The following is a 72,089-nucleotide window of genomic DNA, read 5'->3' as shown; positions in this document are numbered from 1 at the left end:
ACGGGCTCAGAGAAATCAGAGAATTAGCCTATTCGCGATTGAGACGGGGGCTAATGGATTTAAGATCAGATTTGACAATTGAGAATGAGACTGGAAATCGCAATTTAAAAACTGGAGCACTCGATTACCGGAGAATTAGAGGCTTAAGGACTTGAGAACCGGAGAACTGAGAAACCGAATAATCAAACAATGGGTGGACTGGAGAATTGGAAGACTGGATAACTTGAAACTGGAGAATTGAAGATTTGATGAACTGAAGAATTAAAAAACTGGAGAAGTAGAAAATTTAGGGACTGGATATTTGCAGAGCTGAAAATTGGAGAACTCGATAATTAAGGGACTCAATAGTCGGATAACTGGAGAATTAAAGAACTGAGAAGTTAAAGAGCTAGTTCACTGGGAATTGTAGAACTTGATTACTGGAAAACTGGAGAGTCAAAAATTGATAATTGGTGAACTGGGGATTAGATTGGATTGACATTTTGATTGATTCAATTGGGATTGGAATTTGATCACTATATGTTACGGCTGGAAACTGGAAACTGGAATCTTGATCTAAACATTGGTGTGGACCCCGATCCGGGAGAGAGGTGGGGGACAAGCCCCCAGCGGCCTCTTGGATCATCCACACGTGAAGGAGAGCTCTACCAAGGAACTCTCGAAACAAAACAAAACTCAGAGTCGCCATCCATGGTATACGGCCATAGATCCTAAAAAAATATGCTCTGTATATCATGGATAACCAGAAATGAATGTGTTCGTGCCTGATTACGAATGGAGAAGGTCTGAAGAGCACCCCCAATTCGTCCTAGTGCAAGCACTTGGTCTCTTATGCCATTTATTATTAGCTCTAAAGAATTTTGGGTAAGATCATATGAAATGGGAACAAATATCCCCGAGTGAACGTCTATCTAATCATGCATGACTCGAGGATAAAATAATAAGCACACATAAAGTAAGATAAAAGATGTGTCGCCTAATGACAACTAGGTTGTGAGTGACATACCTAACTGGTGTCTATGTTCTGGTGGACATACACATGCAAGCTACAGCTAAAGGTATAGGATGTACAGGAAAGGAAATCTAAAATTAACAGTTAATCATGAATAGTAAATGAAATAAGGAATAAACAAAATGCCAGGCAAATAACAAAATAATGAAATAAAAACCTACGGCGTGCACATAGCGCCTATCTACAATGGGGCGAATACATAGCGCCTAATATAAAATCCTAACACATCTCATCTAAAAAGCAGTAAATGACAGATAGTAATTGCAATAATAAAAACCTATGGCGTGCACATATCGCCTATCTACAATGTGGCGAATACATAGCGCCTAATATAAAATCCTAACACATCTCATCTAGAAAGCAGTAAATGACAGATAACCATTGCAATAATAAAAACCTATGACGTGCACATAGCGCCTATCTACAATGGGGTGAATACATAGCGCCTAATATAAAATCCTAACACATCGCATCTAGAAAGCAGTAAATGACAGATAAAAAATGCAGTAATAAAAACCTATGGCGTGCACATAGCGCCTATCTACAATGGGGCGAATACATAGCGCCTAATATAAAATCCTAACACATTGCATCTAAAAAGCAGTAAATGACAGATAGTAATTGCAATAATAAAAACCTATGGCGTGCACATATCGCCTATCTACAATGTGGCGAATACATAGCGCCTAATATAAAATCCTAACACATCTCATCTAGAAAGCAGTAAATGACAGATAACCATTGCAATAATAAAAACCTATGACGTGCACATAGCGCCTATCTACAATGGGGTGAATACATAGCGCCTAATATAAAATCCTAACACATCGCATCTAGAAAGCAGTAAATGACAGATAAAAAATGCAGTAATAAAAACCTATGGCGTGCACATAGCGCCTATCTACAATGAGGCGAATACATAGCGCCTAATATAAAATCCTAACACATCGCATCTAGAAAGCAGTAAATGACAGATAAAAAATGCAGTAATACCGTAAAGTGTTACAGCTAAGAAGATAAACCTGCACAATGAGCAAACGTCAGTAGATGATAGTAAAGAGATAATAATCAATAACCTAATAATGATAGAGAATTGCAGCTAAGCATGTGAGAACTACAGCTAAGCAGGTAGAGCTACAACTAAGCAAGTAGGTAAACAAGGAAATGAACACACGCTATCATGATCCTATGCGAAAATCAATATCAATATGTAAACACAAGTCCTAAAGTACTATCAACAAAACCTAAGACTAATGCTTCGGCCCGAGTCTTTAGATGATCTGATATTCATCCAAAGAAGCCTACGTATCCCCGCCTCCACGAGAATCAAGGCAACATAGTTCGGAATATATTCCGAGATAAAGACACTAAACAAGTACACAAGGGTGATTCACAAACAAGTAAACTAGTGTGCTCACAAACAGGTACACCAGCGTGGTCACAAACAAGTAAACTAGCATGATCACAAACAAATGAAACATATATCGGATAAAACATGTCCAAAGGGAATATCTGAAAGACTTGGAAAGTCTTCTAAAATGAAGAGAAATGGGTGCTACAGGACTCAAACAATTTCTCCTAAAAGAGGGGCTTGGGATGACTCCTTCATCGCCCTCGCAATGAAGGGACAAGTGTCTAAAGACATCTAAAAGGCTGGGCTAGCCTACTAAATAAAAGAGGGGAGAATGCTACTAGGACTTAGTAAGTCCCCTAAAATGATGGGCTTGGGCTAACGCCTTCATCGCCCCTACAATGATTAAAAGATTAGGCCACTAATAGACCGAGTTGGTCTTTACCTAGTAGGGTTACAGCTTGTGAGACTTGCGGTAGTCTCCTACGGGTTGACTCAAGGACAAAGCTTGCTATGAGACAAAGCATGTCTCTCTAAAAGGTGTGACATTTCTACACAAGACATAGCTTGTATCCTAAAAGGGTTTGATTTTTCTGAATTTTACAAACATACAACTGAACTAACAAATTTAAAGCATTGAGTTCATGACGTCCACACATATTTCAGCCTCAAAAGCCGAACAGAACTCCCAGACATTTTAACTTCACATGTTTGAACAAAAAAGTATGAGTAGAATGCTAGAACTGAATTCAATTGCAATACCATTTGGATTCTGATGTCAATTGAGTAAGAAATTTTCACAGCAGCAAAAGATAAAATATGATTCAGGTGCACTGCATTGTACTCCCACAACCTTAAACATGGGTACTTAGAATGAAAGATTTAACAAAATATGTTGATCTAGACTCTTGAAGGTCCAAGTGCAAAAATCACAGACAGAAAGCCCCATCTTTGATTTTTATCTTTTCAAAATAATCTAAACTAAAACCAACTAAAGATTAAAATGAATTGTCAGGACTCATTTGGAAATCATTCGTATGTGAAAACTAAGACAAAATGGAACTCGGATAAGAACTGAACTGAACAGTAAAAAAAAACTACTTAAAATTCATTTGTATATCAAAACTAGAATCTTTCATCAGCCCCAAAAAAAAAATATTAACTATAGTTGTATAATAATAAAAAACACAGTAGAATCGACATTTAAACATGGAAAGGACCAAAGAAATTGTATCAGCACAACTATATTTTGGTATTCTCACAACCTCTCTCGTCTTTTGGATGTAATGACAACTCCCATAAAAGAATTTTGCAAGCTATAAGAGAGTCAAGCTTTGAGCATACAAAACATAAAAGACATGCATGTGCTGGTACCTTCCGTCATTAAAAAAAATATGGAATCTCTGAATTTTAATGGAAACTTTAATGCAAAGTAACTTGACTAGCAATTTGCATAATTTTACTACGATCAGTTAACTTTACGCTATTTCAAGGCAAATTAAACTAGCACGCCGAATAAATCTAATTATATGCTTCCTTCAATCACTCCTTCTACTATCACTACTACAAATCAATAATTTTAACTCCTAAACAACCACAGATTCATGGCTCGATTCCAAAAATTGCAACCATAAATTCCGTTTCATAATATTCTCTAACCGAAGCTTAAAATATCTTAAATGAAGCATATACCATAGATTCTATGCAAAGGAAGGAGTAAAAAATATCAAGAAAGCAATCAACATAACAGATATGTTGCTCAAATGGCCCAACTGTGCACCTCACAATTCAACAAGACTAAAACCTTGCCCTCTTCACTCTCTCTTTTTTTTTAAAAAAAATCATGCATCATCCAATACACATTCAAGCATTTTTCCTGAAAGAATTCAGAGCTTAAACATTACAACAATAAGATCAATTCCTTTATCCACCACTGAGATAGCACCAAAATTAAAATTGTTAAAAAAAAAATGAAGATCAAAGAAATTAGAGCTAACTTACCTGTTCAATGTAAAGAATCTTACAAGAAATTTTTTTTTTTTTTTTTGGATTGAGCACCAAGTAATTGATACGAGCAAAAACCTTGAACTTCCTTCCAAACCTTGGATCAGAGTGCAAATAGCCGAATCTAATTCTAATAATGAGAACAGTTAGGGTTTCTAAAATAATATGAAGAGAAAGTGAGTTAGATCTACAAGAGAAAGGTTCGAATCCATAGAAATAACGAAGAAGAAAACAAGGAAATGGATTTCGCTACAAGAGAAGAGGAAGAGTTAGGATTTTTTGGATGGCTAAAGTAGAAGGTGAGATTTAGGACAAGGTTGAAGATAATAACAGTGACAGAAATTAGGCAAAGAAGAAGAGGAAGCAAGGAGCAACAATAGCGATGCCGGCCGGAGCTCCGGTGAATGGCTGGAGAAGAAGAGACTTGATCGGAGTAGAAGTTTGGGTTGGAGATTTGGGGATTTTGCTCTCTTTCTTTCTCTTTAATTTTTTCTAAAAAAATGAGATCCCCTTCCCCTAAATCCTTGCTCGGTTGAGCATTTTATAGGTGAGGATTGTGCTGATTTCAGCACACCCTGATTTTAGTAATGGCACCCCCCTTCTCTCTCTACTCTCGTTTTCACTCACACCCCCCTCTGTTTTCTAAAAGATCCCCTAACAACAGACCTTAATTCGATGGTATGTAGATGAGTGTATGTTAATTTTGACACCCCCTTGCCTTAGTAAATGTACACCCCCCACTTGATTTGTAATTATACCCACCTTAGTGACTTGGTAGCTGCACTCCTCTCAAACCTTCTCTTTTCTATATATAGAAAATGATACATATCAGCCCCCTTATGCTTCCAGAGACAGCCCACTTTCAATAAAGCACCCCCCTCTTTGAGAGCTCTAACAAGTAATTTATATATAAATGACATATTTACAAACCCCCCTCATTGGATAGGCACCTTGATGTATATTTTGCCATTCTTTTTCTATTGCTAGGGGTGGTCCATTGAACAACAAGGGTAAAATGAAATTGCCTTTTCTTTTCTTTTATTATGGGCAGCCACCTTAATCCCTGATTCACTTCCCTCTCTGTGAAATTATGATTACTCTTTATCCAACAAGGGCTGCCTTGGGGTAACAATGAATACAACATTTTGCTCTAATCTATGCTACATATAGGGTTGATATTGACACTCATGTATGGGATATTTCACACCCCCTTTCCTTCTTTTTTTTTGGGATTTTATTCGCTCTTGGGAATTAGGGTCCGGTCAAAATGGGGTGTCTACAGATGCCCCTCTTTGGTAGAGCGTGTGTAACACGCGAATGCCAAAGCTGAACAGACAACATATTTTGATCGACCTGAAAATAAAGCAAATTTTTGGGTTTTCAGTTTTAAAACGGTATTCACAAAGGTAAAATTCTACTAACAATAGGGAGATAGCCTCTCACCGACTCTTGACATCTAAAATGAGATATCCTCTCCCTAATACTCGAACTCAACAGACTATCGATCAACAAAGACCTTTTTGAAAACAAACAAGCACAAAACACTTTTTTTTTACTGAAAACCAAAACTTTAACAAAACATGAAACAAAACACTTAAAGAATAAAATCATACTTCAAACACACAATTGTATCGATGAATAATGGTTTTTGCGGACAATCAGACCAAATATCGTTCGGTCAATTGCCAAAATGATATCATTAAAAAGAAAGAGCAAGTCTTAACGATCACACCAAATATCGCTTGGTCAGTCGTCAAAAATACCTCAAAACAAAAAGGGGCGATAGCTATACAGACCATTGCTGAAAATCCATCTGTTTAGCCATCCAGATAACCCTGACTCCTCTTTTTCAAGGTAGCGGGTCATCCAAGATTGATATGGTACTGTAAAAAAAAAGTTCCATATAAATCCACGCAGATATACCTGACTCCCAATCTCAGTAGGTAGCGGTACATTGCGAAGTGACAATTAGATAGGCCAAATTTGGCATTTCACTGTAAATTGTCACGGGCGAAGAAGAAAAGACCAGACTCCAAATATACGGAGCTCAATTTCACTGGTAGTTTCTTACTTCTTAAAAAAAAAAAACTCTCCATGGTTAAAGAAAAGCCCAGACTCCAAACATGCGAAGCTGCTTCACTGGAAATTCCTTTAAGAAGAAATCATTTTTCAAATGATGAGAGAAATTACCAGACTCCAAATCACAGAGCCATTGGCGAAAACATTTTTAAAATCTTTCAAAGGGTGAAAGAAAAGACCAAACTCCAAATCACGGAGCCATTGGCGAACACATTTTTTTCAAATCTTTCAAATGGTGAATGAAAAGACCAAACTCCAAATCACGGAGCCATTGGCGAACACATTTTTTTCAAATCTTTCAAATGGTGAATGAAAAGACCAAACTCCAAATCACGGAGCCATTGGCGAACACATTTTCTAAATCTTTCAAACAATGAAAGACAAGACAAAACACCAAATCACGGAGCTATTGGTGAAAATATTTTTTTTTTAACTTTTCAAATGGTGAAAGAAAAGACCAATCTCCAAATCACGGAGCCATTGGCGAAAATATTTTTTAAACCTTTCAAATGGTGAAAGAAAATCTCCAAAAAACGGAGCCATCGGCGGAAGTATTTTTTAAACCTTTCAAATGGTGAAAGAAAATGACCAAACTCCAAATCAAGGAGCCATTGGCAAAAATATTTTTTTTAAACTTTTCAAATGATGAAAGAAAAGACCAATCTCCAAATCACGGAGCCATTGGCGAAAATATTTTTTAAACCTTTCAAATGGTGAAAGAAAAGACCAATCTCCAAATCACGGAGCCATCAGCGAAAATATTTTTTAAACCTTTCAAATGGTGAAAGAAAATGACCAAACTCCAAATCAAGGAGCCATTGGTAAAAAAAAAAAAAAAATTTTAAACTTTCTCAAATGGTGAGAGAAGAGAACCAAACTCCAAATCACAGAGCCATTGGCGAAAATATATACAACATGATGAAAGAAAATACCAAACTCCAAAACATGGAGCCATTGGCAGAAATTTACAAAATGATAAAAGAAAATGCCAAACTCCAAAACAGGGAGCCATTGGCAGAAATTTACAAAATGATAAAAGAAAATGCCAAACTCCAAATCACGGAGCCTGTGGTAAAAATATTTACAAAATGATGAAAATGCCAAATCCCAAATCACGGAACCTGTGGCAAAAATATTTACAAAATGATAAAAGAAAATGCCAAACTCCAAATCACGGAGCCATTGACAAAAATATTTACAAAATGATGAAAGAAAATGCCAAACTCCAAATCACGGAGCCATTGACAAAAATATTTACAAAATGATGAAAGAAAATGCTAAACTCCAAATCATGGAGCCATTGGCAAAAATATTTACAAAATGAAAGGAATATTCATTGAAATGATTGAAGAAATGACCAACTTTGATCGATTTCATAAGGTGAATAAATCATCCTTTGCTGAGAATGATTGAAAATGCATGATCTTCGCTGAAGATAAAACTCCAGAAACTTGAAGAAAATTTCAGGTATTGACCCTTTTAAAACGAGTGAAAAGCATTTTGCTGGGGGTTTGAAGATTGCAAGAGCAAATTCTAGACTCCGCTAGGGATAAGATTTTCTAAAAACTTGACTCCAAAAGAAAACAATTTGATTGAAGAGACTGGCCCAAAGATTGTGCTCAAGTTTCTCTGGTTTTCATTTGCTGAGAATAGTTATCCCAGTTATCATCATGTTTCATATCTTTTATGACGAAAGTCATAAAAGATGCCCCTAGTATGATGTACTTCCATGACAAAAGTCTTAAGAAAGCAAAACCAGAAAAAGTAGGAAAAATTTGGATGTGCATGGGTTCTTTCTTTGATATAGTGGTAAAACCATCTTCACAAAGGCTGAATCTGGGAATTCTCTCTATCCTTGCTCTGTACTTGAGGCTTTTGATGTTTCAAGCAGGTCTGAATAAGAAGTTTCCTGCCCTTCATTGATTCCTAAACCAGGATCTACTTCGGATTTAACTTTTCACTTTGGAAGGTGTGCACCCATTCTTTCCAGTGCCATACACTTTGGACTTTGAGAGAAAAATGAAGATGAATGACGAATAGACTCTCAAGGACTCTATCAAAGAAAATTGACGTTATACAAGGGACTCGACTCACTTTTGATTCACCCTTAGATAAAATGTGTTATTTTGTTATAGTAAGGTCAGCCACCCTCAGAATAATCTCAAAACTATGTCAAGAGGCATTAATTTCCTCCATCAGGATTTTCGTCATGGTTATTACCCCTTTCGGATTGCTCAGTCTTAATGCCCCTAGTTTAGAAAAATGTCAAAGTAAATCTCATCGACACTACTCGAATTCCAGGATCCTGCCCTGTTCAGAAATCACTTTTTCTGTCTCATCGACTTCTCTCTTTGCAGGAAGTCATAACTAATGTCTTCCAAGTTTTCTGTCTTGCAGACCACTCGTCTAAGCTTTTGCTTGCACTATTTGAATTTCCGAGTTCTTCATAATTGTGGAACTCCTTCTGCATCTCATCAACTCACTCATTATGTGAAGTCTTTGCCCCTGACTAGATTCCTTTATCAGGTTTTTCAATCCCATAAACCGCTACCCTTGCCTTTGCATAAGCCAACACCTTTGGTTATTGACTTAGCAAGTACATGTATCTATCTAGGCCGCCCTTTCGGGTTTTCAACCTAGTGGGTCTTCAGACTCTCGTTTTTCTCATTTCTTTCTGTTTTTATTTTCATTTGCCTTGAACCTTTGCTTATTTCACCAGAAGGACTTTCTAGGTGGGCTTGGGTTCAAAAGGGTTAGATATCTAAAGTTCTAAGGATTTGGACCAAATCTGGTCTAGCCAGATTACCTACGTACCCCAAAAATGGAGGATCAGGTCCGCGTAGTTCGCTTTGGGGTTTATCAAAGAATGGTTTAGCTTTTAGCTTCAAATTTTGTAAAGGAATAATTGACATTTATTCCAAAGGTTGACCGAACCTGAATAAATCAGGCTACCTACGTACCCCTGAAGAGATGGGGATCAGGTCATAACGTAGTTCAAACTCTTAAAAAAAATGCCCCTGGTTTATAATGTGGTTAGGAAAAAAAATGGTTTGATTTGAATTTTTGGCCCAAAGGGTTTACAAACGAATTTTTAAACGTTAGGATTTTGGCTATAAAGGCTCAAACGTCCAAGGATGACCTCCTGGCGTATTTGACATACAAGCTTTTTTTGCTTAAGGTTCAAAGATTTTGAATATTTTTGTCGAGGAATCTAGCAGTTTTCTGGCAAGACTTCAACCACGGTGCTCCATTCTCTTCTCGAGATCTTGAATTTATGCTCAAGATTCGTCAACTTTCATTTATCTCCAAATAGTAAAGACGATTCTCATATGCGATATATCTTATTGACTCCATCATCTGGGTCTTTGATATTCCAAAAAAAATTGTCATATGGACACATTCCCTTCTCTTTGTCTTTTTCTCATATTCTAAACATTAAAAATGCCCTTTTTCTTAAAATATTCCACCTCAGAATCATAATGAAAATACACAGCCCAATTGTTCTTTTAGGGCTCAAATCTATGACTTCATGTTGATAAACTCTTCTCTCAATTCTTCATCAGCTCCACAGAATGTCTGATGTCCATCTCTCTTGAATTTTGCTCTTTGACCCGATGTTTCAAACAAATGGAGTCTTGCTTTGCACCATACCCTGGCATTCACCCGGTTTATCCTTATAGGATCAAGCAAGACTACTATGAACCCCTCTAAATAGGTTTATCAATTCTTCTCGCTCCTCGGGAGATAAAGTTTTGCCAATCCATCTTTCCTGAGTTTCGGATTTCAATACCACTATCAATAGCTTCGATTTCCTCTTTAAGTGGCTATGCTAGACGCTCTTTCTCTAGTTTGATCATTTTTCAGATCTCAAGAGAAATTTCATCTGCATTCTCATCCGAGAAGGGTGTCTTTAGTTATTTAAACGTTAAATCCAAAGGTGAATCAAAGAATATCAAAGATATGAAATCAACAACTTTATTGAATTGAAAAATGTAAGTACATCAGTAACTCTTTGACACGCCTCAATGGGCTCTACATCAGACTTAACAGCAGACTGAACATTGACCCAATAAGAAGACTGACAAACATTATATATTCTGAATTATTGATGACACGACTAGAATTACCAACTTTGACACAAGAGTTGGTATAAACTTTGCAAAAGACAAACTCTGAAAACTGGACACTTCTTCATAAGCAAGAGAGTGGCACTGAAAATTCTTGGGCGATACACCCTCCTCCATGATAAAGGTATCTACTGAGCTTGATCCTGAAGTAGGAATCTCGGAAAGGGTAACCGTACAAGGCCAGGGTTAAGTGGGACAATAAAAGGCTATGTTGGCAATATAAGGGAAGCAATAAACTGTCTTGATCAAATGTGTTTGAAAGTGGTTAGTCTTTTGGAAAGGTAATCATTTGCTGAACTTAGACTTTCGAATTGGAAGTACACACACTAGATCAATAGTCATGGGATAAAAAAATTCTGAACAAACTGAGGGAAAAGCCATCTTGTCCATTAATATTTTGAGTTGGAATGTTAAAAGGAGACTGCCTATGAAGGTAAAAAATAGACAGTGATAATATGACTTATACCCACAGGGTCTCAAAGAATCCTCAATCCACTCATTTGGGTCTTCTTTAGATATGGCTGATTGATTCAAACCAGGAATCTCTACTAGAAAGTAAGTCTTGATCTTATAATCAAGAGATGTACGGACAAAAGTCTCAATGAATATAGCAAAAGATAGGCCACGACCATGAGAGGTGCAAGTAAAAGCCACCAGTAGGGTCTAGATCTGAAAAACGGACTGATATAATTGATTAGATAAGACAAGGAAACCTCACTAGAGAGTAGGCCCCAATCTGATAACCAATATATAGATATATACATATATATTCTAACCAGGGGCACCAGCCCTAGATATGATCCTGCAGAGTCAAGACACTTGACTCAAGACAGACATGTGAGTGCACTAGGACTGCGTTGTAGCCACATAAGGTGAGCTACAATAATCTATGGATAGGACATGGCTCCTAAATCTAGGCTTCAACATGTATAAGCAACACATGTTCGTCCTTATATGAATGTAATATATATGTAAGCAGATGCAGATCCTAATTGGGTTTTACTAAATCAACAAATATATCCATGTACATAATATATGTAAAATGAAAGTAGAGCTCCGGACTCAATATATCGGGTACTATGCATATGATCCATACTTTAAGTATATAACACAAGTACACCGAGTGTTATATACAATATGCTTCATTGCTCACCGGCTGCTGTAACCACAAGTACACCGAGTGTTTACAACTGCAGCACTGGCGCATAGCTTGGAAATAGATACAACAGCACCATCAGGGTAATGACATCCCATGTGGCACGCATTGTATCTATCCCGTGGAGCCAATAATAATAAAAAAATCAATAAAAGAAAATAAAAACATGATGATGTATGCTGTGTAGTGTGTGAATCCCTTATTTTACGCACCTATTTGGTGCCCCTGGATTCTAAGCGAAAGAATTCCCATTTACAATATTTTCACCCAAATTTCTCCAAAATAATAAAAATGGCATTTTAACAGAGTTAGGCAATGTTCTAAGAACTCCCCAGCAGAGTCGCCAGCCTGTGGACCCCGATCCGGGAGAGAGGTGGGGGACAAGCCCCCAGCGGCCTCTTGGATCATCCACACGTGAAGGAGAGCTCTACCAAGGAACTCTCGAAACAAAACAAAACTCAGAGTCGCCATCCATGGTATACGGCCATAGATCCTAAAAAAATATGCTCTGTATACCATGGATAACTAGAAATGAATGAGTTCGTGCCTGATTACGAATGGAGAAGGTCTGAAGAGCACCCCCAATTCGTCCGAGTGCAAGCACTTGGTCTCTTATGCCATTTATTATTAGCTCTAAAGAATTTTGGGTAAGATCATATGAAATGGGAACAAATATCCCCGAGTGAACGTCTATCTAATCATGCATGACTCGGGGATAAAATAATAAGCACACATAAAGTAAGATAAAAGATGTGTCGCCTAATGACAACTAGGTTGTGAGTGACATACCTAACTGGTGTCTATGTTCTGGTGGACATATACATGCAAGCTACAGCTAAAGGTATAGGATGTACAGGAAAGGAAATCTAAAATTAACAATTAATCATGAATAGTAAATGAAATAAGGAATAAACAAAATGCCAGGCAAATAACAAAATAATGAAATAAAAACCTACGGCGTGCACATAGCGCCTATCTACAATGGGGCGAATACATAGCACCTAATATAAAATCCTAACACATCTCATCTAAAAAGCAGTAAATGACAGATAGTAATTGCAATAATAAAAACCTATGGCGTGCACATATCGCCTATCTACAATGTGGCGAATACATAGCGCCTAATATAAAATCCTAACACATCTCATCTAGAAAGCAGTAAATGACAGATAACCATTGCAATAATAAAAACCTATGGCGTGCACATAGCGCCTATCTACAATGGGGTGAATACATAGCGCCTAATATAAAATCCTAACACATCGCATCTAGAAAGCAGTAAATGACAGATAAAAAATGCAGTAATAAAAACCTATGGCGTGCACATAGCGCCTATCTACAATGAGGCGAATACATAGCGCCTAATATAAAATCCTAACACATCGCATCTAGAAAGCAGTAAATGACAGATAAAAAATGCAGTAATACCGTAAAGTGTTACAGCTAAGAAGATAAACCTGCGCAATGAGCAAACGTCAGTAGATGATAGTAAAGAGATAATAATCAATAACCTAATAACGATAGAGAATTGCAGCTAAGCATGTGAGAACTACAGCTAAGCAGGTAGGGCTACAACTAAACAAGTAGGTAAACAAGGAAATGAACACACGCTATCATGATCCTATGCGAAAATCAATATCAATATGCAAACACAAGCCCTAAAGTACTATCAACAAAACCTAAGACTAATGCTTCGGCCCGAGTCTTTAGATGATCTGATATTCATCCAAAGAAGCCTACGTATCCCCACCTCCACGAGAATCAAGGCAACGTAGTTCGGAATATATTCCGAGATAAAGACACTAAACAAGTACACAAGGGTGATTCACAAACAAGTAAACTAGTGTGCTCACAAACAGGTACACCAGCGTGGTCACAAACAAGTAAACTAGCATGATCACAAACAAATGAAACATAAATCGGATAAAACATGTCCAAAGGGAATATCTGAAAGACTTGGAAAGTCTTCTAAAATGAAGAGAAATGGGTGCTACAGGACTCAAACAATTTCTCCTAAAAGAGGGGCTTGGGATGACTCCTTCATCGCCCTCGCAATGAAGGGACAAGTGTCTAAAGACATCTAAAAGGCTGGGCTAGCCTACTAAATAAAAGAGGGGAGAATGCTACTAGGACTTAGTAAGTCCCCTAAAATGATGGGCTTGGGCTAACGCCTTCATCGCCCCTACAATGATTAAAAGATTAGGCCACTAATAGACCGAGTTGGTCTTTACCTAGTAGGGTTACAGCTTGTGAGACATGCGGTAGTCTCCTACGGGTTGACTCAAGGACAAAGCTTGCTATGAGACAAAGCATGTCTCTCTAAAAGGTGTGACATTTCTACACAAGACATAGCTTGTATCCTAAAAGGGTTTGATTTTTCTGAATTTTACAAACATACAACTGAACTAACAAATTTAAAGCATTGAGTTCATGACGTCCACACATATTTCAGCCTCAAAAGCCGAACAGAACTCCCAGACATTTTAACTTCACATGTTTGAACAAAAAAGTATGAGTAGAATGCTAGAACTGAATTCAATTGCAATACCATTTGGATTCTGATGTCAATTGAGTAAGAAATTTTCACAGCAGCAAAAGATAAAATATGATTCAGGTGCATTGCATTGTACTCCCACAACCTTAAACATGGGTACTTAGAATGAAAGATTTAACAAAATATGTTGATCTAGACTCTTGAAGGTCCAAGTGCAAAAATAACAGACAGAAAGCCCCATCTTTGATTTTTATCTTTTCAAAATAATCTAAACTAAAACCAACTAAAGATTGAAATGAATTGTCAGGACTCATTTGGAAATCATTCGTATGTGAAAACTAAGACAAAATGGAACTCGGATAAGAACTGAACTGAACAGTAGAAAAAAACTACTTAAAATTCATTTGTATATCAAAACTAGAATCTTTCATCAGCCCCAAAAAAAAAATATTAACTATAGTTGTATAATAATAAAAAACACAGTAGAATCGACATTTAAACATGGAAAGGACCAAAGAAATTGTATCAGCACAACTATATTTTGGTATTCTCACAACCTCTCTCGTCTTTTGGATGTAATGACAACTCCCATAAAAGAATTTTGCAAGCTATAAGAGAGTCAAGCTTTGAGCATACAAAACATAAAAGACATGCATGTGCTGGTACCTTCCGTCATTAAAAAAAATATGGAATCTCTGAATTTTAATGGAAACTTTAATGCAAAGTAACTTGACTAGCAATTTGCATAATTTTACTACGATCAGTTAACTTTACGCTATTTCAAGGCAAATTAAACTAGCACGCCGAATAAATCTAATTATATGCTTCCTTCAATCACTCCTTCTACTATCACTACTACAAATCAATAATTTTAACTCCTAAACAACCACAGATTCATGGCTCGATTCCAAAAATTGCAACCATAAATTCCGTTTCATAATATTCTCTAACCGAAGCTTAAAATATCTTAAATGAAGCATATACCATAGATTCTATGCAAAGGAAGGAGTAAAAAATATCAAGAAAGCAATCAACATAACAGATATGTTGCTCAAATGGCCCAACTGTGCACCTCACAATTCAACAAGACTAAAACCTTGCCCTCTTCACTCTCTCTTTTTTTTTAAAAAAAATCATGCATCATCCAATACACATTCAAGCATTTTTCCTGAAAGAATTCAGAGCTTAAACATTACAACAATAAGATCAATTCCTTTATCCACCACTGAGATAGCACCAAAATTAAAATTGTTAAAAAAAAAATGAAGATCAAAGAAATTAGAGCTAACTTACCTGTTCAATGTAAAGAATCTTACAAGAAATTTTTTTTTTTTTTTTTGGATTGAGCACCAAGTAATTGATACGAGCAAAAACCTTGAACTTCCTTCCAAACCTTGGATCAGAGTGCAAATAGCCGAATCTAATTCTAATAATGAGAACAGTTAGGGTTTCTAAAATAATATGAAGAGAAAGTGAGTTAGATCTACAAGAGAAAGGTTCGAATCCATAGAAATAACGAAGAAGAAAACAAGGAAATGGATTTCGCTACAAGAGAAGAGGAAGAGTTAGGATTTTTTGGATGGCTAAAGTAGAAGGTGAGATTTAGGACAAGGTTGAAGATAATAACAGTGACAGAAATTAGGCAAAGAAGAAGAGGAAGCAAGGAGCAACAATAGCGATGCCGGCCGGAGCTCCGGTGAATGGCTGGAGAAGAAGAGACTTGATCGGAGTAGAAGTTTGGGTTGGAGATTTGGGGATTTTGCTCTCTTTCTTTCTCTTTAATTTTTTCTAAAAAAATGAGATCCCCTTCCCCTAAATCCTTGCTCGGTTGAGCATTTTATAGGTGAGGATTGTGCTGATTTCAGCACACCCTGATTTTAGTAATGGCACCCCCCTCATTGCACCCCCCTTCTCTCTCTACTCTCGTTTTCACTCACACCCCCCTCTGTTTTCTAAAAGATCCCCTAACAACAGACCTTAATTTGATGGTATGTAGATGAGTGTATGTTAATTTTGACACCCCCTTGCCTTAGTAAATGTACACCCCCCACTGGATTTGTAATTATACCCACCTTAGTGACTTGGTAGCTGCACTCCTCTCGAACCTTCTCTTTTCTATATATAGAAAATGATACATATCAGCCCCCTTATGCTTCCAGAGACAGCCCACTTTCAATAAAGCACCCCCCTCTTTGAGAGCTCTAACAAGTAATTTATATATAAATGACATATTTACAAACCCCCCTCATTGGACAGGCACCTTGATGATGTATATTTTGCCATTCTTTTTCTATTGCTAGGGGTGGTCCATTGAACAACAAGGGTAAAATGAAATTGCCTTTTCTTTTCTTTTATTATGGGCAGCCACCTTAATCCCTGATTCACTTCCCTCTCTGTGAAATTATGATTACTCTTTATCCAACAAGGGCTGCCTTGGGGTAACAATGAATACAACATTTTGCTCTAATCTATGCTACATATAGGGTTGATATTGACACTCCTGTATGGGATATTTCACACCCCCTTTCCTTCTTTTTTTTTGGGATTTTATTCGCTCTTGGGAATTAGGGTCCGGTCAAAATGGGGTGTCTACAATCGGGAACCGGGAATCTAGAACGAAGACATACCGGATACTAGAATTAGAGTACTGAAACACTAGATTTTCGGACACTGGAACCGGGTGTTGGAATTGGAGTGTCGAAATACTGGGAACAAGAATACGAGTAAAGGAAAATGGAACAATGGAATACTGGTGATAGGGATACTGGACACTAGAACTGTGATACTGGAATATTGGATACGGGAACTGGAGACTAGAACTGGCATAGTGAAATACTAGAATACTGGAATTGAAACTGGATACTGGATGCTGGAAGTGGAATACTAGAATTGAAACTGAATACTGGATGCTGGAACTGGAATACTAGAATTGAAACTGAATACCGGATGTTGGAACTGGAATACTAGAGTACTGGATATTGGAACTGGAATACAAGAATACTGGATACTGGAACTGGAATATTGGAATACTGGATACTGGAACTGGAATTTTGGAATACTAGATACTAGAACTGGAACTAGAATACTAGAATACTGGAATCGGTGAACTGGTACTGGCGAATTAGGAATTGGTAATTGATGAACTAGTAAACTGGGTTTTACACAAGTTTATTAGCATTTTGAATTGTTTACTGGGGATGAACAAGAAAGTCTCACATGGCTTGAAATTTCTTCGATCAAGATCTTCTTTACTGGGGATATGAATTGGGACCTCAGAATATTTGGACACTGGTACAGAGGATTCTTCTTTTGACAAGCATTCAGACAAATATTCAACTGACTGGAAGGAGATTCCGATTTTTAATGGTTCATCTTTATGAGAAACTGGCTCAACCACCATTGCATCTAAGGCTCTTCCAAGCTCAAGGTTCTTTTCTAGGGTATGATCTTCTTATGAGAACTGGTTTTTCAGATTTTTCTGCTTCTGGATTCTTCTGGAACTGACTTTGCTTAGACTAGATTTTTTTTTCTTAATTCCGGAAATCCTTGCCTGCGGATTAACTTAGCTCTGGAACAATTGCAGGGGGTTAGCTACACCAGGCATCTTTTGCTGAGACAGCTGCAACATTTGACTAACTGGACAATGATCGACTCTACTAAAAAGGGGAAGATGGTAAAAGACAATATTGGATGAACGGGAAGTTTCTGAAAAAATGAGCTAAAACGAACAGGAATGGACTGACTGGACGGATACACAGTGATGCTCCTGACTTAGTTATCGTTTTGTTTGGTAAGTCTAGCCTTTCAAAGAGTAGTTTCTCAATTTATTAGCACTCGAATTTTTTATTTTTTTTTAAAAATAGTAATGCTCTTAGAATTTGATTACCACTCCTAGGATTGCTTGGTTTCAATGCCCCCAAGTTTCTTGGATGACATTTACGCTTGCTCGAACTTCTTTTCTCTTCTTCAATCTTGATACCGGCTGTAACCTTCTTATAATGACTCTCTTACCGTGACCAAGTCACCTCTTCAGCGTTTTTAACTTGGCGGACCGTGTTAGCCTTAACTTTTGCCTGAATCGTCCTTTCGGATTCTCAACTCAGAAGGCTATCCCCTTAGCTTTTGCCTAAGCCGCCTTTTCGGGCTTTCAACTTAGCAGGGGAATGATCTTAAATTTTGCCTAGACCACCCTTTCAGGTTTTCAACATAGCAGATCTTCAAACTCCATTCTTTTTTTTCTTTTTTTTTCTTTTTGTGTTTCGGGACCTAGATCATTAATTCTGAACACCGGAAGGACTTTATAGGTAGGATAGGGCTTTTCAAAGAATGGCTTAAGGTTCAATAAAGATTTCGATCGAACCTGTGAATAGGTTGCCTACGTATCCCAGGGTAGGAATCAGGTCGTGCGTAGTTCAAGGCGAATGCCCCTAGTTTGAAGATAAATTGTTTGAAGGTTAATTGATTTTTCTTTTTTCTTTTCTTTCTAGAATAATTGACTTCCCTTCTTTTGGAACTTGTCCCTCTTTTTTCTGAAGGATTGAATTTATTTTTTTTGAATCGACCGAACTCGGTTTAACCGAGCTGCCTACGTACCCCAGTGTAGGGATCAGGTCTCGCGTAGTTCGGCGCGGATGCCCCTAGTTTGATGGGTTTTCAAGAAAATTTCATTCAGGCTCGAAGGGTTTGCAAACCGGTATTCTTTTGACGTTGGGTTCTGATTTTGGGATTTATTCGGCCAAAGGAGGCCTTCCGATGTTCAGATTGGGAATCGACATTAGTTACTAGAGTCCCTCTGTTACTGATTATTTATTTTTATTTTTTCTCTTTCTTTTTTTCACAGAGTTTGACGGCATTTCCCGGTAAGAGATAATGATTCTTCTTCCTTCTGCATATTGATAAGTAATTTGACCTTGAGGGTGCATACCGGTTTTTGGATATCATTTCATCCTTGAATCGGTGGCCCTTGATATTTTGATGATCGCTCTGAGATGATTGCTCTTGCACTTTTCATATTGAATTTGATGGCTTTATATTGTCACCGGTGAAACCTATGACCGGGGCCATTGACTGGAGATATGGAAGTTGTTTCGAATCCATGTCCCTTGTATAGCATGTGACATTTACTTCATTCTTTCTTGAACCTTCTATCTGGGTCTTTCTCCTAGCATTAATGATAGCGCTTACTGGACCATCTCTTTATTCTCGAAATAAGTTTATCAATTCCTCACATTCTTCAGAGGGTAATGTATTTTCAATCGGCATTCACCGAAACAAAGTTTCAGTGCCAGTGCTTACCATTTCAATTTTCTCTTTAAAAGGCTGAGCTCGGCGCTCCTCCTCTTGTTTGAGCATATGCTGCAACTAAGGAGGAGTTTCGTCTGCATCTTCTTTCTCATTCGAGGAGGGAGTATTTTTCTCTTTGTTTATTAAAGTCAGAAGCACACGTTGGAATGTATAGAGAAAGCAAGTTTCACTAAATTGAAAATGACTACATCTGATAAGACTTATCCTGAACAGACTCGGGATTTACATTATTGACTCAAAAATAAAAGTAAGAAAAGACTCAACTGGACTAGAAATTTATTCAAACTTTTAGAAGATTGCAGTCGATAACTGGACTCGACATCGTGACTGGACTTAATTAAAATAGCAAAAGGACTAAGACTGCTACAACTGTTTGGCTTTGGAGGCTCGGCAAAAACTTAATTATCATCATAACAAGTGCCTTTTAACTTCTGGTTCTTCTCTATCACTGCAACTGAACCTGAGCTTCTCAAACCCCAAGTGTCTAAACATCATCCAGCGGCGGTACAACATGGTTTTGCATAGGATTATCAACAATAATTGGCGCTTGCTGAAATGGTAGCTTGCGCTCATCGATCAACTTCTGGATCACATGGCTCAGAGTTATACACTGATAGTATTATGCCCCGATCCTCGATGAAAATCGCAGTGCTCTTCCGTCCTCCATGTCCTGGGGAGCGGATTAGGAGGTTCCTTAATGCGAGGTAAATAGATATCGTCGGATTCCAATCCTTGCTGTAGTATGACAGATGGTGGAAACAGGAGAGGAGTGAATTCCCTATTGGGCTTTGGCTGAGCTGCAATCCCTGATTGATTATATTTGAATATCATAGGGTTCTGTGACGGGTTAGTCCTTGATACATTACCAACCTCAGAGATCTTAGCTAGAGTCTGTGTCTTAACTTCTTTTGAATTGGGGTTACCTCTATTGTAAACTCCTTGTGCCATTGCTTCCTCAATTTGCATACCAGCATTGATGAAGTGTTTAAAATCTGGATAATACTGAAGAGACATGTGATATTGGAGCTGAGAGGATATATTCTTTATAATCATCTGGACTTGTTTCTCTTCTGAGGGACGCTGCATCATTTGAGCCGCTAACCTTCTCCATCTCTTGACGAAAGTTAAGAATGACTCTTTTGAGTCCTGCTTGGTTCTCTCAAGATCCTTCCTAGTGATTTTGGTTCCATCATCATATTTGAATTGCTTGATGAACTGCTCTCCAATATCCTTCCATGTCCTATAACGAGTCTTGTCTAGGACCATGAACCACCTTCTAGCGACCTTTGTCAGGGAAACCGGGAACAATTGAGCCATTTGCTCAGCAGATAGACCTTGAGGCTGGCACATGATAGTGAACATTTGCAAGTGTGTGATCGGACAACCCACACCGTCATATTTGTCAAAATCTGGCATCTGAAAGCTTGCGGGGAGACAGATTTCGGGAAACAATGTAAGATCACTTGGGTTGAAACCACCCTGGTCCTGAAGCTGGATGTCTTGAACTTTTCTAGTAAGACTTTCTAATTTCTCCATAACCGTCTTATCAATCGCTGACTGAGAAGGCTTACTGTGACCTTCGCTGTACTGTTTTTTTTCTAACTCTTCTTCAGCTTTATCTGGGATAGGGATGAACACTGGCTGGGCAGGTGCTGCTGAAGTAGCTGTATGGTGCATAGGCCCTTTATCTTTGGAAGACGATGGCGCCAACTTCTCGGAAAGCTGGGTCATGATAACTCGGACCCAGCTTTCCGAGAAGTTGGCGACTCTGCTGGGGACCACCTAAAAGTGGGGGTGTCACGATCGGGTCCCACAGTTTCAATCCGGTCTGCTGAGAAAAATGAGGCACTGTTCCCAAACGGGGATTAGATTGGATTGAAATTTTTGATTGATTCAATTGGGATTGGAATTTGATCACTGCATGTTAGGACTGGAAACTGGAAACTGGAATCTTGATCTAAACATCGGGAACCGAAAATCTAGAACGAAGACATACTGGATACTAGAATTAAAGTACTGAAACACTGGATTTTCGGACACTGGAACTGGGTATTGGAGTTGGAGTGTCGAAATACTGGAAACAGGAATACGAGTACTGGAAAATGGAACACTGGAATACTGGTGATAGGGATACTGGACACTAGAACTGTGATACTGGAATATTGGATACTGGAACCGGAGACTAGAACTGGCATAGTGAAATACTGGAATACTGGAATTGAAACTGAATACTGGAACTCGAATACTGGAATTGAAACTGAATACTGGATGCTGGAACTGGAATAGTGGAATTGAAACTTAATACTGGATGCTAGAACAGGAATACTAGAGTACTGGATATTGGAACTGGAATACTAGAATACTGGATACTGGAACTGGAATATTGGAATACTGGATACTGGAACTGAACTGGAATACTGGAATTGAAGCTGAATACTGGATGCTGGAACTGGAATACTAGAGTACCGGATATTGGAACTGGAATACTAGAATACTGGATACTGGAACTGGAATATTGGAATACTTGATACTGGAACTGGAACTGGAATACTGGAATTGAAATTGAATACTGGATGCTGGAACTGGAATACTAGAGTACCGGATATTGCAACTGGAATACTAAAATACTGGATACTGGAACTGGAATATTGGAATACTGGATACTGGAACTGGAACTGGAATAGTGAAATACTAGAATTGAAACTGGATACTGGATGCTGGAACTGGAATACTGGAATTGAAACTGAATACTGGATGCTAGAACTGGAATACTGGAATTGAAACTGAATACTGGATGCTGGAACTGGAATACTAGAGTACTAGATATTGGAACTGGAATACTAGAATACTGGATACTGGAACTGGAATTTTGGAATACTGGATACTGGAACTGGAACTGGAATACTGGAATCGGTGAATTGGTACTGGCGAATTAGGAATTGGTTATTGATGAACTAGTAAACTGGTTTTTACACAAGTTTATTAGCATTTTGAATTGTTTACTGGGGATGAACAAGAAAGTCTCACAGGGCTTGAAATTTCTTAGATCAAGATCTTCTTTACTGGGGATATGAATTGGGACCTCGGAATATTTGGACAATGGTACAGAGGATTCTTCTTTTGACAAGCATTCAGACAAATATTCAACTGACTAGAAGGAGATTCTGATTTTTAATGGTTCATCTTTATGAGAAACTGGCTCAACCACCATTGCATCTAAGGCTCTTCCAAGCTCAAGGTGCTTTTCTAGGGTATGATCTTCTTATGGGAACTGGTTTTTCAGATTTTTCTGCTTCTGGATTCTTCTGGAACTGACTTTGCTTAGACTGGATTTTTTTCTTAACTCCTGAAATCCTTGCCTGCGGATTAACTTAGCTCTGGAACAATTGCAGGGGGTTAGCTACACCAGGCATCTTTTACCGAGACAGCTGCAACATTTGACTAACTGGACAATGATCGACTCTACTAAAAAGGGGAAGATGGTAAAAGACAATATTGGATGAACAGGAAGTTTCTGAAAGAATGAGCTAAAACGAACAGGAATGGACTGACTGGACTGATACACAGTGATGCTCCTGACTTAGTTATCGTTTTGTTTGGTAAGTTAGCCTTTCAAAGAGTAGTTTCTCAATTGATAAGGACTGGAAATTTTTTTTTTTTTTAAACAGTAATGCTCTTAGAATTTGATTACCACTCCTAGGATTGCTTGGTTTCAATGCCCCCAAGTTTCTTGGATGACATTTACGCTTGCTCGAACTTCTTTTCTCTTCTTCAATCTTGATACCGGCTGTAACCTTCTTATAATGACTCTCTTACCGTGACCAAGTCACCTCTTCAGCATTTTTAACTTGGCGGACCGTGTTAGCCTTAACTTTTGCCTGAATCGTCCTTTCGGATTCTCAACTCAGCAGGCTATCCCCCTAGCTTTTGCCTAAGTTGCCCTTTCGGGTTTTCAACTTAGCAGGGGAATGATCTTAAATTTTGCCTAGACCACCCTTTCAGGTTTTCAACCTAGCAGATCTTCAAACTCCATTCTTTTTTTTTTCACTCTTTGTGTTTCGGGACCTAGATCATTAATTCTGAACACCGGAAGGACTTTATAGGTAGGATAAGGCTTTTCAAAGAATGGCTTAAGGTTCAATAAAGATTTTGACCGAACCTGTGAACAGGTTGCCTATGTATCCCAGGGTAGGAATCAGGTCGTGCGTAGTTCAGGGCGAATGCCCCTTGTTTGAAGATAAATTGTTTGAAGGTTAATTGATTTTTCTTTTTTCTTTTCTTTCTGGAATAATTGACTTCTCTTCTTTTGGAACTTGTCCCTCTTTTTTCTGAAAGGAATGAATTTCTTTTCCTTTTTTTTTTATCGACTGAACTCGGTTTAACCGAGCTGCCTACGTACCCCAGTGTAGGGATCAGGTCTCGCGTAGTTCGGGGCGAATGCCCTAGTTTGATGGGTTTTCAAGAAAATTTCATTCAGGCTCGAAGGGTTTGCAAATCGGTATTCTTTTGACGTTGGGTTCTGATTTTGGGATTTATTCGGCCAAAGGAGGCCTTCCGATGTTCAGTTGGGAATCGATATAGGTTACTAGAGTCCCTCTGGTACTGATTTTTCTTTTCTTTTTTCTTTTTTTCACGGAGTCTGACGGCATTTCCCGGTAAGAGATAATGATTCTTCTTCCTTCTGGATATTGATAAGTAATTTGACCTTGAGGGTGCATATCGGTTTTTGGACATCATTTCATCCTTGAATCGGTGGCCCTTGATATTTTGATGATCGCTCTGAGATGATTGCTCTTGCACTTTTCATATTGAATTTGATGGCTTTACATTGTCACTGGTGAAACCTGTGACCAGGGTCATTGACTGAAGATATGGAAGTTGTTTCGAATCCATGCCCCTTGTATAGCATGTGATATTCACTTCATTCTTTCTTGAACCTTCTATCTGGGTCTTTCTCCTGGCATTAATGGTAGCGCTTACTGGACCATCTCTTTATCCTCGAAATGGGTTTACCAATACTTCACCCTCTTCAGAGGGCAATGTATTTCCAACAGGCATTTACTGAATCAAAGTTTCAGTGCCAATGTTTATCATTTCAATTTCATCTTTGAAAGGCTGGGATTGGCGCTCCTCCTCTTGTTCAGGTAATTGTTGTGACTCAAGTAGAGTTTCGTCAATTTTGTCGTCATTTGAGGAGGGAGTATTATTCTCATTGTTTATTAAAGTCAGAAACACAAACTGGAATGTATAGAGAAAGCAAGTTTCATTGAATTGAAAAAGACCACATCTGACAAGACTTATTCTGAACAGACTCAGAATTCACACTCTTGACTCAAAAATAAAAGTAAGAAACGACTCAACTGGACTAGAAATTTATTCAAACTTTTAGAAGACTGCACTTAATAACTGGACTTGACATCATGACTGGACTTAATTAAAATAACAAAAGGACTAAGACTACTGCAACTGTCTGGCTTTGGAGGCTCGGCAAGGGCTAGCTCATAACTAGACCTGTTTCTTTTGTTAACCATAGGTCGTCTAAGCATCGAGATCATCCGGCGACAGGGGATCAAGGAATCCTTCTGGCAACACTACGTTTAGATCTCCTTCGGCATCTGAGTCACTGTCGTCGTCACTGCTACTACTGAGCTCGATTATCGGATTTGGTTTGGATGGTCTTTCGTGTTCATGCTCGTGAGTTAGAGACTTGAGTGGTTCCTTAGAGCTTTGACTGGCCGAGTTCCATATAACAAAACTTCCTTCTCTATCATCTTGGAGCTTGGAGTTTTGCGGTTGGAAACAATTGGTCGTCACTTGTTGCTTCATTTGATGAATCTCCTGCGCGAGGACGGTCACTTGTCTAGAGAGATTCAGAATCAATCCTTCAGAACCCGTGGCCATGGAACTTTGAGCACACCCATATGCCATGGAGAAGCTAGGGCTTTTGCCTTTAGAGGTAACATCAGCTGAGCCAAATATCTCATTCAATTGAGCTCTGATGCAACGATTCTCTTCTTTAAGCTCTTGCAATTGTTGGAGGATAAGATCCAAGGTATCAGCAGTGGTATTGGATTGGGTATTTCTCGAGCTTTCAGCCAAAGGAGCTAACGGAGGAAGTGGTGCAGAATCTGGATCAACAACGGAAGGTTGTGGAGAGCCAGGCCTCATTTGTAATAATGAATTGATCCGGACCTGAAAAATATTAGACATGGCTATGACAGTTCCTGGAATGGAAACAAGGAATATAAAGTGTAAGCTTGACATTCAAGGTGCACTCTATACTTGACGATTGAAAGATGGTTATGGGTTAAACAAGCAATAGAAATGACAGAATGAATCCCATAATGACTGAGACACGATGATGGCGACACGAATGCATTAGGGGATGCCCCTAGTTTAAGGGTTATGGGAATAGACTCTGAGAAGTTTATCGAAATAATCTTGTAACAGGTTACCCCTAGAGTTAGAAGAGACCAATGATATAAACAAGATTGGATCATCTGGACCAGGTATGATCAGATCATGAGATTGTATAATCGAAAGATTGTGAGATTCTGCTCCTGCCAGTTAGGGGATGGCATGAAGATACGATCGAATCGTATGACAGAAGAATGAAAGACACACGATCAAAAGATTAGATGAGATTACATAGGATTGCTTTCAACGGGTAGATCAGGAATGACTAATCCTATGAGATCTTTAGAAATGATGGGATTTATATCCTAACCCCAAAGGGAAAGTTTTTTTAATCCTTTTACATTTTGACAAGGGTTACCTGAAGGCATCAATCCTAATCCTAATCTAGTGGAGTGGAGAGAGGATCTCGACTCATGACTTTGTTTGTGTACCTAAGGACCGATCGTAGCCATTGGAAGATGGACCACGGCCTAATCTAGACACAAATGGGTAGGATATCCTAAACTAGGCTCACACACGTGATCCACGTGTGTTCGTTTACTACATGCATGTGTGGGTTAATCTAGGGGTAAGGCCAGGAGTTCCCTTAGCGCGAATCCGTGCTCAATATACTGTACCAGTGTCCGGCGTATCAGTACGTGAACAAGATATCCGTTTACGTACCATAAAGGTACTAGGCTAAGAGTGGAATGCTTCTCTAGCACAGAGGCACTAGGTGATGAAATCCCAGTCAGCAATGCTAGATAACACTCTGAGTTCCTAAAATAAGATGTGTGTGCATGTGAGATGCAAGGGTTTAGATGCAAGTGAGGTAAGTGTGTGCAATAAGTTCGCGCAATCTATGATGCCTTCAGGTTTTGTTAGATTAAGTTTGAGTATGATATGATGAGAAAATCAAACAAGACAAACTAATCTAACAAGCATATAAGATAGAGTTTTCATGAGCCAATTAAAATAAATTCAAATGAATTATCCTTTGAAATTTTAATGAAGTTAGGTGGTCCCCAGCAGAGTCGCCAAACTGTGGGACCCGATCCCGCGAGAGGGGTGGGGCGCGTGCCGCCACGCTCTCTCTTGGTCTCCGTACCCACGCGAATGGCGTGTGCTTTTTATTATTGATTTTAATTACCCAACCAAGCAGGCAGCAACCAAGCCATAGGGTGCAAACAAACGTGCAACCCAGTACCCATAAGGGCAGGGGTAAGCCGCCGAGCCTAGCAAGGTATGATTTAATTCATCTTTTTCGTGAACTTGGGATCACTAAGGCAATCCGAATTCCACGCAAAAGAGAGTGACAGAGTCGCCACCTAGATGAGGGATCTAGGACCCATAATTGACCAGGAATCTAGACTCGTTACCTGGTTACGAGAATGGAAGGTATGGGGAGTTACCACCACATGCACCATTCCTGCCCCATAATCGGTCTTCAATTCCAAAAGTTAACTCTTTCGAATTTCTTTTAAATGGCTCATTTAACTCTATATTAATGTGCGAACTATGTGACATGCATCCTAAGATCTAATTTCAATATAATTCCTAAATGTGTATCTTGATTTTCTTAATTTGTTTGAATTCAATTTAAGTGAAAGTTCTTCTAAACTTCTAATTTCATGGAAAGTCCTAAGTGATTTAATTAAGAATTTACAAAAAAATTAATATACAAAACCCCACAATTTGTTGTGGAGCCAACTCGTGATTGGTATGCCATCAAGCATCCAAGCTGCCTACGTACCCAAGCCTCACTGGGATCAGAATCGACGTAGTTCGGTGCACCTGAACTAAGCTTCTTATGCCTAACTCATCTAGGACACCGATCTAGACTGGATTGATTGTTTCAACAGTTTTAAGAGAAATTATTTAATTCAAGTTGAAGATTTTATTATCCTAGGACTTCATCTAAGATGTTATATGGTCCTATCTAAGTGCAAGACATCCCTTTGACTAATGCAAGTGAACCTACATCCTAGGTAACTAGGCTTGTCCTATGAGAAAAGTGAGGTGACTAGTGTAACTAGATCTATGGCACGGTTGCTATCCATAGCAAACGCCCGTGATGAGGCTGGACTCCTAACTCTAGGACTCCCTAAAACCTAGGACACGACATGATGCAAATGTTCCTAAATAGGGCTCTAATGGTTCTTACGATGGAAACCGTAATCCAATGATTCCGAAAGACATGATGTAAATTGATTCAATTTGCTGAAGTTAATGATTTTTAGATTTCAAGGATTTTCGGTTCCTAAACATCTAAGGAATACCAAAGGCTCTATGGTTCGCAAGTTTCGACCTCGAATCACAACCATGGAAGGGAATCGTGCTCTCAACCATTGTATAATTTAGCACGTAAATTATAGTATCTTATTGCCTGGCATATTTCTCAGGATTTTCGTGGACAGTGGACCTTGGAGCCAATATCATACTATAATTTACGCACTCCAATTATGCTGAATCGATCGCAATTAGTATACGATTATGGTTACGATCTCGGCAGTTAAATTGTCACAGCATAGCCAATTTACAAAGGCAATCTATGAACCCTAAGGTTTCTGTTTCAAAAGGTTAGGGATTGAATTTATGATGAAAAGTTAAGGTTTTTTGGAGATTTTTCCTGACTTTTGTATTGATTTGCTATTAAATTGTGATTTAATATCATTAAAACCCGATTGTTAGGAATACACAGTAACCCTAAGCAATCGAACTCCAAATCAGTTACAACTTTTCCAGTAACAAGATATGGATAATTGTAGCTTACTGGAAAATTTTCATGAATTATCATTAAGATTTGATATCAATTTCTGATTTTTCAAATTTAAATCAGATTATAGATTAACACATCAACTTGTAGCATATCATTTTCAAATTAATCCAAACTTTCACATAATAAAGATAATCATGAGATTAGACTACTGTATGACTTTCATCAACTTTTATTACGAGTTGATGCTAATTGAAATTCACACAAAAATCAAATAAAACCAAAGAATTACTTAAAAAGCAAACCTAATAGTATCCTAAAATCAAATAAAAAATTCCAGTAGATATATAATAGATTATAAAATTTTCTATCAAAATTTCAAAACTTAAAACTTAAATCTCCTCCATAAAATCGATTTTTAAATAGAAAAGGGGAATTTGTTTCCTAGAAATTGAAACTCATTTATTAAAATAAATTACAAAACATTATTAAAACTTTGCAAAACTAATTTAAAATTTTTATCTAACATTCCAGTAACCTAAGTTACTGGTTTGTAAAGAAAAATTTCAAAAATTTACTAATTTAATACGAAAAAGAATTACGGCACGTAAAACGAAAAAGCGATTAGAAAAAAAATAAAAAAAACCTTTTTTCAAAAAACAAATTTCATGAAAAATTCAATTTATTATTGAAAATTAATTCTGGAGAGTTTCATTAATTTTTAAAATATTTTGATATTTATTAAAAATGATCGAAATTTAAAATAATTTAAAACCAGACTAAAAAATTCAAAAACATCCAAAAATTTTTGGGTATTCTGGAAATCAAAACATTAGTCTGGAAATAAGATTTTATAAATTTTGGATATGGTTTGATATACTTTTCGATTCGTTCATCAAGAAATAATCCCTTTCGGGGTTATTGTTTGAAAATTAGCATGAAAATTAAAACGGCCAAACCGTGATTGAAAATTAAGTTTCCAGTAGTATTTTATTTTATAAAAATTCCAAAAATATCAGTTTTTAAAGAAACCCACGTTTTCTAACACTTACTTTGATAATCCGATTTAAATCCATATTGAATAAAAAATGAAAGAAAATCATTATTAAATGGAGGAAGTTTAATTTTTTGGTGAAATTTTGAATTTTGAAAACTTATAATCTATATTATAACATACTGAAATTCCAAGGAAAAATTCATTGATTTGATCTACCAAAAGTGAAACCCTAGCATGCTTTTCTACTTTTGATATTACAAAGATAAAGATCCTACCGTTGATCGCGCTCCTTGTCTCTAGGGTGCGTAGATCCGAGGTATACGCTTTGTTGCACCCTTTTATATGATGAAGAAGACCCAAAGAACACCCCAAAGATCCTTGATATGTGATTTGTTGAAGAAGAAAAAGGAATTCAAGAATTTCTTTTCTGAAGAACACTTAAGAGATATGAACACACTTCAAGAGAGAAGAGAAAAAAAATTTCTTGGGAGGAGAGAGAAAATGGACGAATTTGGATTTTTTTCCTCTTTTTTTGGATTGTTTGCTTTGATTTTTTTATAAAAAAAATTAGGGTTAAGAGAGAAATAGTAATTTCCAATGTGAGAGCTCCCTTTTTAGCTTGTTTCCAATTTTCCCTTCTTGCTTTCTTTCTTTCTTTTTTCCAAATTGGATTTGATTCCAATCTTAATTTCTTGTCAATCAAGACATGTTATTCTCATTCCACATTGCTTCTTTGGAAGAAAACCTTTTTAAGCAATCATTCCTCTTTTCCTTCTTTCCTTCTTTTTATTTTTTATTCTTTTTATTTTTCTTTTAACAAATATGATGTCACCATTGTGACATCATCAAGGTTGGGTGCTCAACTCATGTGGGTCAACCATGTGGGCCGCCCACCATGGTGGTTGACCCATATGGGTGAACCCACATGAGCTTCATCTTTGCGGGCTTTAGCCCAATGGGCCATTTCACACGGGTTTCGGGTTTTTCCGTAAAAAATCAATAAAATCTTTCTAAATTCAACATTCTATATGGACCCAACCCATTTGACATTTATGGTGCATCCCTCACACATGATCGGACCATCTTTTTTGGGAAATAACTTTTCAGACCAAAATGCCCCTACTTGACTGTTAGACATCCAAATGCGACCAAAATACCCTCAGAATTGTCCACCCCTAAAGGGAAAAATTAAAAATGGAAAGTCTTTGTGGTCAAACTTCAAAAATAGAAACTTTTAAAATTGGGTCCTTTCGGTGAGCAATATTAAACAGAATCATTTGGTATCCCCTGAAAATACCCAAAATGCCCTCAACACTTAGAATTTCCAAATTAAGCGAAACTCCTGAGAAATTCTAAATTTAGCAGGTTTTCCAAAATTCAGGAAATCATTCATAATCTCTCAGACATATTTCGGAGATCAAAAGAAATACACAGGAAAAGACCAAATTACCCCGAGGTGCTATAATTTGGCGAGACTAGGGAAAACCCTCAGAAATTCTAAAAATAGCAGATTTTCAAAAATTTATGAACGGACTCAAGATTTCTTAGACACAACTTAGGGACCAAATATGATATGTTTGGAAATGCCTAAAATACCCCCGAAGTGCAAGACTAACAGAAAATCTTGAGAGATCTAAATTTAGCAGGTTTCCCAAAACTTACGAAATTACTCATAATCCATCAGCCGTACCCTCGAGATGGTTTTGGACATATGAGAAATGATTGAAATATCCATAAGATGATGAAAATGTGGAAGCCCCATGAGTTTCTAAAAATAGCAGCTTTTTCAAATTTTGTAAAATCACTCAAGATTTCTCAAATATAACTCGGGGGTCAAACGAGACACATCGGGAATGACCAAAATACCCCTGCAGTGCAAAATAGGCAAAAATGAGGGAAACCCTGAAAATTCTAAAAATAGCAGGTTTTTTCATTTGCTTGGAAACTTGAACTTTCATCTTCCAGAGGCCAAAGGAACCCCCTAGAGACCTTCAGGATCGCGAATCAACTTCAAAACTCCCATAATAAAATGAAATCTACCCTAAAATGCATGGATGCCTAATCTAATGTTGAATACGGATTCAAAACTCGATCATACTGTGGTACCCGATTCCCGCGAGAGGAATGTGGGGCGCGAGCCGCCGCTCTCTCTCTCTTGGTCTCTCGTATCCACGCGATTGGCGTGTGCATTTTATTATTGATTTGAATTAATCTTTCCTGTGAACTTGGGATCACTAAGGCAATCCGAATTCCACACGAAAGAGACTGACAGAGTCGCCACCTAGATGTGGGATCTAGGACCCGTAATTAACCAGAAATCTAGACTCGCTACCTGGTTACGAGAATGGAAGGTATGGGGAGTTATCCACCACATGCACCATTCTTGCCCGATAATCGGTCTTCGATTCCAAAAGCTAACTCTTTTAAATTTATTTTAAATGGCTCATTCAACTCTATGTTAATGTGCGAACTAAGTGACATGCATCCTATGATCTAATTTCAATGTGAATCCTAAATGTGTATCTTGATTTATTAATTTGTCTGGATTCAATCTAAGTGAAAGTTCTCCTAAAATTCTAATTTCATGGAAAGTCCTAAGTGATTTGATTAAGCATTTACAAGAAAATTAATATACAAAACACCACAATTTGTTTGTGGTGCCGACTCGCGGGTGGTATGCCATCAGACATCCAAGCTGCCTACGTACCCAAGCCTCACTGGGATCAGAGTCGACGTAGTTCGGTGCACCTAAGCTAAGTTACATATGCCTAACTCAACTAAGACACCGACCTAGACGGGATTGACTGTTTCAACAGTTTTAGGAGAAGTTATTTAATTCAAGTTGAAGATTTTATTATCTTAGGATTTCATCTAAGATGCTATATGATTCTCATCTAAATGCAAATGGTCCCTTAGACTAATGCAGGTTTGCCTTACATCCTAGTTTACTAGGCTTGTCCTAGGGAAAGATTGGGTGACTAGTGTAACTAGACCTATGGCACGGTTGCTATACATAGCAAGCGTCCGTGATGAGGCCGGACTCCTAACTCTAGGACTCCCTAAAACCTAAGACTCCCTAAAACTTAGGACACGACACGACACGACACCAGTGTTCCTAAATTGGGCTCTAAGGGTTCCTAAAGGAATTTTGAATCCACCGGCTCTTGGGAATCTCGAATTCTTTTGGGTTTGTGGAAACTTTTAGAGTTTTCTTGAAGCTTTTATTATCTGAAGGTATTTAGTGTGTTTGGTAGCTTTTAAAGTTGTTTATTTAGAAGGTTTTAGTTTCATTTGAAATTTTTAGTGGTCTTTTGGTTAATGGCTTTTAACGGATTTTTATCAGTGGATTTTAAATGGGTGAATTTTAGTTTTGTTAATTTTAGGTTGGATGTACTTTAGATTAATGTCTTTCGATTTTGGTTTGGAAAATGACGTTAACACAACCAAGTTTTGACAATTGCACAAATTCGACAAACCATTGACCATTAAAAGATCTAACAAATGCAGCCCACTAAAATTGTCGTAACTCTTTAACCGCTTGGCCAAATTCAACGTACGAACATGCGTTGGAAAGATCTTTTATAGGGCTACAACTTTGTAGTTCTCCATTGTTTGTAAATCTGTGATTTAGAGGTTCGAATTTGTGTTGCAAACAAAAGGACAGCAACATTAAACTGGAAATGCCTAAAGGTGTGCCGCAACCATTTTGGACTTAACTTTTTAACCGCTCGCTGTCTGATCTAGCACGAATACTCGTTGGAAACGGCACGAAAATATCTACGACTTTGTAGTTAACCATTTCCCACGATTCTGTTGTTTAGAGGTCGAAAAATCTGTTTAAAGTCTAACAGCTAGCACTATGACGGGAATGATATTGGCACCCCCATGTTTTCTTTTGATAGTTCTTATTTTTTTTAGTGATTAAAAGACGGTGAATATGAAAAATGGCTTGAATGGGCCTGAGATTAGATTCAAATGGGATGTTTGAAAAAGGGGTTGTTTTTATCTACTTGGCAAGGTGGGGTATGGATATTGGGTTCTTGAGATTGAGTGGGGGCTGTTGTTATCAAATTGGAGTGGGGGCTGTTGTTATCAATTGAAAGATGGAGGTTTTGTAAGCCAAATTAAATGGGTTTTGATAATTCATGTAAAATTCAAGTTTTCTTTCTTGTAAATGTTCAAAATTTTTAATGAATTATTTTCCCAAAAGAAATCTAAATTCCCTAACAAGCCAATGATTTCAACATCCCATCGCAAATAGGTTCTAATGACCCTAACACATTAATTATATTTAGCATAAGTGAGAACATGACCAAGGCCAAACTAGTACAAAATTAAACATGACATCAACCAAAATATACGCAAAACAACACTCAATCCTACAAATATAGAAAAGAAAATAAAATTCCAAAAGACATACCTTTTTGTAGACGATATTCCATGCAAACTTATGGAGAAGAGGGATTTGGTCTAGAGAGAGGGCTTGAATTTTCTAAGAGAGGGGTTCTCTCCTCTTTTCTTTTTTTCTTTCCTTCCTTTCTTTGGTGAGATGAGAGGGTATTTATAGGAGAATGGGATAGGAGGTTAGGTGAGGTTAGGTGAGGTTAGGTAAGGTTAGGTGAGGTTAGGTGATGTTAGGTGAGGTTAGGTGAGGTTAGGTGAGGTTTGGATGGTTATGATGGGAGGAGAGGTTAGGTGAGGTTAGGTGAGGTTTGAATGGTTAGGATGAGAGGAGAGGTTAGGTGGTTTTGGATGGTTAGACCCAGGTCATGATCTGCCATTGATCTAACGATTTACGGAAATCGGGTCTCGGAATGGAATCAGGGTCCGGGCTATGAAGTGACCCTAGCTTATTTTGTCCCGATTGATGATCCGTAAAGTCAGATCAAGATATTAATGACCTAAAACATATAAATCAATGATAGAGGGGGTTCTCACATGGATTTAACACACTAATTTATTTGTTGATTAAAACAAAACAAAATGGGGTGTCTACAGATGCCCCTCTTTGGTAGAGATGACGTAGTCATTGAATACCAAAGTTAAAAATGACAGAACCATTTTGCGTAGTTTTAATCGACAAAGGACTCTCTAGATACAACGCACCTTAACATAATGCAAAACCTTAGATGAAACCCTAGAACTTGAATAATAATAAAAACTCGATGCGGCGCCGTTCACAAACGGGCAATTAGAGAATGAGATATCATTTTCGAATGGATTCTGAAGGGAAAGGACAAAGATCGCTCTCAAACAGTTTTTAGAAGGAGATGAGACGCCGCTCACAAGCGGGTTCAACGAGGATAAGAAGCATTCCCAAATGGACTTGGATAATGAGGCACCGTTCACAAACGGCCTCAAGGAGGATAGAAAACCATTCACAAATGGACTCGAGAAAAGAGGCACCGTTCACAAACGGGCTCAAGGAGAAGACAAGACCATTCACAAATGGACTCGAGAAATGAGGCACCGTTCACAAACGGGCTCAAGGAGGAAGATACCATTCACAAATGGATTCGAGAAAAGAGGCACCGTTCACAAACAGGCTCAAGGAGAAGACAAGACCATTCACAAATGGACTCGAGAAATGAGGCACCGTTCACAAACGGGCTCAAGGAGGACGATACCATTCACAAATGGATTCGAGAAAAGAGGCACCATTCACAAACGGGCTCAAGGATAAGACAAGACCATTCACAAATGGACTCGAGAAATGAGGCACCATTCACAAACAGGCTCAAGGAGAAGACGAGACCATTCACAAATGGATTCGAGAAATGAGGCACCGTTCACAAACGGGCTCAAGGAAAAGACAAGACCATTCACAAATGGATTCGAGAAATGAGGCACCGTTCACAAACGGGCTCAAGGAGAAGACAAGACCATTCACAAATGGATTCGAGAAATGAGGCACCGTTCACAAACGGGCTCAAGGAGAAGACAAGACCATTCACAAATGGACTCGAGAAATGAGGCACCGTTCACAAACGGGCTCAAAGAGGACACGAGACCATTCACAAATGGACTCAGAAAATGAGGCACCGTTCACAAACGGGCTCAAGGAGAAGATGAGACCATTCACAAATGGACTCAGAGAATGAGACACCTGTTCACAAACGGGTTCGAGGAGAAGACGAGACCATTCACAAATGGACTCGAGAAATGAGGCACCGTTCACAAACGGGCTCGAAGAATTTAGAGATTTTTTTATGAACTTGAATTTGACGTAGGAATGGATTTTTATTTTTATTTTTTAATTAAGGATTTGGATTTGATAAATTTTTTTATTTTTGGAAAATGAGGTACCGTCCGCAAACGGGCTCAAGGAGAAGATGAGACCATTCACAAATGGCCTCGAGAAAAGAGGCACCGTTCACAAACGGGCTCAAAGAGGACATGAGACCATTCACAAATGGACTCAGAGAATGAGAAACCTGTTCACAAACGGGTTCAAGGAGAAGACGAGACCATCCCCAAATGGCCTCGAGAAAAGAGGCACCGTTCACAAACGGGCTCAAAGAGGGCATGAGATTTTTCATGAACTTGAATTTGACGTAAGATTGGATTTGTTTGAATCGGGGATTGGTTTTGATGAATTTTTTATTTTTGGGAAATGAGGTACCGTCCGCAAACGGGCTCAAGGAGAAGACGAGACCATTCACAAACGGCCTCGAGAAATGAGGCACCTTTCACAGAAGGGCTCAAAGAGGACATGAGATTTTTCATGAACTTGAATTTGACGTAAGATTGGATTTGTTTGAATCGGGGATTGGATTTGATGAATTTTTATTTTTGGGAAATGAGGTACCGTCCGCAAACGGGCTCAAGGAGAAGACGAGACCATTCACAAATGGGCTCGAGAAATGAGGCACCGTTCACAAACGGGCTCGACGACACAAGATAGCTTTGATTGATGAATTCAACAATGAAAAATTTAGAGATTTTTATGAATTTGAATTTGACGTAGGATTGGATTTTTTGAATTGGGGATTGGATTTGATGAATTTTTGATTTTTTGAGAAATGAGGCACCGTCCACAAACGGGCTCAAGGAGGACATGAGACCATTCATAAATGAACTCAGAAAATGAGGCACCGTTCACAAATGGGCTCAAGGAGGAGACGAAACCATTCACAAATGGACTCGAGAGATGAGGCACCGTTCACAAACGGGCTCAAGGAGAAGACGAGGCCATTTGCAAATGGGCTCGAGAAAAGAGGTACCGTTCACAAACGGGCTCGAAGAATTTAGAGATTTTCCATGAACTTGAATTTGACGTAAGATTGGATTTGATGAATTTTTTATTTTTTTGAACTCAATGAAATCGGGGATATTATGGATCGTGCCCGACAAAGATATCGGAAACTAGGACTTTGACGAATGATGAAACGGCAAACCGAAGAACCATTACTAACAAGAATGGATTAGAAACACTTTTATGAAACTTCAACAAGATTTTTCTCAAAGAGACTGCTGGTCTTGTCTTTGGGGATTTGGATGACTGAAACCTTGAACAAGACACTTGAAATTGGTAATCTAGAACAACGGCTCTCTTGGATATAATCATGGAAAAGTGGGACTTGCCTCTTGATAGGTGTTTAGATAAACATTTCTTGACCAGGAAAGTATTTAACTAACTGGAAGGAAATTCTGAATTTTAACGGTTCATCTTTCTGAGAAATTGGCTCGACCATCATTGCATCTGAGGCTCTTCCAAGCTTAAGATGCCTTCCTGGGGTATGATCTTTTTACGGAAGCTGGGCTTTCTGATGTTTCTACTTCTGAATTCTTCTGGGTTGATCATCTTTGAAATATAGCTGTTTGACTAGATTCTCGAACTTTTTCAGGTACAATCGCAGGGAGCTGACGAGGCCGGGCCTCCTTCACCGAGACAGTTGCATCATTTGGACATATGGATGACGATTGACTCTTTTTAAATAGAAAACTTAGATAAAAGGCACTACTCAAAGGATTGAGGAGCTCTAAAGGAGTGAACATAGAATAACAACGATTGATTAACTACACTGACAGACACAGTAATGCTTCTGACTTAGTTAACGTTTTATTTGGTAAGTCTATCCTTTCAAGGAATATTTTTTTCAATTGGTAAACACTGGACTTTTTCCTTAAAACAGTAATGCCTCAATGATTTAATTACAACTCCTAGGATTGCTTAGCTCCAATGCCCCCAGTTTTGAGGATGTCACTTGAATTTGTTTGAACTTCAATTGATCTTCAGTCCTGATACCGGCTGTAACCTTCTTATAAATTTGCTTGAACTTCAGTTGATCTTCAGTCTTGATACTGGCTGTAGCCTTCTTATAATGATTCTCTTACCGTGACCAAGTCACCTCTTCAGGGTTTTTAACTTGGCGGACCGTGGTAGCCTTAACTTTTGCCTGAACCGTCTTTCTAGGTTTTCGATTCAGCAGGCTATCCCCTTAGCTTTTGCCTAAGCCGCCCTTTCGGGTTTTCAACTTAACAGGGGAATGATCTTAAATTTTGCCTAAACCGCCCTTTCAGGTTTTCAGTCTAGCAGATCTTCAAACTCCATTTTTTTTTATTCATCATCATTTTTTTTTTGTTTCGGGACCTAGATCATTAGTTCTGAACACCGGAAGGACTTTATAGGTAGGATAGGGCTTTTCAAAGAATGGCTTAAGGTTCAACAAAGATTTCGACCGAACCTGTGAATAGGTTGCCTACATATCCCCATGTAGGAATTAGGACGTGTGTAGTTCAGGGCAAATGCCCCTAGTTTGAAAATAAATTGTTTGAAGGTTAATTGATTTTTCTTTTTTTCTTTTCTTTCTGGAATAATTATCTTCTCTTCTTTTGGAACTTGTCCCTCTTTTTTTTTGGAACGATTGATTTTTCTTTTTCTTTTTCTTTTGAATCGACCGAACTCGGTTTAACCGAGCTGCCTACGTACCCCAGTGTAGGGATCAGGTCTCGTGTAGTTCGGGGGAATGCCCCAAGTTTGATGGGTTTTCAAGAAAATTTGATTTAGGCTCGAAGGGTTTGCAAATCGGTATTCTTTTGACATTGGGTTTTGATTTTGGGATTTAATCGGCCAAAGGGGGCCTTCCGATGTTCAGATTGGCTAGAGTCCGTCTGGTACTGATTATTTTTTTCTTTTTTGTTTTGTTTTGTTTTTTTTTTTTTTTTACGGAGTTTGACGGCATTTCCAGGTAAGAGATAATGGATCTTCTTCTTCCAAGATTCTAAAGTGTGCTTTCGACTTTCATAGAGCGAAACTTGTTCTTTGACATCCTCCATCTATGGATTCGTACTCTCGATATCTGATGATCACTTTTCATTGTTTGCTCTTGAACTTTTCATCTTGAATTTGTTGGCTTTTTGCTATGAATTTGAGAACCAAGGTCATTGATTGGAAATATGAAAGTTGTTTCCACTCTATGCCCCTTGTATAGCATATATCTTCTCACTTTCTTCATTTTCTTTGAGCTTTCCATCTATGTCTTGCCCCTGGTATCGGTTGTAGCTTTTCTAGACAATCTTCTTATTCTTGAAATAATTTTATCAATTCTTCACACTCTTTAGAGGGTAATGTATTTTCAATCGGCATTCACTGAATCAAAGTTTCAGTGCCAGTGTTTATCATTTCAATTTCATCTTTGAAAGGTTGGGATTGGCGCTCCTCCTCTCGTTCAAGTAATTGCTGTGACTCAAGTGGAGTTTCGTCAATTTTGTCCTCATTTGAAGAGGGAGTCTTATTTTAAGATCAGAAGCACACTTAAGAACAGACACAAGTGAACTTTTTGGAACTGACTGAAATTTTATTTAAAGAAAAGCTATTACATCAGACGACCTATCCTGAACATGCTCAGGATTCACAACTCTAAATAAGAAAGGGAAACAGAAGATAACTTGCCTGGACTAGGCATTGACCTTTAACTGTAAGACCGGACTCAACAATTATACTGACCATGATGACTGACTCAACATAAAATAGTAAGTGACTAAAACTTTAACTGCTGCAACTGTTTGGCGTTGAAGGCTCGGCGAAGGCTGGTTCGTTCTGAACATCATCATGGCTGATACTTTCAATTTTGGACAATGATGACTGATTCGCATAGGGAAATGCCCCTAGCTCAAGGATTCTGAGAGTGAACTCTGAAGGACTTAGCAAAATAATCTTGAAAAAGGTAGCCCCTAGAGGAGGAACAGACCAGGGGTACAAGCAAGATTGGATTATCTGGACCAGGCATGATCAGATCATGAGAACGCATAATCGAAAATTGTGAGATTCTGCATCTGCCAGTTAGGGGATGGCATGAAGATACGATCGAATCGTATGACAGAAGAACGAAAGACGCACGATCAAAAGATTAGATGAGATAGCATAAGATTGCTTTCAACGGATAGATCATGAATGACTAATCCTATGAGATCTTTGGAAATGATGGGATTTATATCCTAACTCAAAGGGAATTTTTTTTATTTTTTTTTTCACATTTTATCAGTGTTACCTGAAGGCATCAACCTTAATCCTAATCTATCGGAGTGGAGAGAGAATCTCGACTCATGACTTTGTTCGTGTATATAAGGACCGATCGTGACCATTGGAAGATGGACCACGGCCTAATCTAGACACCAATGGGTAGGATATCCTAAACTAGGCTCACACACGTGATGCACATGTGTTCGTATACTACATGCATGTGTGGGTTAATCTAGGGGTAAGGCCAAGAGTTCCCTTAGCGCGAATCCCTGCTCGATATACTGTACCAGTGTCCGGCGTATCAGTACGTGAACAAGAGATCCGTTTACGTACCATAAAGGTACCAGGCTAAGGGTGGAATGCTTCTCTAGCACAGAGGCACCAGGTGATGAAATCCCAGTCAACCATGCTAGATAACACTCCGGGTTCCTAAAATAGGACGTGTGTGCACGTGAGATGCAAGGGTTTAGATGCAAGTGATGTAAGTGTGTGCAATAAGTTCGCGCGATCTATGATGCCTTCAGGTTTTGTTAGATTAAGTTTGAGTAAAATGTGATGAGAAAATAAAACAAGACAAACTAATCTGACAAGTATACAAGAGATAGAGTTCTTATGAGCCAGTTAAATTAAATTCAAATGAATTATCTTTTGGAATTTTAATGAAGTTAGGTGATCCCCAGCAGAGTCGCCAAACTGTGGTACCCGATTCCCGCGAGAGGAATGTGGGGCGCGAGCCGCCGCTCTCTCTCTCTTGGTCTCTCGTATCCACGCGATTGGCGTGTGCATTTTATTATTGATTTGAATTAATCTTTCCTGTGAACTTGGGATCACTAAGGCAATCCGAATTCCACACGAAAGAGACTGACAGAGTCGCCACCTAGATGTGGGATCTAGGACCCGTAATTAACCAGAAATCTAGACTCGCTACCTGGTTACGAGAATGGAAGGTATGGGGAGTTATCCACCACATGCACCATTCTTGCCCGATAATCGGTCTTCGATTCCAAAAGCTAACTCTTTTAAATTTATTTTAAATGGCTCATTCAACTCTATGTTAATGTGCGAACTAAGTGACATGCATCCTATGATCTAATTTCAATGTGAATCCTAAATGTGTATCTTGATTTATTAATTTGTCTGGATTCAATCTAAGTGAAAGTTCTCCTAAAATTCTAATTTCATGGAAAGTCCTAAGTGATTTGATTAAGCATTTACAAGAAAATTAATATACAAAACACCACAATTTGTTTGTGGTGCCGACTCGCGGGTGGTATGCCATCAGACATCCAAGCTGCCTACGTACCCAAGCCTCACTGGGATCAGAGTCGACGTAGTTCGGTGCACCTAAGCTAAGTTACATATGCCTAACTCAACTAAGACACCGACCTAGACGGGATTGACTGTTTCAACAGTTTTAGGAGAAGTTATTTAATTCAAGTTGAATATTTTATTATCTTAGGATTTCATCTAAGATGCTATATGATTCTCATCTAAATGCAAATGGTCCCTTAGACTAATGCAGGTTTGCCTTACATCCTAGTTTACTAGGCTTGTCCTAGGGAAAGATTGGGTGACTAGTGTAACTAGACCTATGGCACGGTTGCTATACATAGCAAGCGTCCGTGATGAGGCCGGACTCCTAACTCTAGGACTCCCTAAAACCTAAGACTCCCTAAAACTTAGGACACGACACGACACGACACCAGTGTTCCTAAATTGGGCTCTAAGGGTTCCTAAAGGAATTTTGAATCCACCGGCTCTTGGGAATCTCGAATTCTTTTGGGTTTGTGGAAACTTTTAGAGTTTTCTTGAAGCTTTTATTATCTGAAGGTATTTAGTGTGTTTGGTAGCTTTTAAAGTTGTTTATTTAGAAGGTTTTAGTTTCATTTGAAATTTTTAGTGGTCTTTTGGTTAATGGCTTTTAACGGATTTTTATCAGTGGATTTTAAATGGGTGAATTTTAGTTTTGTTAATTTTAGGTTGGATGTACTTTAGATTAATGTCTTTCGATTTTGGTTTGGAAAATGACGTTAACACAACCAAGTTTTGACAATTGCACAAATTCGACAAACCATTGACCATTAAAAGATCTAACAAATGCAGCCCACTAAAATTGTCGTAACTCTTTAACCGCTTGGCCAAATTCAACGTACGAACATGCGTTGGAAAGATCTTTTATAGGGCTACAACTTTGTAGTTCTCCATTGTTTGTAAATCTGTGATTTAGAGGTTCGAATTTGTGTTGCAAACAAAAGGACAGCAACATTAAACTGGAAATGCCTAAAGGTGTGCCGCAACCATTTTGGACTTAACTTTTTAACCGCTCGCTGTCTGATCTAGCACGAATACTCGTTGGAAACGGCACGAAAATATCTACGACTTTGTAGTTAACCATTTCCCACGATTCTGTTGTTTAGAGGTCGAAAAATCTGTTTAAAGTCTAACAGCTAGCACTATGACGGGAATGATATTGGCACCCCCATGTTTTCTTTTGATAGTTCTTATTTTTTTTAGTGATTAAAAGACGGTGAATATGAAAAATGGCTTGAATGGGCCTGAGATTAGATTCAAATGGGATGTTTGAAAAAGGGGTTGTTTTTATCTACTTGGCAAGGTGGGGTATGGATATTGGGTTCTTGAGATTGAGTGGGGGCTGTTGTTATCAAATTGGAGTGGGGGCTGTTGTTATCAATTGAAAGATGGAGGTTTTGTAAGCCAAATTAAATGGGTTTTGATAATTCATGTAAAATTCAAGTTTTCTTTCTTGTAAATGTTCAAAATTTTTAATGAATTATTTTCCCAAAAGAAATCTAAATTCCCTAACAAGCCAATGATTTCAACATCCCATCGCAAATAGGTTCTAATGACCCTAACACATTAATTATATTTAGCATAAGTGAGAACATGACCAAGGCCAAACTAGTACAAAATTAAACATGACATCAACCAAAATATACGCAAAACAACACTCAATCCTACAAATATAGAAAAGAAAATAAAATTCCAAAAGACATACCTTTTTGTAGACGATATTCCATGCAAACTTATGGAGAAGAGGGATTTGGTCTAGAGAGAGGGCTTGAATTTTCTAAGAGAGGGGTTCTCTCCTCTTTTCTTTTTTTCTTTCCTTCCTTTCTTTGGTGAGATGAGAGGGTATTTATAGGAGAATGGGATAGGAGGTTAGGTGAGGTTAGGTGAGGTTAGGTAAGGTTAGGTGAGGTTAGGTGATGTTAGGTGAGGTTAGGTGAGGTTAGGTGAGGTTTGGATGGTTATGATGGGAGGAGAGGTTAGGTGAGGTTAGGTGAGGTTTGAATGGTTAGGATGAGAGGAGAGGTTAGGTGGTTTTGGATGGTTAGACCCAGGTCATGATCTGCCATTGATCTAACGATTTACGGAAATCGGGTCTCGGAATGGAATCAGGGTCCGGGCTATGAAGTGACCCTAGCTTATTTTGTCCCGATTGATGATCCGTAAAGTCAGATCAAGATATTAATGACCTAAAACATATAAATCAATGATAGAGGGGGTTCTCACATGGATTTAACACACTAATTTATTTGTTGATTAAAACAAAACAAAATGGGGTGTCTACACATACTACCGAATCTTTTCTTTTTGGGTTTTTTGAACGGTGCTATGGATAACATCCCAGAGTTTAGGACCTTCCATGAAATTAGAATTTTAGGAGAACTTCCACTTAGATTGAATTCAAACAAATTAAGAAATCAAGATACACATTTAGGATCTACAATGAAATTAGATCATAGGATGCATGTCACATAGTTAGCACACTAACATACAGTTAAATGAGCCATTTAAAAGAAATTCAAAAGAGTTAACTTTTGGAATTGAAGACCAATTATCGGGCAGGAATGGCGCATGTGGTGGATAATTCCCCATACCTTCCATTCTTGTAACCAGGTAACGAGTCTAGATTTCTGGTTAATTATGGGTCCTAGATCCCACATCTAGGTGGCGACTCTGTCACTCTCTTTTGCGTGGAATTCGGATTGCCTTAGTGATCCCAAGTTCATATAAAAGATGAATTAAAATCAATAATAAAAGAGCACACGCCAATCGCGTGGGTACGAGAGACCAAGAGAAGGCATGGCAGCTCGCGTCCCACCCCTCTCGTGGGATCGGGTCCCACAGTTTGGCGACTCTGCTGGGGACCACCTAACTTCATTAAAACTTCAGAGGATAACTCATTTGAATTTAATTTAACTGGCTCATGAAAACTCTTTCTCTTATATACTTGTTAGATTAGTTTGTATGTTTTATTTTCTCATCACATTTTACTCAAATTTAATCTAACAAAACCTGAAGGCATCATAGATTGCGCGAACATATTACACACACTTACATCACTTGCATCTAAACTCTTGCATCTCACATGCACACACATCCTATTTTAGGAACCCAGAGTGTTATCTAGTATGGTTGACTGGGATTTCATCACCTGGTGCCTCTGTGCTAGAGAAGCATTCCACTCTTAGCCTAGTACCTTTATGGTACGTAAACGGATCTCTTGTTCATGTACTGATACACCGGACACTGGTACAGTATATTGAACACGGATTCGCACTAAGGGAACACTTGGCCTTACCCCTAGATTAACCCACACATGCATGTAGTATACGAACACACGTGCATCACGTGTGTGAGCCTAGCTTAGGAAATCCTACCCATTTGTGTCTAGATTAGGCCGTAGTCCATCTTCCAATGGCTACGATCGGTCCTTAGGTGCACAAACAAAGTCATGAGTCGAGATCCTCTCTCCACTCCGCTAGATTAGGATTAGGGTTTGATGCCTTCAGGTAACACTGTTAAAATGTACGAAGATTAAAAACTTTCCCTTTGGGGTTAGGATATAAATCTCATCATTTCCAAAGATCTCATAGGATTAGTCATTCCTGATCTACCCATTGAAAGCAATCCTATACAATCTCATCTAATCTTTTGATCGTATGCCTTTCATTCTTCTATCATGTGATTCGATCGTATCTTCATACTATCCCCTAACTGGCAGGAGCAGAATCTCACAATCTTTCGATTATGCAATCTCATGATCTGATCATACCTGGTCCAAATGATCCAATCTTGTTTATTTCATTGATCTCTTCTCACTCTAGGGGTACCCCTCTCAGAGTCTATTTCCATGACCCTTAAACTAAGGGCATCCCCTAATGCATTCGTGTCTCCATCATCATGTCTTAGTCACTATAGGATTCATTCTGTCATTTCAATTGCTTGTTTAACCCATAATCATCTTTCAATCGTCAAGTATAGAGCGCACCTTGAATGTCAGGCTTACACTTTATATTCCTTGTTTCCATTCCAGGAACTGTCATAGCCATGTCTAATATTTTTCAGGTCCGGATTAATTCATTATTACAAATGAGGCCTGGCTCTCCACAACCTTCCGTTGTTGATCCAGATTCCGCGCCACTTCCTCCGTCAGCTCCTATGGCTGAAAGCTCGAGAAATACCCAGTCCAATACCACTGCTGATACCTTGGCTCTTATCCTCCAACAATTGCAAGAGCTTAAAGAAGAGAATCGTTGCATCAGGGTTCAATTGAATGAGATATTTGGCTCAGCTGATGTTACCTCTAAAAGCAAAAGCCCTAGCTTCTCCATGGCATATGGGCGTGCTCAAAGTTCCATGGCCACGGGTTCTGAAGGATTGATTCTGAATCTCTCTAGACAAGTGGCCGCCCTCGCGCAGGAGATTCATCAAATGAGGTAACAAATGAAGACCAATTGTTTCCAACCGCAAGACTCCAAGCTCCAAGATGATAGAGAAGGAAGTATTGTTATATGGAACTCGGCTAGTCAAAGCTCTAAGGAATCACTCAAGTCTCTGACTCATGAGCATGAACACGAAGGACCGTCCAAACCAAATCCGATAATCGAGCTCAGTAGTAGCAGTGACGACGACAGTGACTCAGATGCCGAAGGAGATCTAAACTTAGTGTTGCCAGAAGGATTCCTCGATCCCTTGTTGCCAGATGATCTCGATGCTTAGACGACCCAGGGTTAACAAAAGAAACAAGTCTAGTTATGAGCCAACCCTTGCCGAGCCTCCAAAGCCAGACAGTTGCAGCAGTCTTAGTCCTTTTGTTATTTTAATTAAGTCCAGTCATGATGTCAAGTCCAGTTATTAAGTGCAGTCTTCTAAAAGTTTGAATAAGTTTCTAGTCCAGTTGAGTCGTTTCTTACTTTTATTTTTGAGGCAAGAGGGTGAATTCTGAGTCTGTTCAGAATAAGTTTTATCAGATGTGGTCTTTTTCAATTCAATGAAACTTGCTTTCTCTATACATTCCAGTTTGCGCTTCTGACTTTAATAAGCAATGAGAATAATACTTCCTCCTCAGATGAAGACAAAATTGACGAAACTCCACTTGAGTCAAAATAATTACTTGAACAAGAGGAGGAGCGCCAATCCCAGCCTTTCAAGATGAAATTGAAGTGGTAAACACTGGTACTGAAACTTTGATTCAGTGAATGCCGATTGAAAATACATTACCCTCTGAAGAATGTGGGGAATTAATAAACCTATTTCGAGAATAAAGAGATGGTCCAGTAAGCGCTACAATTAATGCCAGGAGAAAGACCCAGATAGAAGGTTCAAGAAAAAATGAAGTGAATATCACATGCTATACAAGGGGCATGGATTCGAAACAACTTCCATATCTTCAGTCAATGGCCCTGGTCATAGGTTTCACCAGTGACAATGTAAAGCCATCAAATTCAATATGAAAAGTGCAAGAGCAATCATCTCAGAGCGATCATCAAAATATCAAGGGCCACCGATTCAAGGATGAAATGATGTCCAAAAACCGATATGCACCCTCAAGGTCAAATTACTTATCAATATCCAGAAGGAAGAAGAATCATTATCTCTTACAGGGAAATGCCGTCAAACTCCGTGAAAAAAAAAAAGAGAAAAAAAATAATAAATAATCAGTACCAGAGGGACTCTAGTAACCTATATCGATTCCCAATCTGAACATCGGAAGGCCTCCTTTGGCCGAATAAATCCCAAAATCAAAACCCAACGTCAAAAGAATACCGGTTTGCAAACCCTTCAAGCCTGAATGAAATTTTCTTGAAAACCCATCAGACTAGGGGCATCCGTCTCGAACTACGCGAGACCTGATCCCTACAATGGGGTACGTAGGCAGCTCGGTTAAACCGAGTTCGGTCGATTCAAAAAAAAAATTCAATCCTTTCAGAAAAAAGAGGGACAAGTTCCAAAAGAAGGGAAGTCAATTATTCTAAAAAGAAAAGAAAAAGGAAAAATCAATTAACCTTCAAACAATTTATCTTCAAAATAGGGGCATTCGGCCTGAACTACGCACGACCTGATTCGTACCCTGGGACACGTAGGCAACCTGTTCACAGGTTCCGTCGAAATCTTTATTGAACCTTAAGCCATTCTTTAAAAAGCCCTATCCTACCTATAAATTTTTTTCCAGTCCTTATCAATTGAGAAACTATGCAAATTGAGGAAGCAATGGCATAAGGAGTTTACAATAGAGGTAACCCCAATTCAAAAGAAGTTAAGACACAGACTCTAGCTAAGATCCCCGAGGTTGATAATGTATCAAGGACTAACCCGTCACAGAACCCTATGATATTCAAATATAATCAATCAGGGATTGCAGCTCAGCCAAAGCCCAATAGGGAATTCACCCCTCTCCTGTTTCCACCATCTGTCATACTACAGCAAGGATTGGAATCCGGCGATATCTATTTACCTCGCATTAAGGAACCTCCTAATCCGCTCCCCAGGACATGGGGGACGGAAGAGCACTGCGATTTTCATCGAGGATCGGGGCATAATACTATCAGTGTATAACTCTGAGGCATGTGATCCAGAAGTTGATCGATGAGCTCAAGCTACCATTTCAGCAAGCGTCAAATATTGTTGATAATCCTATGCAAAACCATGTTGTACCGCCGCTGGATAATGTTTAGACACTTGGGGTTTGAGAAGCTCAGGTTTAGTTGCAGTGATAGAGAAGAACCAGAAGTTAAAAGGCACTTGTTATGATGATAATTAAGTTTTCGCCGAGCCTCCAAAGCCAAACAGTTGTAGCAGTCTTAGTCCTTTTGTTATTTTAATTAAGTCCAGTCATGATGTCGAGTCCAGTTATCGAGTGCAATCTTCTAAAAGTTTGAATAAATTTCTAGTCCAGTTGAGTCTTTTCTTACTTTTATTTTTGAGTCAATAATGTAAATCCTGGGTCAGTTCAGGATAAGTCTTATCAGATGTAGTCATTTTCAATTTAGTGAAACTTGCTTTCTCTATACATTCTAACGTGTGCTTCTGACTTTAATAAACAAAGAGAAAAATACTCCCTCCTCGAATGAGAAAGAAGATGCAGACGAAACTCCTCTTGAGTTGCAGCATATGCTCAAACAAGAGGAGGAGCGCCGAGCTCAGCCTCTCAAAGAGAAAATTGAAATGGTAAGCACGGGCACTGAAACTTTGTTTCAGTGAATGCCGATTGAAAATACATTACCCTCTGAAGAATGTGAGGAATTGATAAACCCATTTCGAGAATAAAGAGATGGTCCAGTAAGCGCTATCATTAATGCCAGGAGAAAGACCCAGATAGAAGGTTCAAGAAAGAATGAAGTAAATGTCACATGCTATACAAGGGTCATGGATTCGAAACAACTTCCATATCTCCAGTCAATGGCCCCGGTCACAGGTTTCACCGGTGACAATGTAAAGCCATCAAATTCAATATGAAAAATGCAAGAGCAATCATCTCAGAGCGATCATCAAAATATCAAGAGCCACCGATTCAAGGATGAAATGATATCCAAAAACCGGTATGCCCCCTCAAGGTCAAATTACTTATCAATATCCAGAAGGAAGAAGAATCATTATCTCTTACCGGGAAATGCCGTCAAACTCCGTGAAAAAAAAGAAAAAAAATAATAAATAATCAGTACCAGAGGGACTCTAGTAACCTATATCGATTCCCAATCTGAACATCGGAAGGCCTCCTTTGGCCGAATAAATCCCAAAATCAGAACCCAACGTCAAAAGAATACCGGTTTACAAACCCTTCGAGCCTGAATGAAATTTTCTTGAAAACCCATCAAACTAGGGGCATCCGCCCCGAACTACGCGAGACCTGATCCCTACACTGGGGTACGTAGGCAGCTCGGTTAAATCGAATTCGGACGATTCAAAAAAAAAAAATTCAATCCTTTCAGAAAAAAGAGGGACAAGTTCCAAAAGAAGGGAAGTCAATTATTCCAGAAAGAAAAGAAAAAAGAAAAATCAATTATCCTTCAAACAACTTATCTTCAAACTAGGGGCATTCGCCCTAAACTACGCACGACCTAATTCCTACCCTGGGACACGTAGGCAACCTGTTCACAGGTTCGGTCGAAATCTTTATTGAACCTTAAGCCATTCTTTGAAAAGCCCTATCCTACCTATAAAGTCCTTCCGGTGTTCAGAATGAATGATCTAGGTCCCGAAACACAAAAAGTGAAAAAAAAAAGAATGGAGTTTGAAGATCTGCAAGGTTGAAAACCTGAAAGGGTGGTCTATGCAAAATTTAAGATCATTCCTCAGCTAAGTTGAAAACCCGAAAGGGCGGCTTAGGCAAAAGCTAAGGGGATAGCCTGCTGAGTTGAGAATCCGAAGGACGATTCAGGCAAAAGTTAAGGCTAACACGGTCCGCCAAGTTAAAAACGCTGAAGATGTGACTTGGTCACGGTAAGAGAATCATCATAAGAAGGTTACAACCGGTATCAAGATTGAAGAAGAGAAAAGAAGTTCGAGCAAGCTTAAATGTCATCCAAGAAACTTGGGGGCATTGAAACCAAGCAATCCTAGGAGTGGTAATCAAATTCTAAGAGCATTACTGTTTAAAAAAAAAAATTTCCAGTCCTTATCAATTGAGAAACTACTCTTTGAAAGGCTAGACTTACCAAACAAAACGATAACTAAGTCAGGAGCATCACTGTGTATCAGTCTAGTCAGTCCATTTCTGTTCGTTTTAGCTCATTCTTTCATAAACTTCCCGTTCATCCAATAGTGTCTTTTACCATCTTCCCCTTTTTAGTAGAGTCGATCATTGTCCAGTTAGTCAAATGTTGCAGCTGTCTCGGTAAAAGATGCCTGGTGTAGCTAACCCCCTGCAATTGTTCCAGAGCTAAGTTAATCCGCAGGCAAGGATTTCAGGAGTTAAGAAAAAAATCCAGTCTAAGCAAAGTCAGTTCCAGAAGAATCCAGAAGCAGAAAAATCTGAAAAACCAGTTCCCATAAGAAGATCATACCCTAGAAAAGCACCTTGAGCTTGGAAGAGCCTTAGATGCAATGGTGGTTGAGCCAGTTTCTCATAAAGATGAACCATTAAAAATCGGAATCTCCTTCTAGTCAGTTGAATATTTGTCTGAATGCTTGTCAAAAGAAGAATCCTCTGTACCAGTGTCCAAATATTCCGAGGTCCCAATTCATATCCCCAGTAAAGAAGATCTTGATGTAAGAAATTTCAAGCCCTGTGAGACTTTCTTGTTCATCCCCAGTAAACAATTCAAAATGCTAATAAACTTGTGTAAAAATCAGTTTACTAGTTCATCAATTACCAATTCCTAATTCGCCAGTACCAGTTCACCGTGTCCAGTATTCTAGTATTCCAGTTCCAGTTCCAGTATCCAGTATTCCAAAATTTCAGTTCCAGTATCCAGTATTCTAGTATTCCAGTTCCAATATCCGGTACTCTAGTATTCCAGTTCCAGTTCCAGTATCCAGTATTCCAAAATTCCAGTTCCAGTATCCAGTATCCAGTATTCTAGTATTCCAGTTCCAATATCCAGTACTCTAGTATTCCAGTTCCAGCATCCAGTATTCAGTTTCAATTCCAGTATTCCAGTTCCAGCGTCTAGTATTCAGTTTCAATTCCAGTATTCCAGTTCCATCATCCAGTATCCAGTTTCAATTCCAGTATTTCACTATTCTAGTTCCAGTTCCAGTATCCAGTATTCCAAAATTCCAGTTCGAGTATCCAGTATTCTAGTATTCCAGTTCCAATATCCAGTACTCTAGTATTCCAGTTCCAGCATCCAGTATTCAGTTTCAATTCCAGTATTCCAGTTCCAGAGTCCAGTATTCAGTTTCAATTCCAGTATTTCAGTTCCAGCATCCAGTATCCAGTTTCAATTCCAGTATTCCAGTATTTCACTATTCTAGTTCCAGTTCCAGTATCCAGTATTCTAATATTCCAGTTCCAGTATCCAGTATTCTAGTATTCCAGTTCCAATATCCGATACTCTAGTATTCCAGGTCCAGCATCCGGTATCCAGTTTCGATTCCAGTATTCCAGTATTTCACTATGCCAGTTCTAGTCTCCAGTTCCAGTATCCAATATTCCAGTATCACAGTTCTAGTGTCCAGTATCCCTATCACTAGTATTCCAGTGTTCCATTTTCCAGTACTCGTATTCCTGTTCCCAGTATTTCGACACTCCAATTCCAACACCCAGTTCCAGTGTCCGAAAATCCAGTGTTTCAGTACTCTAATTCTAGTATCCGGTATGTCTTCGTTCTAGATTCCCGGTTCCCGATGTTTAGATCAAGATTCCAGTTTCCAGTTTCCAGTCCTAACATCTAGTGATCAAATTCCAATCCCAATTGAATCAATCAAAATGTCAATCCAATCTAATCCCCAGTTCACCAATTATCAATTTTTGACTCTCCAGTTTTCCAGTAATCAAGTTCTACAATTCCCAGTGAACTAGCTCTTTAACTTCTCAGTTCTTTAATTCTCCAGTTATCCGACTATTGAGTCCGTTAATCATCCAGTTCTCCAATTTTCAGCTGTGCAAATATCCAGTCCCTAAATTTTCTACTTCTCCAGTTTTTCAATTCTTCAGTTCATCAAATCTTCAATTCTCCAGTTTCAAGTTACCCAGTCTTCCAATTCTCCAGTCCACCCATTGTTTGATTATTCGGTTTCTCAGTTCTCCGGTTCTCAAGTCCTTAAGGCTCTAATTCTCCGGTAATCGAGTTCTCCAGTTTTTAAATTGCGATTTCCAGTCTCATTCTCAATTGTCAAATCCGATCTTAAATCCATTAGCCCCCGTCTCACTCGCGAATAGGCTAATTCTCTAATTTCTCTGAACCCGTTCAGGGAACAGTGCCTCCTTCCGTCGTTGCCCGTTTGAAAATGGCGCCACGTCTAGGTTGCATGATTTTTTACACCCAGATTGAATCCAGTTCTTTATTATTCTGAACCACCAAGTTACGATGTTTAGAGTAAATGATCTTGATTATGTTGTAGGACTTCTGAAATACTCAAGAGGGGGGGTGAATTGAATTTAACTCAATATTAGGCCTTTTGAAAATTATCTATAAACCCTAATTGGAATTTTTCTTCACTTAATTAAATATTTGGTTAGTGCAAATATAATTGAAAGAACAAAGTGAAATGCCAAACCAAAAACAATAATGGAAATGCAAGAGTGAGAAATGACACACCGATATATAGTGGTTCGGCCAACGGCCTACTCCACTCTACTCAAGGTCGCACTTGAGGGATTCCACTATTGGAGACCTCCACGATGCCCGGCTCCGAGGCGGTTACAATTCCAAGGGATATTAAACAAGGATGCCCTTACACCTTTACAAAGACTCTCCTTCTCCGCCGAGTTCTAAGCGGTTGCTCTCTAGGGAATTAAAAAGGGAATGCCCTAGCCACCTATACAAGATTTGAAAGAGAATAGCTTGGCTTCTTCTTGAAAGCTTGATGCTCTTTGTAGACCCTTGATTGCTCTTCAAAGATGGTGATTTGCAAGTGAAAGCACTACTATATCCAAACTCAAAAGATTCACAAGTGAAAGGCAAGTTTGGGATGAAAAACAAAAACTCAAGCTAAAATGGATTGCAAATGTTTTTGATGCTTAAGGATGTTTTTCAAAGATCAAGAGAGAGTGAAAAACTTCTCTACATGTTGTATAAATAGTCTCACCAAAGAATATGACCGTTTGGGGGTGGAAATATCAAAAACCAAAAATTAATTTGAATCCCAACGGCTATTTTTTAGTCTGTCGCGAGGTTCTCGGAGTTCCGAGAACCATTCTCGGAGTTCCGAGAATTCTCGGAGTTCCGAGAACCATTCTCGGAGTTCCGAGAATTCTCGGAGTTCCGAGACAACGGCCAGAAGAAATAAAATTTCTACTGGACCATTTCTCGGAGTTCCGAGAAATTTTCTCGGAGTTCCGAGAAAATGTCCAGATGCTACTGGACCTTTTCTCGGAGTTCCGAGGGAACTCTCGGAGTTCCGAGCTCGGAGCTCCGAGAAAAAATCTCGGAGTTCCGAGAAGCCTAAAAATCCACAGATTTTGATTTTTATTGCCGATTTGATTTTTAGCTTTTGGAACTCAACTCCTATGGTTATTTTGGAATGTTTATGAGGGTCCCAACATGTTGGTCCACCACATAACCATTCACTAATCCATTTTAAGTTCTTAAGTGTTCTTTGAAAAAACATGTTGAAAACACTTTGCCTTGACTTGGAAATCTAAAGAGAAAGGATGTACAATGATACCTATGTAGCTTTCAACTTCTCTTTAGTCTTGGTCTTCAATTGATCTTCCATCTTGTGTATGCTTGCTTGAGAGATGAGGAGAGCTTCACTTAGCTCCTTTGACTCTTGTATGGGATATCTCCAAGCATGACCATGTTGTGTGTTGGTTTCTTCAATGATCAATCATATCTCAAACACAACACTTCAAAGCAAATTGATTAGTATTCAAAAACACAATCAATTATGTTTAGAATCATCAAAACAAGATAGGAGAGTAGACCCTTGGGCTTACAACTTCATCTAGGGTCTTGCATTAGGTTAAGTTGCATTGTCTAGTGAATCCATTGTTGATTAAAGCTATGCAAAACAGTTCTGTCACTTTTTGCTTTGGTATTCGATGACTACGTCGCCTCTACTAAAGAGGGGCATCTGTAGACACCCCCATTTTGCTACGCTTTAAAAAGCAAAAGATTCGGTAGTATCATCGAGTTTTGAATCCGTATTCAGCATTAGATTAGGCATCCATGCATTTTAGGGTAGATTTCATTTCATTATGAGAGTTTTGAAGTTGATTCGCAATCCTGAAGGTCTCTAGGGGGTTCCTTTGGCCTCTGGAAGATGAAAGTTTAAGTTTCCAAGCAAATGAAAAAAACCTGCTATTTTTAGAATTTTTAGGGTTTCCCTCATTTTTGCCTATTTTGAACTGCAAGGGTATGTTGGTCATTCCCGATGTGTCTCATTTGACCCCCGAGTTATATTTGAGAAATCTTGAGTGATTTTGAAAAATTTTGAAAAAGCTGCTATTTTTAGAAACTCATGGGGCTTCCACATTTTCATCATCTTATGGATATTTCAATCATTTCTCATATGTCTAAAACCATCTCGAGGGTACGGTTGATGGATTAAGAGTAATTTCGTAAGATTTGGGAAACCTGCAAAATTTAGATCTCTCAAGATTTTCTCTTAGTCTTGCACTTCGGGGGTATTTTAAACATTTCTAAACATATCATATTTAGTCCCTAAGTTGTGAGTCCGTTCATAAATTTTTAAAAATCTGCTATTTTTAGAATTTCTCAAGATTTTCCCTAGTCTCGCCAAATTCTAGCACCTCGGGGTAATTTGGTCTTTTCCTGTGTAATTCTTTTGATCCCCGAAATATGTCTGAGAGATTATGAATGATTTCCTGAATTTTGGAAAACCGGCTAAATTTAGAATTTCTCAGGAGTTTCGCTTAATTTGGAAATTCTAAGTGTTGAGGGCATTTTGGGTATTTTCAGGGGGTACCAAATGATCCTGTTTGATATTGCTCATCAAAAGGACCCAACTTTAAAAGTTTCTATTTTTGAAGTTTGATCATAAAGACTTTCCATTTTTAACATTTCCCTTTAGGGATGAACCAATTTAAGGTTATTTTGGTCACATTTGGATGTGTAATTGTCAAATAGGAGCATTTTGGTCCTAAAAATTATTTTTCCAAAAAAAATGGTTCGATCATGTGTGAGGGATGCACCATAAATGTCAAATGGGTTGGGTCCATATATAGAATGTTGAATTTAGAAAGATTTTATTGAATTTTTACGAAAAAACGCGAAACCCGTGTGAAATGGCCCATTGGGCTAAAGCCCGTAAAGATGGAGCTCATGTGGGTTCACCCATATGGGTCGACCACCATGGTGGGCGCCCCCACATGGCTGACCCACATGAATTGAGCATCTGTAAGCCCAATGGTTTTTACCTTGGCATTCCCATCTTGTTTTGATGATTCCAATACACAAGTGATCATTTATCACTAATGTGTTTGTTTATCTAAGTTGTAGATCTTGATAAAGTAAGATCAAGGATGCTTGGATTGAAGGCCAAGAAGCCCACATTGGACCACTAATTGGAAGGCCAAAGTCATCAAGCAAGAAGTCATGAAGACTTGAAGACATGAAGAAATTAATATTGAAGACCATTTCTTAAATGTAATTGATCCAAACCTAGATTAGGTTTTTAAAGGCATGATTAAAGTAATCTCACACACCCTAAATAAACAAGTGATTGTATTTGTGGAGTTCCAACACCTTGGAACCCTCATAGCAATCCCATCTTGGTTGAGAACTGGAAGCCCAAAAACAGAATTGAAAATCTGCTCTGCATAGGCTTCTCGGAACTCCGAGAGGTTTTCTCGGAACTCCGAGAATTCTCGGAACTCCGAGAATTATTCTCGGAACTCCGAGAAATGGTCCAGTAGACTTTTTCCAATTTCTGTGTGGCTTCTCGGAACTCCGAGATTTTTTCTCGGAACTCCGAGAATTATTCTCGGAACTCCGAGAACACTCCAACGGTCTGAAAAAGAGCCGTTTGGAATTTTGCTGGAATTACCTCAATGCCATTGAACGGTCATATTTTGGTTTTCCTATAAATATGGGTGTTCTAAACATACAAACTATCCATCCTAACACTCTAAAACTTCATTTGAATACCCAAGAGTGAATCAAGCTTCAATTGTGCCTCTCATCACCAACTCTAGGATTTGGATCATAGGCTCTCAATTGTACATCTTTTGTAACCCTTGTGAAGGGATTTTTTAGTTCTTTCTTTCATCTTTCAAGATTTGTATTCGGGCGAGTATTCGGAGAAGCGGAGCCCTTTTTCTCCGTGGTGAGGATTGCCACCAAGGTTAAAGCAATTGTAATTGGCACCGATCTTCGCCAAGGTTAAGAAGATCAAATAGTGAAGCCATCAACGGGTTTGGTTGGTGGAGTGGAGTAGGCCTTGGGTTTGAGGACCGAACCACTTTAAATCTCGGGTGCACTCTTTCTATCTCTTTGCTCTTTCATTTGCATTGCACCATTAGATTTAACTTGTATGCTTAAAATATTGTTCTTGATCTCTTAATCGGTTTAAGTTTTTCAAATTGGTAAATTCTAGTTTTCTTAAACAACCGCATTCTCCCTCCTCATAGTTGCCATTTCTATTATAACTTGGGACCCCCTATATCGGATTTTCACTTGGTATCAGAGCATTGGCTCTTAAAAGATTTTAAAATTTTTGTAAAAGTTATTTCAAAATCTAACTAGGGAAAGATTTTATTTGGCAACTTCTAATTGTGAAATGGCACACCAAATTGGAACCGGACTTCCGGAAGGCCATTCCACAACTAGACCTCCTTTCTTCAATGGGTCAAACTATGGACATTGGAAAACAAGGATGCGCATCTATCTTCTTTCGATAGATGTGGAACTTTGGTACATTGTTGAAAATGGATACAATGTACCTTCCAATCCTTTTGAAGAATGGAATGTGGTAGAGAAAAGGCAAGCTAATTTGAACTACAAAGCAATAAATTCCTTGTTTTGTGCCTTAGCTACCGAGGAGTTTAATAGAGTTGCTCTTTTTGATTCCGCCAAGACTATTTGGGATACCCTTGCAACTACCCATGAGGGAACATCACAAGTCAAGGATTCCAAAATAAACTTGTTAAAGAGCAAGTATGAAATGTTTAGAATGAGTCCAAACGAGAGTATTTCGGAAATGTATACTCGTTTTTCTATAATTTCTAACGAACTAGCTAATCTTGGTAAATCTTATCCTAACGATGAGCTTGTGAGTAAGTTACTTAGGTCTCTTCCTCCACATTGGGATCCAAAGGTGACCGCGATTCAAGAGTCAAAAAATCTCAAGACTCTAACCATAGAGGAGCTTGTAGGATCTCTCATCACCCATGAGATGCTCCTTACTAGCCGACAAGAGGAAAAGAAGCCAAAGGAGAAGGAGAGGGAATTTAGATCCCTAGCACTCAAGGCTTCCAAGGAAGACTCATCAAGTGAAGCGGATAGTGACGAAGAAGAAGCTTTACGAAGATTCAAGAGCTTGTGGAGAAAGAAGCATAAGAAAGATAAGAAGAAGAAAGAGGAAAGTGATGTTGAAAGAGCCTTAAGATGCTTCAATTGCAAGAAGATTGGACACAAAAGACCGGATTGTCCACTTCTAAAATCTACTTCCTCTAAGTACAAGGGTAAGAAGGATTGGAAGAAGCATAAGGCTCTTGCCGCCGGTTGGGATGCGTTAAGCACATCGGGCAAAAGCTCAAGTGAAGGGGAAGAAAATAAAAAAGATGATCTTTGCTTCATGACAATCACCCATGAAGTTGAGGTAAACTCTAACCCCTCATATTCTTCATCTAGTAGTAAAAGTGATAGCATACCTTATGATGAATTATGTGAAACCTTGCATACCCAAATTTCCAAAAACAAAGTTCTTAAAAAATCCATTTTAAAGTTAGAAAAAGAACTTGAATTTTTGAAAAGTGATTTATCTTCTTCCATATCTCAAGAACAAGTTACACTTGAAAATCATAAACTTGAGATTAATACCCTTAAGGGTAGCTTGGATGAGAAAACTTGCCAACTTTTAAAATTTCAAAATATGGCAAGCTCCTCCAACTCTTATGAAGATGAAAGAAATGAGCTTTTAGTTCAAACATCCCATCTTCATAATGAAAATGAAAGACTTAGATTATGTTTACATGGATTTCTAAATGGAAATAAAATAATTGACATAATCCTAAGTAAAACTAGTCTTAGACCTCAACATGCTTATCATGATAGGACTAGTGTATCTAACCCTCTTGTTAGATGCCATTTTTGTGGAATGAATGGTCATTACCAATTCCAATGTGCATCCAAGAGTAGGGCTAGATGTGGGACCAAGAAATCTTGGGTTCCCAAAACCCCCATATGATGTTATTCATATTGTGTAGATTAGGGGTTTTTGAACTTAAAATTGAATATATTTCATTTTGTATGTTTTTTTTTGATAACCCCTCTTGTATTGTAAAATTATTTTAACTAGGGGGAGTTAAAATTGAATTTTTCTTTGAAAAAGAGGGAGCTTTAAAATTGAAAATTTTAAACCCTTGTTTTTCTTACCCCTTCTTTTTGTTGATGACAAAGGGGGAGAAGAATCTAGAGTAAAGTCTCTAGTGTAAGAAAAATGTGAAAAGAGTATATGCTTTGATTTGTAAATCTCTTGTGCTTGTCATCATCAAAAAGGGGGAGATTGTAAGCCCAATGGTTTTTACCTTGGCATTCCCATCTTGTTTTGATGATTCCAATACACAAGTGATCATTTATCACTAATGTGTTTGTTTATCTAAGTTGTAGATCTTGATAAAGTAAGATCAAGGATGCTTGGATTGAAGGCCAAGAAGCCCACATTGGACCACTAATTGGAAGGCCAAAGTCATCAAGCAAGAAGTCATGAAGACTTGAAGACATGAAGAAATTAATATTGAAGACCATTTCTTAAATGTAATTGATCCAAACCTAGATTAGGTTTTTAAAGGCATGATTAAAGTAATCTCACACACCCTAAATAAACAAGTGATTGTATTTGTGGAGTTCCAACACCTTGGAACCCTCATAGCAATCCCATCTTGGTTGAGAACTGGAAGCCCAAAAACAGAATTGAAAATCTGCTCTGCATAGGCTTCTCGGAACTCCGAGAGGTTTTCTCGGAACTCCGAGAATTCTCGGAACTCCGAGAATTATTCTCGGAACTCCGAGAAATGGTCCAGTAGACTTTTTCCAATTTCTGTGTGGCTTCTCGGAACTCCGAGATTTTTTCTCGGAACTCCGAGAATTATTCTCGGAACTCCGAGAACACTCCAACGGTCTGAAAAAGAGCCGTTTGGAATTTTGCTGGAATTACCTCAATGCCATTGAACGGTCATATTTTGGTTTTCCTATAAATATGGGTGTTCTAAACATACAAACTATCCATCCTAACACTCTAAAACTTCATTTGAATACCCAAGAGTGAATCAAGCTTCAATTGTGCCTCTCATCACCAACTCTAGGATTTGGATCATAGGCTCTCAATTGTACATCTTTTGTAACCCTTGTGAAGGGATTTTTTAGTTCTTTCTTTCATCTTTCAAGATTTGTATTCGGGCGAGTATTCGGAGAAGCGGAGCCCTTTTTCTCCGTGGTGAGGATTGCCACCAAGGTTAAAGCAATTGTAATTGGCACCGATCTTCGCCAAGGTTAAGAAGATCAAATAGTGAAGCCATCAACGGGTTTGGTTGGTGGAGTGGAGTAGGCCTTGGGTTTGAGGACCGAACCACTTTAAATCTCGGGTGCACTCTTTCTATCTCTTTGCTCTTTCATTTGCATTGCACCATTAGATTTAACTTGTATGCTTAAAATATTGTTCTTGATCTCTTAATCGGTTTAAGTTTTTCAAATTGGTAAATTCTAGTTTTCTTAAACAACCGCATTCTCCCTCCTCATAGTTGCCATTTCTATTATAACTTGGGACCCCCTATATCGGATTTTCAGCATCTAACCTTGATGATGTCACAATGGTGACATCATATTTGTTAAAAGAAAAATAAAAAGAATAAAAAAAAAAGAAAAGAAGGAAAGAAGGAAAAGATGAATGATTGCTTAAAAAAGGTTTTCTTCCAAAGAAGCAATGTGAAATAAAGAATAGGATGTCTTGATTGACAATAAATTAAGATTGGAATGAAATCCAATTTGGAAACAAAAAAGAAAGCAAGCAAGAGGGGGAAATTGGAAACAAGCCAAAAATGAGAGCTCTCACATTGGGAACTACTATTTCTCTCTTAACCCTATCTTTTTTGTATAAAAATCAAAGCAAACAATCCTAAAAAAGATTGGAAAAAGATCAAAATTCATTTTTTTCTCTCTCCTCCCAAGAAGAAAAAAAATCTCTTTTCTCTTGAAGTGTGATCTCTCTCTCAAGTGTTCTTCATAAAAGGAATTCTTGAATTCCTTCTTCTTCTCCAAGGCATCACACAATCAAGAATTATTGGAGTGTTCTTTAGGTATTCTTCATCATATAAAAGGGTGCGACAAAGCGTATACCTCGGATCTACGCACCCTAGAGACAAGGAGCGCGATCATGGTAGGATCTTTATCTTTGTAATATCAAAAGTAGAAAAGCATGCTATGGTTTTACTTTTGATAGATCAAATCAATGAATTTTTTCTTGAAATTCCAGTATGTTATAATATAAATTATGAGTTTTCAAAATCCAAAATTTGATCCAAAAATTAAATTTCTTCCATTTAATGAGTTTCTTTCGTTTTTTATTCAATATGGATTTAAATCGGATTATCAAAGCAAGTGTTAGAAAACGTGGGTTTCTTTAAAAAACTGATATTTTTTGGAATTTCTATAAAATAAAATACTACTGGAAACTTAATTTTCAATCACGGTTTGCCCGTTTTAATTTTCATTCTAATTTTCAAACAATAACCCCGAAAGGGGTTATTTCTTGATGAACGAATCCAAAAGTATATCAAACCATGTCCAAAATTTATAAAATCTTATTTCCAAACTAATGTTTTGATTTCCAGAATACGCAAAAAATTTCGGATTTTTTTGAATTTTTTTAATCCGGTTTTAAATTATTTTAAATTTGGGCCATTTTTAATAAATATCAAAATATTTTAAAAATTAATGAAACTCTCCAGAATTAATTTCCAATAATAAATTGAATTTTTCATGAGATTTTGTTTTTGAAAAAAGGTTTTTTTATTTGTGTTTCTAATCGCTTTTTCGTTTTACGTACAGTAATTCTTTTTCGTATTAAATTAGTAATTTTTTGAAATTTTTCTTTACAAACCAGTAACTTAGGTTACTGGAATGTTAGATAAAAATTTTAAATTGGTTTTGCAAAGTTTTAATATGGTTTTGTAATTTATTTTAATAAATGGGTTTCAATTTCTAGGAAACAAATTCCCCTTTCCTATTTAAAAATCAATTTTATGGATGAGATTTAATTTTTAAGTTTTGAAATTTTGATAGAAAATTTTATAATCTATTACATATCTACGGGAATTTTGTATTTGATTTTAGGATACTATTAGGTTTGCTTTTTAAGTAATTCTTTGGTTTCATCCGATTTTTGTGTGAATTTCAATTGGCATCAAATCACAATACAAATTCATGAAAGTCATACAGTAGTCTAATCTCATAATAATCTTTATTCTGTGAAAGGTTGGATTAATTTGAAATTTATATGCTACAAGTTGATGTGTTAATCTATAATCTGATTTAAATTTTGAAAAATCAGAAATTGATATCAAATCTTAATGATAATTCATGAAATGTTTCTAGTAAGCTATAATTATCCATATCTTGTTATTGGAAACGTTTTAATTGATTTGGAGTTCGATTGCTTAGGATTACTGTGTATTCCTAACAATCTGGTCTTAATGATATTAAATCACAATTTAATAGCAAATCAATACAAAAGTCAGTAAAAATCTTCAAAAAACCTTAAGTTTTTATCATAAATGCAATCCCTAACTTTTTTGAAACAGAAACCTTAGGGTTCATAGATTGCCTTTGTAAATTGGCTATTCTGTGACAATTTAACTGCCGAGATCGCAACCGTAATCGTATACTAATTGCGATTAATCCTGCATAATTGGAGTGCGTAAATTATAGTATGATATTGGCTCTGAGGTCCACTGTCTACGGAAATCCTGAGAAATATGCCAGGCAATAAGATACTATAATTTACGTGCTAAATTATACAAGGGTTGAGAGCACGATTCCCTTCCATGGTTATGATTCGAGGCCGAAACTTGCGAACCATAGAGCTTTTGGTATTCCTTAGATGTTTAGGAATAAAAAATCTTCAAAAATTGAAAATCATTAAGTTCAACAAATCAAATTAACTCGATCCGTGTCTTAGGAGCCGTTGGATTACGGTCTCCTATCATAGGAACCTTTAGGGCTCCTTAGGAACACTTACGTCACGTTGTGTCCTAGGTTTTAGGGAGTCCTAGAGTTAGGAGTCCAGCCTCATCACGGGCGTTTGCTATGGATAGCAACCGTACTATAAGTCTAGTTACACCAGTCACCCAATCTTTCCCTAGGACAAGCCTAGTTACCTAGGATGTAGGTTAACCTGCATTAGTCTAAGGGACAACTTGCACTTAGATATGATCATATAACATCTTAGATGAAGTCCTAGGATAATAAAATCTTCAATTTGAATTAAATAACTTCTCTTAAAACTGTTGAAACAGTCAATCCAGTCTAGATCGGTGTCTTAGATGAGTTAGGCATAAGTAGCTTAGCTTAGGTGCACCGAACTACGTCGACTCTGATCCCAGTGAGGCTTGGGTACGTAGGCAGCTTGGATGCTTGAGGGCATACCAATCACGAGTCGACTCCACACAAATGGTGGGGTTTTGTATATTACTTTTCTTATAAATTCTTAATTAAAATATGTAGGATTTCCTTCAAATTAGCATTTTAGGAGAACTTTCACTTAGATTGAGTTCAAACAAATTAGGAAATCAAGATACACATTTAGGATTTACTTTGAAATTAGATCATAGGATGCATGTCACATAGTTCGCACATTAATATAGAGTTAAATGAGCCATTTAAAAGAAATTCAAAAGAGTTAACTTTTTGAAATTGAAGACCGATTATCGGGCAGGAATGGTGCATGTGGTGGTAACTCCCCATACCTTCCATTCTTGTAACCAGGTAACGAGTCTAGATTTCTAGTTAATTATGGGTCCTAGATCCCACATCTAGGTGGCGACTCTGTCACACTCTTTTGTGTGGAATTCGGATTGCCTTAGTGATCCCAAGTTCACATAAAAGATGAATTAAAATCAATAATAAAAGAGTACACGCCAATCGCGTTTGTACGAGAGACTAAGAGAGAGCATGGCGGCTCGCGCCCCACCCCTCTCGCGGGATCGGGTCCCACAGTTTGGCGACTCTGCTGGGGAAAAACGGAGCGTCTCCTCAACCTCAAGCCCTCTCTGTTTTTCTCTATCCCTCTCTGCCTCTTATCCCTCTCATCTCCCTCATCTCTACACCCATCCCAAACAGCAGCCATATCTCACCACTCTCCGTGGTTCTCTCTCTGCTCTCTCTCACTCTCACACTCGCCATAGCCCACATCCATCTCCCCTATATCTTCTCCCTAACAGCAAGAGCTCGGTGAAAAAGAAAAAAACACAGAAAGCTCTGGTGGATTGGGCTGTAGAAAGAACGGCTCTCTCGTGGCTCTCTCTCGATCCCTCCTCTCACTCTGTTTTTCTCTCGATCCCTCTCTCTCCCTCTGTTTTTCCCTCTCCCTCTCTCTTACTCTCTTTTTCTCTCGATCCCTCTATCTCCCTCTGTTTTTCCCTCACAACCACTCTCAATCTCTCTATCTCTCACAATCTCCCCTCTCCTTCAACAGTTCTCTCCATCTTCCCTTAACAGCCCCTCTCGGTCTCACACCCACCTTCTCTCAAAAAAACAGAGTATCTCTCTGTAATCTCCATCTCTCTGTATCTTTCATTATCTCTGCATCACTCCCTCTCAATCCACCCCACTCTCGTCTCTCTCGCTCTATACGAGACAAAAAAACAGAGCATCTCTCGATCTCTGTTTCTCGTGATCTCTAGCTCTCTCTCTCTGCTATCTCTCTATCTCTCTCACTCTTAATTCTCTCTCTGCTATCTCTCAAACCTATATCTGTCAAACTCTCTCTGTGTCATCTCAATCTCTCACTCTATCTCGGTTTCTCTATCTATCTGTCAAACTCTCTCTGTGTCGTCTCAATCTCTCACTCTATCTCGGTTTCTCTATCTCTCTGTCACTCACTCTCAATCCCTCTCTATCTCTTACATTCTCTCTAAATCCTTCTCTGTCTCTCTTTGTCTATCTCAATCCCTCTCTGTCTTCTTTCGTTCTCTATTTGTATCTCTCAATCTAGCTCACTCTCATTCTCTCTCAATCTTATTCACTCTCACTCTTTCATTCTCTATTTGTCTCTTAACTCTCGAACTCTCTTTGTCAATCTCTCTCTATCTCTCTCATTCACTCTCATTCTCTCTCTGTTAATCTCTCCCTATCTCTCGTACTCTCTCTCTCTCTCTACAGTGGTGAATAAAAAAAAGAAAGGGAAGAAAGGACATTGGATCGAGCATCGGCGAGATTTTTCGGATTCTTCGGTTCTCGGATTCGGCGAGGATTTCAATTACAGGTAGGTGCACAATTCTCAGATTTTTCCAGGATTATTTGGTATTTTTTTATATTTTTGCATGATTTTTAGCATTTAATTGAATTTAATTCAATATTATATGTGTGTGCTAAAAATCATGATCTACATGAGGAAATCAAGAGAGAGAGTATTCCAGTTCAGGAGAGAGAGTATTCCAGTTCAGGCATGGCGGCTCGCGCCCCACCCCATTCCTGAATTACTTAAAAAGCAAACCTAATAGTATCCTAAAATCAAATAAAAAATTCCAGTAGATATATAATAAATTATAAAATTTTCTATCAAAATTTCAAAACTTAAAAATTAAATCTCCTCCATAAAATTGATTTTTAAATAGAAAAGGAGAATTTCTTTCCTAGAAATTGAAACCCATTTATTAAAATAAATTACAAAACCATATTAAAACTTTGCAAAACCAATTTAAAATTTTTATCTAACATTACAGTAACCTAAGTTACTGGTTTGTAAAGAAAAATTTCAACAATTTACTAATTTAATATGAAAAAGAATTACGGCACGGTTTGGACTCCCTAAAACCGTAGGCAGCTCGGTCAAACCGAGTTCGGTGGCATCAAAAGAAGAAAATCGATCATTCCAAAAAGAAGTTGAAAAGAAAAAAAAGAAAATAAAAAAATAAAAAAGAAGAAAAGAAGAAAAGAAAAAGGAAAAATCCATGCTATCTGAAAAGAAAAGAAAATTAAAATACGTTCAAACTAGGGGTATTCGCCCTGAACTACGCATGACCTGATTCTTCCACTGGGATACGTAGGCAACCTGTTCACAGGTTCGGTCGAAACTCTTGCAAAACCTTAAGCCATTCTTTGAAAAGCCCTACCTCACCTATAAAGTCCTTTTGGTGTTCAAGTAAAAAGAAAAAAAAAAAGAGAGAAAAGAAAAAAAATGGAGCTTGAAGATCCGCTAGATTGAAAACCTGAAAAGGCAATCTAGGCAAAATTTAGGATCATTCCCCTGCTAAGTTGAAAACCTGAAAGGGCGGCTTAGGCAAAAGTTAAGGGGGTGGCCTGCTGAGTCAAAACCTAAAAAGGCGATTCAGGCAAAAGTTAAGGCCGAGCGGTCCGCCAAGTTGAAAATCCAAAAAGGAAGACTTGGTCGTGGTAAGATTGGGTTCCCACCAGAAGAATTACATCAATCTCTGAAATCGCAGTAGGTCAGACAAAAATAACAACGATTCCCGAAACTAGGGGCATTAATTTTTAGCAATCGGAAAGTTGATAGAAAGATATATGAAGTATCACTGTCTTAAAAATAAGTGAAGATGTTTATCAATGGAGAAACATTCTTTAAAAGAGGCCAACCTAACCCAAATGAAAATACTGATAAGTCAGAAGCATCACAGGATTACTTGAGTAATAGTTCTTATTTCGTCATTTTCTTGCCAGTACTTGTAGTTTTTCAATTGCTTAGAAATTTTTTTACGAATTCTATCTTAAAGAATTGTTGTAGGGTGCAATCACTCCGAAGGCAGGTTCATTAACAGGTTCTGAGAAACTCGGAAAAGGCGAGACTGTCATGAATGGTAAAAAATATTTGAAGAATGATCTCTGGTCAATGAATAGAAGGAGGTTAGAATGCCTCAAACTGGGGCAGGTTGCTAATGAAGTGGCATCTCATTTTCAAGCCCCGAAGGTCCTTTGCTGCATGGTGTTATTAAATCCTTTGCTTCCAAAATTTGTTAATCGGAGATTTCGATTTCCTTTTTCTGATAATCTCTGTCAAAACTCAAATTATCATATCTCTCTGAATCCATTTGAAAATGATATGTTCTCTTTGAGCATCGTATAAATGTGATGTCTCATTTCCTTGGAATCCATATAAATATGGTATTTCATTCTCTCTGAGTCCATTCAGAAGTAGTCTCTTATTCTCTTTGAACATCATATAAATGTGATGTCTCGTTTCCTTGGAATCCGTATAAATACGGTATTTCATTATCTCGGAGTCTATTCTAAAAGTAGTCTCTTCTATTTCAACATCATACAAATGTGATGTCTCATTCCTTGGAATTCGTATAAATATGATATTCCATTATCTCTGAGTTATCTTTGAGCATCATATGAATATGGTGTCTCATTTTTCTAGAAATCCGCATAAATACGTTATTTCATTCTCTCTGAGTCCATTTGAAAATGGTATTTTCTCTTTGAACATCATACGAATATGATGTCTCATTTCCTTGAAATTTGTATATATACGATATTCCATCATCTCTGAGTTATCTTCGAGTATCATATGAATATGGTGTCTCGTTTTCCTTGAAGTCTGTATAAATACGTTATTTCATTCTCTCCGAGTTCATTCAAAAATGTTCTCTTTGAACATCATATAAATGTGATGTCTCATTTTCCTTGAAATCCGTACAAATACATTATTTCATCCTCTCTGAATCCATTTGAAAATGATCTTTTCTCTTTGAACATCATACGAATATGGTGTCTCATTTTCCTGAAGTCCGTATAAATACGGTATTTCATTCTCTTCGAGTCCATACGAATATGGTCCCTTGTCTCCTTTGGGCCCGTACAACTACGGTATCCCATTTCATTTGAACCCGTACAACTACGGTGTTTCATTCTCTTTGAGTCCATATGAATATGGACTCTTATCCTTTTAGGCCTGTATGACTACAGTATCCTGCTCCCTTTGAGGGTGTATAACTACAGTGTCTCATTCCCATCAGGTCTGTATAATTACGGCGTCATGTTCCTTCCTAGTCCGTACAATTACGGTCTCATTTCCATGGAATCCGTATAAATATGGTATTTCATTCTCTCTGAATCCATTCAGAAATGATCTCTTGCTCTCTTTTGGGCACCGTACAAATACAGTATCTCATTCTTCCTCAGTCTATTCAAAAATAGTCTCTTATTCCTCTTTGAGATCTATACAAATATGATATCGTATTTTATCTGAGCTCATTCAAAAATGATGCTTCGTTTTCATTAAAAATCTTTCAAAAAGTCATCCATTATTCTCTCTGAGACCATTTGAAAATGGCGTCTCATTTCCTCTGAAACCGTTCAAAAACGGTATTCCTTTCCCTCCGAAAATCCGTTTGAAAATGGTATCCCATTCTTTCATTGTCCGTTCGAAAACGGCACCGCATCATAATCATCTTTTGTTCTGGTTTGCAAGATTTTTTGCACACAGAGTAAATTCAATTCTCCGTTATTCTAAACTGTCATCTCATGGTGTTTAGAGTAAATGATTTTGATATATGTTCAAATTCTAGGATTTCATCTAGGGTCTTACATTATGTTAAGTTGCATTGTGTCTAGGGAGTCATTTGTCGATCAAAGCTACGCAAAATGGCACTGTCACTTTGGCTTTGGTATTCGATGACTACGTCATCGCTACCAAAGAGGGGCATCTGTAGACACCCCCATTTTGCTCCGCCTTAGTCAACAAAGAAGTTAGTATTTTTCTATCGGTTTTCCAGTGTTTTCTATTTTCGTGTCCGTCTCTTATATTTTCTCGATCTTGTCGATCATTTCTGCCGTGTTTCGCATTATCCCGTTAAGTGTTGAGAAAGGTTATTCACGAGAATCCGAGCAAGGGGGGAGTTTGGACCCGTTCGGTGGGCCCGCATTGAGCATTTTTGTTTAGACTTGGGACAAACAATGAAACCATGCATTTTTCCATGGAAAATGCATTTCGGCTTTATTTGGAATTAACATTGAAACATTAATTTCTATGAGAAGGTGCTCATGTGTTTTAAGCCATGGGATGGGGCCCACCATGTGCTCAACATGGTGTGGGCCCATCACATTATTTGTAAAAGCATTTAGACAAATTGGAATAGAGGCCACCATGATAAAAAGTTTAAGGGTAGGGCCATTATCATTTGTGGGGCCACTATCATTAATTTTTTGTTTTTTTGTGATGGTGCCACTATCATTTTGAGCATCATAATCTGATGTGTGGGACCCTCAATTACGTGCGTGATGTAGATGACCATAAGGTTTGGTAATTCCACCACCTAATAAATAAATTCGGCAATATTTGGGGATTCCCTATGTCATTACTTTGAAAAGGAAATTTTTTAGGCATGGTGTAAAGTTACTCTCGGTCATCGAAAATAGTTGGCAACATCCTCTCCCTTTCTAGAAAGAGTGCTCGGATATTCCTTTGATAGAGGGTGGGTTTTTTAGCAACACCAAGGAAGTGGGTAGGAATAAAAGAAAAAAAAAGAAACAGGGGGGAGGAGAAGAATCTGTTTTAAGGCAAGAGAAATATGGTTCTAAAAAAAAAAAAGATCGTAGATTGCAGCTTTGGTGTTTGATAAAAAAAAAGGAAGACAGCAAGTGATCCACCCTCTAGTGTTAGGAAGCTTCTAAGAAAAAAAGAAAGATACCCATTTTCGGGATGAGGTGGCTCGGTTTTTCTAAAAATAAAGAGCAACTCTATAAAAAAGAAAAACCGTGAGATTGCTAGGGGCGGTGTTTTCCCTCTCCCATTGCTAGCTTCTGGGTTTTCCCTCTCCCATTGCTAGCTTCTGCGTTTCCCCCTCCCCTCACTCACTCTGTTTGTCTTCCTCTCTCCGATCGCTCTCCATCTCACCTTCCTTCGGTCAAAAACAGAGTGCCATAACTCTCTAACTCTTTATCTCTCTGTCTCGGTCTTTCTCACCCTCTCTATCTCTCTATCTCTCCCTCTCTATCTCTGTGTATCTCTCACTCATCTTCTCGGTCTCACTTACACTCTCTGTCTCTCTCATTTTCTATCACTCTCACTCTCTCTGTTTATCTCCATCTCCCTCTCTATCACTTTCTCTCCCTCTGTTTATCTCTATCACTCTCCCTCTTTATCATCTCTCTCTATCTCTAACGTTCCTCCCTATCACCCTCTCTCTCACTCACTCTCTGTTATCCCTCTCTGTCGTCTGTATCTCTCTCTCTCTCTCTCCACAGTGGGGGAAAAAAAAAGCGGAGCTGATTGCACGTCGGCGAGATTTTTCGGATTTTTCGGCTCTTGGATTCGGCGAGGATCGCGATCAAAGGTAGGTGCACAATTCTCAGATTTTTCCAAGATTATTTGGCATTGTTTATATATTTTTTGCTTGATTTTTAGCATTTAATTGAATTTAATTCAATATTATATGTGTGTGCTCAAAATCATGATCTACATGAGTGTTTCAATTCTGATTCGTCCTGAAATTTAATACACTGATCTATTTAAATAGACTAAAATAACCATCGGATCGAATCGGACATTGAATCAAAGGATTTTGAAAATTTGAGTGAAGAGTGGAATTTTATTTAAAATAATGGCTGAGAAATTACAAAATTTGAAAAAATAGCTATCTCAGGATGATTCATTTTGTGGAATTTCAAATTTTTCTTGTGTTCATCACATCAGAACAAGATTAAAGGATATTTTCCGGAGTCGTAATTTTCTCAAAAATCATGTTTTAAAAATAGAAAACTCTTCAAAAACATCTTTTTGACGAAGAAAAAAAATACTAAATAGATTCTAAAATTAATGAAATTTAGTGGGAAAATAATATGGTACTGATATATTCTACCATGAATTTTTAAGAATTTTTGGATTCTGTTTGGTATATTATTTAATGCTTTCTTTGAAAATTGTCAGATTTTGTGAGATTTTTTACTGACATCACATCACAATTAAAATTCTCAAAAATTTTGTAGTAGTCTTATATTTGATATTTCTTTCTGTTGTAAAATTGTGAATTGATTTGGATCTTTTTTCCTAAGGGATGTAGTGTAAATTCATAATCTGGTCTTAAAATTGAAAAATCCGAAATTGATAGTAAATAGTCTCTGAAATTCATGAAAATCTCACAGCATGCTATGTTTATTCATATCTTATTACTCTAGAAATTTCAATGAATTTAGATTTCTATTTCTACTAGTTTCTGTGTTATGTTTACAATCTGGTCTCATTATTGTTAAATCAAAATTAAATAGGAGCTTAATGTAAAAATCTGTAAAACTCTGCTAATAAGCTACATACATTCCCATATTGTTTCTGTAGAAGTTTCAGTTTGTTTCGAATTCGTTTGCAATAATTTCACTTGTAAAATCACTCATATGTTTGAAATTGATAAATTCCATTGAAAATTCGAAATTAATTAAAAATCATTGTGAAAATTTCCAAAGAACCTTAAATATCTGTCACATTCTCACTCTTTACTCCATTGAAACAGAAATCTTAGGATCTTTAGATTTCCCTGGAAAAGTGGCTAGTGCATCCATAATCGTATCCCAATTGCAATCGATCTTAGACAATTTGAATATTTAAGCTATAGCATGTTATTGGCTCCGAGGTTACTGTCCACGGAAATCCTGAGATATGCTAGGCAATAAGGTGCTATAACTTAAGTATTAAATTGCACAAGAAAAGAGCGCACGATTCCCTTCTGTGGATGCTATTCTAGGCCGAAATTGGTGAACCATAGAACCTTTGGTATTCCTTAAATGTCCAGAAACCGAAAATCCTTGAAATCTGAAATTAATTAACTTCAAGAACTTGAATCGATTTGTCTCGAGTCTTTCGGAACCATTGGATTATGGTTTCCGATATAAGAACCATTAGAGTCCAACTTAGGAACACTTATGTCAGGCCGTATCCTAGGTCTTAGGGAGTCTTAGGTTTCAGGGAGTCCTAGAGTTAGGAGTCCAGCCTCATCACGGACGTTTGCTATGGATAGCAACCGTGCCATAGGTCTAGTTACACTAGTCACCCAATCTTTCCCTAGGACAAGCCTAGTTACCTAGGATGTAGGGTTAACCTGCATTAGTCTAAGGAACAACTTGCACTTAGATAGGATCATATAGCATCTTAGATGAAATCCTAGGATAATAAAATCTTCAACTTGAATTAAATAACTTCTCTTAAAACTGTTAAAACAGTCAATCCAGTCTAGATCGGTGTCTTAGTTGAGTTAGGCATAAGTAGCTTAGCTTAGGTGCACCGAACTACGTCGACTCTGATCCCAGTGAGGCTTGGGTACGTAGGCAGCTTGGATGTCTGATGGCATACCAACCGCAAGTCGGCTCCACAACAAATTGCGGGGTTTTGTATATTAATTTTCTTGTAAATTCTTAATTAAATCATTTAGGATCTACAATGAAATTAGATCATAGGATGCATGTCACATAGTTAGCACACTAACATAGAGTTAAATGAGCCATTTAAAAGAAATTCAAAAGAGTTAACTTTTGAAATTGAAGACCGATTATCGGGCAGGAATGGTGCATGTGGTGGATAATTCCCCATACCTTCCATTCTTGTAACCAGGTAACGAGTTTAGATTTCTGGCTAATTATGGGTCCTAGATCCCACATCTAGGTGGCGACTCTGTCAGTCTCTTTTGTGTGGAATTCGGATTACCTTAGTGATCCCAAGTTCACATAAAA

General features: G+C 38.1%; 1 protein-coding gene across 7 annotated transcripts; it reads right to left on the bottom strand.

Moving 5' to 3' along the window:
- Nucleotides 1–24,773: 24,773 nt before the first annotated feature.
- LOC143886394 (uncharacterized) lies at nucleotides 24,774–43,586 on the bottom strand. 7 transcript variants are annotated; one of them, XR_013253767.1, is made up of 5 exons: nucleotides 43,118–43,586; nucleotides 34,057–39,914; nucleotides 31,299–31,504; nucleotides 29,912–30,063; nucleotides 24,774–25,751 (listed from the first exon to the last, which is right to left on the bottom strand). XR_013253767.1 is itself a non-coding variant. In XM_077390349.1 (3 exons), exons 1-3 carry the CDS (start codon nucleotides 34,076–34,078, stop codon nucleotides 25,066–25,068), a joined length of 810 nt encoding a protein of 269 aa, XP_077246464.1. In that variant the 5' UTR covers nucleotides 34,079–34,537; the 3' UTR covers nucleotides 24,774–25,065. The 7 variants fall into 7 exon arrangements, 2 of the variants coding, with proteins under 2 accessions (XP_077246464.1, XP_077246465.1); XR_013253769.1 differs by having other exon boundaries at nucleotides 24,774–25,719; XR_013253768.1 differs by lacking the exon at nucleotides 31,299–31,504 and having other exon boundaries at nucleotides 43,118–43,585.
- Nucleotides 43,587–72,089: the final 28,503 nt, after the last annotated feature.

This window comes from Tasmannia lanceolata, unplaced genomic scaffold (genome assembly GCF_043159265.1).
Source record: "Tasmannia lanceolata isolate RefF3 unplaced genomic scaffold, GAP_Taslan_0.1 ptg000011l, whole genome shotgun sequence".
NCBI classification, from domain to species: domain Eukaryota; kingdom Viridiplantae; phylum Streptophyta; class Magnoliopsida; order Canellales; family Winteraceae; genus Tasmannia; species Tasmannia lanceolata.
Note: the sequence above shows the minus strand (reverse complement) of the source record. Positions and strands in the feature narration are given on the sequence as shown.

Excerpts from the sequence above, each read along its gene's own strand:
- LOC143886394 (XM_077390349.1), bottom strand. The coding sequence starts at position 34,078 with ATGGAATATCGTCTACAAAAAG. Across the intron at positions 30,014-34,056 it reads GGAATATCGTCTACAAAAAG|GATCTTTGGGGTGTTCTTTG; the intron begins GTATGTCTTTTG and ends TCACATATCAAG. Across the intron at positions 25,752-29,911 it reads GACAAGGAGCGCGATCAACG|GAACTGTCATAGCCATGTCT; the intron begins GTAGGATCTTTA and ends TTTCCATTCCAG.